The sequence below is a fragment of the Mastacembelus armatus genome, chromosome 14, assembly GCF_900324485.2.
Source record: "Mastacembelus armatus chromosome 14, fMasArm1.2, whole genome shotgun sequence".
In the NCBI taxonomy this organism is placed as follows: domain Eukaryota; kingdom Metazoa; phylum Chordata; class Actinopteri; order Synbranchiformes; family Mastacembelidae; genus Mastacembelus; species Mastacembelus armatus.
The window spans coordinates 17,133,654-17,205,742 of NC_046646.1; the positions used below are offsets into that span (position 1 = coordinate 17,133,654).

At 42.3% G+C, this 72,089-nt stretch overlaps 1 protein-coding gene and 1 pseudogene across 1 annotated transcript; one reads left to right on the forward strand and one right to left on the reverse strand.

The window, feature by feature from the left end:
• Positions 1-1,190: 1,190 nt before the first annotated feature.
• On the reverse strand, positions 1,191-2,964 carry LOC113143091 (olfactory receptor 1500-like). The gene is made up of 4 exons (XM_026328557.1): positions 2,742-2,964; positions 2,132-2,309; positions 1,698-2,001; positions 1,191-1,484 (listed from the first exon to the last, which is right to left on the reverse strand). The coding sequence occupies exons 1-4, from the start codon at positions 2,962-2,964 to the stop codon at positions 1,191-1,193; spliced, it is 999 nt and encodes a 332-aa protein (XP_026184342.1).
• An 11,083-nt stretch (positions 2,965-14,047) lies between these two features.
• LOC113143092 (olfactory receptor 1-like) lies at positions 14,048-15,017 on the forward strand (annotated as a pseudogene).
• The last annotated feature ends 57,072 nt before the right edge of the window (positions 15,018-72,089 follow it).

Below are 72,089 nucleotides of genomic sequence, written 5' to 3' on the forward strand. Positions count from 1 at the left end.
CAGTCATGCTGTGTCCACCACACAGTGAGTATAATGTGGGCCAGATACTCAACATGAATACAACTATTCTTCTGTTATTTACACACACATACATAGAACCAGTCAGGGTGCAGACAGTGAGGATTGTGGTTACAGTGGTACCACTTATTCTGTTTGTGTGACATTAAACCATTCAATATTGCTGCTGCCTGGCCTCTGAACAAAACACTGGCCTCTACATACCAACAAATAATAGTTTCAAAGGTAGTGTTAGTCTGCATGAGTAAACATTTGGTAATATGATTGAAATATATGTGACATTTACAATAGTGACATTTAAGTATGTGGCTAGAATACAACTACAAACCTTATTAAAACTGATTTGATTTAATGTGTCTGAGGCAGAAAATGAGTAGGCCGGTAAGGTGAGCATGTGCGGGGAAACCCATTCATTAAGCTACACATACATTATCCATGTTTGGATGGATTATGTAGGCGAATGTATAATGATGGGGATGAGAGCTACCAAACATAAGCTAAGTGACATGGTAAGAGATAGTTTGCTTTGCTCAGTGTGACCCATTGCACACCACTCTTAGATTTGGGGATGCTGCCATCTTCTGGCAAAATACAGGCTTAGCCCCCAGTGCTATGAATGCATAGAGTGAAGCCCTCCACCAAGTGGCCTGTGTTATATTAGGTGGAAGATTTGGTTGAGGCTTTTTAGGAAATACCTAATGATCTTAATTTATAATTACTTGTTTTGACTGCATTTGTCCTTTAAGGCTTTGTTTGCCCAATAACACTGTTTGTCTCCTATTTCTACAGTTCATTGCATTATTTATCTGTGATGTTTATTTTAACATTTTCTGTATATCAATGTATTTTATATGCTCTTGTTTAGTCTCTCTATAATGATTTCTCATGTAGATATAGATAGACAGACAGACAGATTGATCGATTGATAGATATCGGCTTTTGTTCCCTGTTCATACAATAATTATACATTTCTCATTTCACATTTGTTTACATTTTAAGCATTACCAATACAACACAATGGTATCAAAAAATATTTTTAGGAGGGTCCCCAAATTTATGTCTTTGTTCCCTACTAAAATATTTTTTGATCTATTGTCTATGTATTAGTAATAAGAGACACAACAATTATGTCACTGTATTCTCAGCAAAACAAGTACATCAGGGATCTCTTGTCAATGTGACATGATGACAGAAACAATTTGGCCAGGTTTTGTAGGCCTGATACCGTGTTGTTTCTGGATCCAACGTCTGAATATATTCTTAATCTCATTGGTTCTTAGGCAGTAGATGAATGGATTGATAAGTGGAGGAAAAAGACTGTAGAAGAGGGTGGTGGCTATACGCTTGTCAGGGGTCATCATCAGGTTGGGAAAATAAGGTGTGGAGTAAACAAAAAAACGTGGTATGTAGTAAATAGAAATGATACATCCCTGCGTGGCACAGGTGGAGAAAGTCTTCATTCTGCCCTGGAGGGAACACCAGTGTAAGGTTAAAAGAAGTTCCTACTAATAACAATACTAATAAAATATGTAAAATATGTGTCGAATTAAAAAATGAAGTAGCTGTTAAAGAACTAAATAAGATGCCATATTGTGAATGTAAGAATGGAGTTTGATGCATCAACTTTGTGGTTTAATATTATTACTTTACATTTAAGATGTTAAACATATGTATCTTACCTGTCCGCTGGCCATGCGCAATATTGAGATGATGATACAAATGTAAGAGAAGATGATGAAGGCTAAAGGAACATAAAGAATAAACATTGCTGCAGCATAGGCGGAGCTGAATTGTTGGCTGGGATCACCACACACTAAGGGTGTGAGTGACATGGTGTCACAGAAAGCATGTACAATTTTGTTGGGCCCACAGAACGGCATCATGGTGAAGTTGATGGTGCTAATGCCAGGGAAGATGTGTGCCAGCACCCAGCAGAAGAGAATCATGCCAGTCATGTTTTGGTTTGTCATCACCACAGAGTATCTGAGGAGAGAAAGGGAGGCTGAATAAGAAAGAATGACAGATAGAAGGAGAGTGAGGATGATATAAAACAGAACGTTATTAGTTTTTGCAAGAGCTTAAAGGTGAGGCTAATCAAACTGCTTTTTTTCACCTGAAAGGAAAACAGATGGCTACGTAACGGTCCAGTGCCATGGTCAATAAAATGAGGGAGTTCAAGGAGCCAAAATAATGGATCATGTGCTCTTGGAAGAGGCAAGTGTGAAAGCCAAGACTCCCATCATTCCACCAGTAGCGAGCGATTAGTTTAGGTAAGGCCACAGTGATAAAGCCTATAAGAACATTGAAAAGAAACAAAGAAAGACAAGGCAAAGCAGATCATGTGTGACAGTTTGTCTGTTTTCCTGTGATTTCTTTGGTTTCATAGTTAAAAACAACACACAAACCAATGGTCTATTTTAAATTTAAATGCATTAATTTAAATTAAAGGATTTCTACTGTTCAGTACAGGACTGCAGTTTGACTATTAATATCATAAATGCTTTTTGTCATGGTTTTTGGGCAGCTGCTGTTGAGTGACAGAATCCAGGTTGCCACCTGGAGACTGCTCTCTATGTTACGCTCATAGTCAACAACATTAATCAATCAATGTTTGTTTCACATCACCCACATATGGGTTGTATTTTTATGAAAGCAATGTCTCATACACCAGATCCTGACAAAAGAAGACACTTTGCAAGTGACACAAGTGATGCCATATGTACCAATGTCTGAGAGGGCCAGGCTGACCATGATGATGTACATGGGCTTCTGGAGACTGTGCTCCAAAGCGAACACAATTATCAGCAAGAGGTTTCCCACTATTGTGGTCACATAGAGGAAGAAGAAGAACCACGCCACAAGGTGAAAATACTCTGATGGTAAACCTGGGAAACCCACAATATAAAACTCCCACACGCGTGTGTAGTTCTTATCCGCCTGAAACATACTGAATAAAAAGAAAAGAATAAGGCAGATGATACATCCAGTACAGTACAGCACATGCCCGAGTGTGAGTGTGTTTGCAGCGTGTCATGAACTGAGCAGACACTGAGATGCATATCAGTGCTTACCTCTCTAGCTGGTCTCGATGATATGACGAACACAAACAGTGGCCTCTTGGATTTATAAAGATTTTATTGACAGTGAAGTGCAAGTTGGTACAACTTTGTCCCAGAGGAAGGAAAAATATGACACTTAGGACTTAGGTTGTCCAAGCAGCCTGGTTAGAAAATTAGTAAAACTAAAAATAGTCCACTACAAATACCAGAACTTCATTCAAAGTCATACTTTAATTTCTTTTTTTGGCTGCTCCAGTTAGGGGTGACCACACTGGATCAACTGATCCACATGGTTTTACACTAGATGCCCTTCATGATGCAACCCTCTTCATTTATTTGGGCTTGGGACCAACACTAAGACCACACTGGCCTGTGCAACCTCAGTAGCTGAGTCTAACAGCCCCTGGTCTTCCAAGGCAGTCTCCAGGTACTAACCAGGCCCTGTTTAGCAGGCCTAATTAAAAGTACTCATTCTGTGAATGTCCAGTGAGTGATACATTATTATATATTACATCATTGGATTTTTAATATTGATACCAAAATGTGTAAGAATCAAGTTATTGTTGTAGCTGGTCAGGGTGGAGTTAGTTTGAACTACTTTTAAAAACTAGTGTACCAGAGCCCAGTGGTTCTCAGTCTCAGTCTAGGAATTAGGTACGGTGGCCGAGAAGGGCAAACGCGCTGCAAAAGAGAAACGCTGCAAAACAGAAACGCTGCAAAAGAGAAACGCTGCAAAACAGAAACGCTGCAAAAGAGAAACGCTGCAAAACAAAAACGCTGCAAAACAGAAACGCTGCAAAACAGAAACGCTGCAAAAGAGAAACGCCGCAAAACAGAAACGCTGCAAAAGAGAAACGCCGCAAAACAGAAACGCTGCAAAAGAGAGAACACAACGGAAGTGCGCCAGGCCGATAGGGGGACCCCGAACTGAGGGGTGCAATGAACAAAGAACTTTTACAGAGGCGAGAGAGACACATGTAGTGACATAAGTCACGTCTCATTTTGGAGGCTGCGTAATGATGCAGGTTATAGTGTTGAATTGCAAAAGAATTGAATGAGCGACCTCTGATGATTGTTCCCATGTGCTAATATGTGCTAACAATGTTCTGTTACATTTGTTTACTTGATCAAAAGTGTCATACAACGTCGGGAGACGTGGTGGGGGGGCGGGGTGTGTTGCAGGGTTGGAGATCTGAAGGTACTGTAATGACTATAGGTTGTTGTCTTGTTCAGGGTGTTCTTTGGGGAGTCGGTGGGGTGAGCTAGAGGGAGATGGGTCAGGGAGGAGGAAGAAGTGTGTGTGGAGGGAAGAGAGGGAGGGTGAGAGAGAGCTGTTCGGTGAGGGGAGTTAGCGTTACTGATGGGCGATACCACAGAATTTGGTATCGATCAGATACCAAGTAACTACAGGGTCAGTATTGACGATACCTTCTGCACCTTAAAGGAAAATCATTATTGCACAGTGTTGATTAATATCTTTATTGCAATGGCAACATGAATAATGCTCATGAACATAAATACTTGTTTAAATGCTAATAATAAAATGATAATAAATAAATAGCATTTCCCCTCGTAGTGGGTGAAAAATAGCACCACTCAATGCTTCTTTTTCTATCTCTCTTCATGCTGCCGTGCCTCTCAGCACTGAGACGGAGGAGGTCCCTCCACGCTGCAGAGTGGATAGAGTAATACTTCCTTCTGCAGTGCATGACTGGCTCTGGAAAGCTCTGACATCTGATTGGCTGCCATAATCATGTGATACGGAAGACCATTTAAAATACGCTTGGGCTGGTTTTCACACATCCAAAACTCTCAGAAGTGAAAACTAATTGCACGTTTTTTATTAGGAGTGGTATCGAGCGATACTTAAGAAAGTATCGACTCCAAAGTATGGAAGTATCGATTCCAGAGAGTCGATATTCCCATCCCTACTTAGCGTGGCTACGACTGAAACAGTAGCCTGTTACCTGTTCTGACTAAAAACTTAATAAAGCAAAGTGACAAAAGAACGTCTGCTGGCTGTGAATTTAGCGGGCATTAGAGTACGTTTTACATTTATTATTTTTTAAACACTTGGCCGTCATGTTTTACAGTATTATAAAAGTACAATGTTGTAAAAGATGACGGCCAAGTGTTAAGTAACAAATGGAAAACGCACCTTCAGATCTCCCAACCCCCCCACGTTGTATGACATTTTGATCAAGTAAACAAATGTAACAGAACATTGTTAGCACATATTAGCACATGAGAACAATCATCAGAGGTCGCTCATTGAATTCTTTTGCAATTCAACACTATAACCTGCGTCATTACGCAGCCTCCAAAATGAGACGTGACTTATGTCACTACATGTGTCTCTCTCGCCTCTGTAAAAGTTCTTTGTTCATTGCACCCCTCAGTTCGGGGTCCCCCTATCGGCCTGGCGCACATCCGTTGTGTTCTCTCTTTTGCAGCGTTTCTGTTTTGCAGCGTTTCTCTTTTGCAGCGTTTTTGTTTTGCAGCGTTTCTGTTTTGCAGCGTTTCTCTTTTGCAGTGTTTCTGTTTTGCAGCGTTTCTCTTTTGCAGCGTTTTTGTTTTGCAGCGTTTCTGTTTTGCAGCGTTTTTGTTTTGCAGCGTTTCTGTTTTGCAGCGTTTCTCTTTTGCAGCGTTTCTGTTTTGCAGCGTTTCTCTTTTGCAGCGTTTTTGTTTTGCAGCGTTTCTGTTTTGCAGCGTTTCTCTTTTGCAGCGTTTCTCTTTTGCAGCGTTTCTCTTTTGCAGCGTTTCTGTTTTGCAGCGTTTCTCTTTTGCAGCGTTTCTGTTTTGCAGCGTTTCTGTTTTGCAGCGCGTTTGCCCTTGTCGGCCATCGTACTTAGGCACCTTCACAGGCCCACAAGACAAATCTGTAATGAATAATGTGGCAAGAAAAGGGAATACATAATTTTTTACATTTTTTACACTTTAGGCTTTGAACTATTTTAAATTACATCTTTGGGAATATAAGCTTATTAAAGGTTAGATTAATTATGAAAGAGTAAATGTACTGAGAATAACCAAAGTTATATCTGGATCCATTTACAAAACTATTAAAAGTGAGGACTGAACAGGGGACAGTGATGCATTATGGGTTGTAAGCCCAAATTTGTTTGGTTAGTGAAGTTGGACTCAAATGTTTGTTCGTCTTACAGGAAAAACAACTAAAAGAAATACCCACAGGTGGCAGATAATAAGTAAGTAACGTTATGGGGAATTCATAAAATGTCCTGAGGTGTTTTTTAGAAATAACAAAATGTTGAAATGAAAATTGATGACATTTTCGACCGTTCAGGAGGAAAACACACCAGGATTGGTGAAGATTTTCTAATCAACATCTGAGAATATACTCGGGACATGACAAAGGTTTATTTCATTCAAACTCTTTCAAAACGAGCTAAAACGTACTTCTAAAAAAATAAAATGTTTTATGAGCAGGGTTACGGGCATGAAGTTCGCTTCTGATTTGACGAATAGCCCCAGTTTGTGAACGAGGTTAGCGGCGTAATTTGACACACAGGTGGGCTAACTATCGGTTTTTATATAAACCGATTAACCCATGATCAGTGAAAAACCCAGAAGGTTTTTTTTAAAAACACTTCAGTCTCCAGAAACTACTCTGAACCTTTAAAAGGTTTTCAATCAGTTTCTCTAAGTCGTCCGTACAGCGTCGAATGAGAAGCTAACTTCAACATCTTGTCACATTTAGTTTAAGCTAACTAGGTTAAGACTAACTTTCTAACCTTAGGTAAATAGTTCATCAGCTAGCTGCTATGCTAAGTTAACTAAAAGTGAGCACTAACGACGTTAAGACTCTCAGCTGTTTTGCTGAGGAATTTATTAATCACCCAAGGGTCGCTCCTCAGGTTTCTAATGGTTGAACTTGTTGACCTTAAGTTACCCCTGTAGTTAATCAGTCAGTCAAAACAAAGTCTCTTGGCCTCAGCCTGCATTTCCTGGCAGAGAAATTAGCTAGAGGTTAGCTAGACTAGTTAATGAACCTAAAATAATCTGCCAGTCAGTCACTAATGAATGGTTTTCCTACAGTTATATTCTTATTTGTATATTTGTATTTTCAATAATTTCTCTCTTACATTACTGTAATGCAAGTTTAAGAAAAACACTGAAGGCTGATGGAGAAATAAGAGCCATGTTTTCATGTTTTCACCAAATGACCAAAAAGACAGAGAGAGTAATTTGTGGTTTTTCTACAGTTTGGAGTTGCTCATAATAAATGAAAAGTTTTGAGACATGATCAGATGGACAGCCACCAAATTGTTCTGAGCCCTGCCACAGCTAAGCTCTGCTACAGGTTTCCACTGTGTTGACATTTTTTGCTGCTAGAGCCTTTTTGTAGCATTGCACCTTTATGGGGCAAAACAAGCAAACTGATGACTTCACACTGGGCTTTTTTATTTAATTGGGGATTCACATTTTGACCAGTAGAGGGCAGAAATGTATCAGAACAAAATACTGAAACGTTGAGAGTCAAAGATAAGTTGTTTTTTTTATGTAATTATTATTCATTTAGAGGTATTTAAGTTATAAGACTTATTATGAACAAGATATACTGTGCTTAGATATGTAGGTACAGATGGCAAAAGCCTGCCAATATTTGAAAAATGATTTTGTTTTTACAGCTACATTTTCTTTTTGAAGTTAACTGGTGTCCTTTGAGCTGTAACACTAAGGGCCCTGTGTCAAAAGACAACTTTCATTTAATGTCAATAACTGTGACTGTCACCCAAATGACACTACTTAAAGCAATAACCAATAAGCAAATGATAGCAAATAAGGTGGCATATAGTGGCAAATTCTAAAAGTCTTTCTGTATTTCAAGTTCATCTCAGCAGAAAAGTTAGTATGTTAATAAATAATATACAGCTTAATTAAAGAAATGTCAGAGTCCCAGTGTAATAGTGTAAAAGAAACCCCTGTGGTTTAAACTCTTGTACATCTTGCATACAACTTACAAAAACAAAAGTACTTGAACAATAATAAACTATCTATCTATAAATCTATGTGATAAATATTTTTGTGTGTGTCTGCTCATAGGATGCGGGTGGGTGGGGGGGTAACCTCTTAGGATCAATTAGTCAGTTCGATCATAACAGCTTTAAGGAAGACTGTTGCCTTCTGGGAAACAGACTGGCATGAGGAGAAAAACAAATCAGGTCTCTCCTGAGAGCAATTGAAAAAGTACAGTGGCATTGTAGTGGGATTCCCCTGGGCCAGCCTGCAGGAGAGTTGGCAAACCTGTTTGTAAGTTAAGCCAAAGTAAATTTAAGTGAACTCTATAACCCATGATGCAATCCATGATAACCTTTGGGCTCTCTTTAGTTGTGAAAGTATACATGCAACTTATGTCATGAAATGGGTTCAACCACACTCACTACTCACTACTACAACCTTTTTGTAGTACATAAGTTACTTATTATTGCCAAAATGTAACAAAGCATAACACAATAAAAATGTATCCAAAAAAAAAAAGAAAAATAACATATAAAGTTTATTTTACCTATGAATATTTTCTTACAGTTTTCTCCAAAATCTGGGATGTTTTTCAGGCCTTCTCATTGTTTTTATCATATTCAGTGAATTACTGTAACAGAAACTAACATTGCTGGTGTGTTTTGACTAGTGCAGTTATTGCTGCAGCTACAACAAGCAATAATGCCTCTACAACGTCAGTTACTATGAGCTCTGACATCTTCCTACTATGTGCATTAGGAAAATGCCAGGCATCTACAGCTTGAGTAGAGTGGATTTGCAGAAAGTGGAGTGGATTTAGGCAGACTTGGTCCAACTGGCAACAAGGGAGTAAAGAATAGTTCAGTTAACTTCTTCCTCATGAGAAGTGCAAGAAGCAAACAATTCCAGAGAAGTAGTCAAAAGAAATAAAAACTATGAAACACCTGGTACCACAAAGTTTTTGGACATGCAGTGTTGTGTAAAAAAAAACAAACAAAAAACATGATTAAATGTATTAACAATTTTTTAATTTTTTTTTTAACTGCCATTGCAGTAATGGCTTATTTCTGAGTATAGTAAATTAAAGTTAAAACTTTTTAATTTGAGCTTTAAGTATATTTGCACTTCTGGGTAGTTTTCAGCTTTTTAGGTTTAGGTCAATAGTAAGTTCTTAGTGGGATATTATCCTTTTGGTTTAGTGCCCAAAGGTCATGACAACAAATAAGTTAAACACATTTTATAAAAGCAATTCTTTAACAATTGCTTCCTTTATTAAACAAATCAACTTAAAAATGAAAGGATAAAAACAAAAAGTTTAGCTGCAGCCCTGCTGTGTATGTTAGAGATACCATGATATTGTGATACTATTTGAATTAACAGGTGGTTGATTCCCTCAACAGGGTAATTGTATTTTTTTATTTTTACACAATGTAGTATGGTATAATGAACTCATCCCTGCAGGCCTGAGGCAGTGGCTGTATGCCATCGTTTTGCTCTCTTTATTTTCTGAAGACATGTCTCTGTGGGAGAATCTGAACACCTATAATATCCTCAGGGAATCAATTTCATTAATTTGGCCACAATACCTTAATAGTAAATCCCAACAGATAATACTTCATATAATAGTTTGGGTTTGTGGCCCTGGAGCTTAAATAGTCTCCTGAGTAGGTTCTGATATAGTTTTATGCACTGCACACACTATGCCAATTGAAATTAATTAGAAATGTTAGTGTCTCTGTCAAGAACTGCTAGAACATGACTTAAGTGTTTGAAATTAAACAACTTTGAGAGATTTTTTATATTCTTGCCACTGCATTGGTTGATCTTAATTGAATTATCTGTCCAAATATATATAAAGCTTCAGATTATTGTTTTTGCACAGCATTAAAGTAGAGCTAGAATCTAAAAATAAAGTGCCAACCAAATATGTTTACCAACTCACTTGAAGTGATCCATTTAATTAGTTTTGTAAACAGACCTCAGGTGAATTTGGAAAACTAGGTCCAAGTAATGCTGCAGTCCTGACATTGTATGACATTTAAGTAAATTGAAATATGAGAAATAAGCTTACGATGAGTAATAAAACTCTCATCATGTCTCTGCACCAAATGTGAAGCTAAAGCCACTAGCTGGCTGCCTTAGTTTAGCATAAATATGGGAAACAAGGGTAATCAGCTATCCTAGCTCTGTCTAAAGAAAAAAAAAATCAACAAAAAACAAGCGGGAAAAAAATAGAAAATGTCTACCAGCATCTGTGAAGCTCATGCTTATCATGCTTAGTGATTGAGTACAAAATCAGCAATTTCTGGAACTGCATGGAACTTACATGCTGGAACTGTTTCTTCTTTAGGTAGTTAAATCAATGTACTTCTATAAATCTGATCCTTTCAGGTGCCAAACCAGTCACCTATCCCTACAGCCTTGCTTGTTTGAAACTCATGACCAGCTGGAAAAATCACATTAGGGAATGTGGGTATGTAACATTTCTCTTCTTACATTTAGTCACTTTCAGAAAGTACTCCTAAACAAGTAATCAAACCATCGACCAACAATGAATGCTGTAGGAGTACCCCGGCCTGTAAATGTTATGGTTTACAAGCTTTTTTAGAGCTTTTACAAGCTTTTTTTTTAGATTTTGAATCTATTCCATGGAGTCTTGATTTAATTCAGAGTTGTTGGTGGCAGCGTTTTCATTGCACTGTGTTATGAATTCACTTGTTTCCTTAATTCACTGAAATGCAATATGAAATATAAACATGAATAAGGTAAGTAGTTGTTTTTTTTTGTTTTAAACCATGGTGCAGTGTGTTTAGTTAGCCAGTCTTGTTTGTGATGACATGTGAAGTATTGAAAAGTAATTGAACAGTACTTGAATGATATTGAAGTATGACATTTATGAATTCATCTTTCATCTCAAAATCTTTTCAAGGGGCAATTTTCACCAGTTATAAACACGATACCAATTTATATTGCTCATATTGCCCGATTTAGCGTTTGGGCTCTACAGGATGTCGTTCTAATCTTATGTAGTATGTTGAATTATGTTTTTTTTGTTTGTTTTGTTTTGTTTTAAAAACTGAAACACACTCCGATTTGGTATGAGAAGCCAGCTTGGATGTTTACAGATGCTCTGCTAGTGATTCTGCATGAATTGTAATCACAGTGCTCAAAAAGTTTATTCCCTCATTAAACAAAGACAAATAGATATTTATTTAATGCTAATTGTTCCTATTACAGTTATCCAGGTCATGAAGAACTTTGTAACTACATGAGGTAATGTAATACAATGTCTAACAACTTAACTCCACCATCTACCCACCCCCACCCTTCAAAATCCCCTCTAGAATGTAACCTGCAGTCTGGGACGAAGTGTTTACCACTCTATTCAGTATGTGTCATCGTCCTGCAAGGGCGCGATCGACAAACCATTCATTAACAGCCTCATTAGGCAGACTTATTCCAACTGCCAACAAAGGAGTAAAGAATAGTTCATTTGTTAACTTCTTCCTCATGAGAAGTGCAAGAAGCAAACAATCCCAGAGAAGAAGTCAAAAGAAATAAAAACTATGAAACACCTGGTCCCACAAAGTTTTTGGACATGCAGTATTACATGATTAAATGTACTAACATTTTTTTTTTTACTGCCATTGAAGTAATGGCTTATTTCTGCATATTGGTACATTTAAACTAAAACATTTTTAATTTGAGCTTTATGTATATTTGCACTTCTGAGTAGTTTTCAGCTGTCTGTTATTTTTAGGTTTAGGTCAATAGTAAGTTCTTAGTAGGATATTATCCTTTTGTTTAGTGCCCACAGGTCATGACAACAAATAAAGGTATGTGAAATGATGGTCAATCAAGTGTCATCTTTAGGTTTAGCTCCCATTTTACTATGATGGTCAAGTGCAACACCTTTATCGCTTGACTGTCATTCTCACATTTTGTATTAATCAGTTAATCATTAATATTAAAGAACAAGGAATTGATATGCTTTGGCACTTTGAGCAGGGACATGACCACTTTTTGTACTGTCTGACAAAGCCAGCAGGAGCTCAGGAAAGTTGGTATTGTGGTCACAGTGCTAACTTGAGGCTACTGTTCTCGACCTCTTCTGTTTCTTGGCTGTACCATAAGATCCAGTCCATGAAAGTCATGAACAAAATCAGTAACAAAAGACAGTCTTGGTGGAGTCAGACACATCCTGCATTCATTCAAAACTTGCTTGACCGCTGCTTTAGAGTCCAACATGCTGTAACTCTTGCTGAGTACATAGTTCAAAAGGTGGAAAGCAACAGATATGGCACCTGCATTTGCAATACGTGCCGACCATTGTAGACCATCTATTTGTAATGCCTTCAGGTCTTTTGTAAAGTAAGCTGGGTTTATGCTGGATGGAAAAAGTTAATGGGAGACCCATTGAAGATTACTAGAGCCTAGCTTTTTTTCTTTAGAGTGAGTTTTGGATTTTTGTTATGTACAGCAACACAAATGGGGCATGTTGTTGATGATCATCTGGAATCCTGCTTTAATGAATCCATCAATGAGCTCATTTTGCCATTTGGTGGCATGTTCTTTAATTATGAACATGGTCACTGTAGGTTATTTTGACCAAATCCCACGTACATTGCTCAAAATGTGTGACAAATTAATCCATGACAGAAAGTAATCTTTAGCAAATGTATGGTTGAGCATGTTTTTGACTGACTTTTGACATCCTTATTAGGAACAAATGCTCTTTGGAGGTGAATGCTCAAGACAGGATAAGGAAATGGCAAAGTAATGTGAAAGACCATTGCCTTGTTGGTTTTGGACTTTTTACTATTTGCTCACAATCAAAAAACTATAGAACATGTAATTGCTATGTACTGTCTAAAATATCCAAGGTCCAGGAAAAGAGTGAAGACCTTTAAAACCTGAACAGCTCATCTTTTATTAGTGGCAGTCTGTCTAGTAATTGTCATACTTTCTATGGGTACAGCTACGCATCCACAGGCGATGTCTCTTTCCTGTCTTTGACCTCTGTTCTTGCTCCCATGTTAAATTCAAGCTTGAGCAAAGACCAACAGCTGTGGTAAAATTAGATACATTTGTGACAGTCCACAAATGTTTTATCATGAATGTTTTGAACAAACAAGGATTGTAATAATTTATTATGAAATCAAATAAGATGGTGCAATATTCAGTCTATACTATAACAGATATGACAACTCTAGCATTCTGCTAATTGTTTTAAATTTGTCCTAAAAAGCCTGAGTGGTAACTGCAAGTTTATACAGCAAACCCATTACTTTTACCAGTTTGTGTTTGATTAATTTGTCTTGATGGAGTCTGCTGAATATCAGAATATTTACTTCTCTCAGAGAAAAATCCAAGTGTACCAAAATGTCCTCTCTGCTTATTGGTCAGATGTGTCTGCTGCAGGGACACAAAAGTAAATACAGGAAAAGGATCCTGTTTTGTGTACTACTGCATGGTTCTGTGAGATTCGAGAGAGTTTCCCATCGAGGGTAACCTGGATTAGTTGTCACCCTGTTGATTGTTTATTACATTGTTAGCATTTACTACTTCAGGCAAATCATACAGTTTGAAACTGAATCATGGCACTGTTCTGCTACTGTATGTGCAACATTCAATGCAATACCAGGACTGTCTATTGATGTCAGTTCCAAAATTGTGTTATATACTATGAATTCTGCATTGGCTTCCATTTGAGTAGTCTGAGAATATGTCATAAGTCATTTGGATGTGTGAGTATATATAAAAAAGGGTTTGAGAAGTGGCTTATATATTATAGACCCGGATATCTGGCATTGGCCCTGTTTGTCATGTCAGTGAAAAGCTGCTCTCATTAGCCACTCCTGTCAGAACAGTTAAAGGTTGACTCCTTCGTCATTAAGAGAATAAAAGGATACACCACTGACACGTTGAAGAGGACATCCATCTACACTGATCATTGCACCGTAGACAGGAAAAGTTGCATAACTTTTAAAATGATTTTTTTCAACTCAGCTCTTGGGAACAACATCACCTTTGTGCATCCTGCATATTTCATAATAAGTGGTTTTATTGGCATACCTAATATTAAGTATTACTATGTCTTTCTCTTTTTTATGTATGTTGTTTCAGTGCTTGGAAACACAGCTGTGATTACTGTAATAATTCTGGACTATAATCTTAGAAGTCCTAAATATGTAGCAGTTTTTAACTTAGCATTTGCAGACCTGTTGAGTAGCTCTGCTTTGGTGCCGAAGGTTCATGACATCTTTCTGTTTGACCATCCCTACATCCCATATAATGACTGCTTGACATTTATGTTTTTCTGCTTTACCTGCCTTTTAATGCAGGCTCTTAACCTGGTTGCGCTTGCCTATGACAGACTGATAGCTATTATCTTCCCACTGCATTATCAAGTGAAGATCACCCACAGGTTCATGTTTTCTTTGATTTCCTCTTTCTGGCTCTTTATTATAATCTCTCTACTTATTGCAGCAGGTCTTCTCACAAGACTTTCCTTCTGCAACTCTGTGATTATTAAATTATTTCTGTGACCATGGCCAGATTTACCGGCTGGCCTGCAATGACAGTACACCCAGCTATGTCATTAGTGTTTTGTTACCAGTTCTTATTCTTGGGCTTCCACTTATATTTATCTTGTTTACTTACCTCTGTATTGGCTATGCTTTGACTAAAGTGTCCACAGTTCAAGAAAGAGTGAAGGCTTTGAAAACCTGCACAGCTCTTCTTTCATTAGTGGCAATATATTTCCTCCCAAGAATAATCACTTTTGTCTACTTGGGAAATATACATCCGAATGCCAGGATTATAAACCTCTCTCTGACTTCTGTCTTTCCTCCTACATTGAACCCAATCATTTATGTTCTTCAGACAGAGGAAATCAAAAAATCTGTGAAAAGGTTGTTTAAAATCAGAGTGGGTTCCAAAATTGCAATAAAAAAATAATGTGAGTGATATTTTGAGTCTTTTTATTTGGCATAATTTGCATTGATATAAATCAATATTGTTTTTTTAAATATAATGACAACATATATGCATAAATATGAAACTTGTATTCCTCAATGAAATAACACTTGTTATAGAACCACTACTGAAACATTTGTTATATTATAAATGATTGCTACCCACATATTAATTGCTACTTGTGTAACAAAGATGAACACAAAAAGCTACTGATAAGGCTTTAGTGATGATGTACAGTGGGTACGGAAAGTATTCAGACCCCTTTAAATTTTTCACTCTTTGTGTCATTGCAGCCATTTGCCAAAATCAAAAAAGTTCATTTTATTTCTCATTAACGTACACTCAGCACCCCATCTTGACAGAAAAAACCAGAAATGTAGAAATTTTTGCAAATTTATTAAAAAAGAAAAACTGAAATATCACCATACTACCTGCCCCGTGAGTTTTCACATGCCATTGTTGTGACTGTTTACATTCCTCCATCAGCTGCAGCACAGAGTGCATGTGACATCATCCACACAGTTGTCGCTGGTCTCCAAACAAAACACCCCAGTGCCCTTATAGTAATTAATGGGGATTTTAACCATGTCAGTAATTCGGGAACTCTGACCAACTTCAAACAGTATGTGGACTGTGCAACACGAGAAAATAAGATTCTTGATCTCCTTTATGCCAATGTGAAGGAGACATACAGCTCTTCAGCCCTACCCCCACTTGGTGGATCAGACCACAACTTAATATATTTAGTACCGACATACAAGCCTGTAGTAAGACAGCAGTCTGCTACAAGAGGTATGTGAAAGTTTGGTCAAAGGATGCTGAGGAGGCCCTGCAGGAGTGCTTCAGGGTTACAAACTGGGACCTTTTCATGGACGCTCATGGTGAGGACATTGAAGGCATCTCTCACTGCATCACAGATTACATCCACTTCTGTGAGGACAATATTGTTCCATCCAAAAAAGTTTGTTGTTTCCCCAATAATAAGCCATGGATAAATAAGGACATTAAAGGCCTCCTCAACAATAAGAAGAGGGCGTTCATGGCAAGAGACAGGGAGGAACTCCGAGCCGCACAGAAGGAACTCAAGAGGAAGCTGAGGGAGGCAAAGCATGCTCTGTAGAGACAGAGTAGAGCACAAGTTGAGACAGAACAATATCAAAGAAGTGTGGAATGGGATGAAAATAATGACTGGCTATAAGAAGTCACACACTGCTGTGGAAGGAGACTCAAAGTTTGCTAATGAACTTAACCTGTTCTTTAATAGATTTGACACCACCTCTGTTTCTTACTCTGACCCAGTGTCCTCACACACCATCCCTCCTCCCTCCACCACCTTAGCTGATGCCTTGGGGTCTCTTCACATCACCCCACCCAACATCTCTGCCAATGCTGCCTCCCCATTGCCCACTGATACTATCTCCTCTATCAGCAGCCATACAACATTGAAGTATACCTCACCTCCAATAACTCCTCCCCTGCCCCACATCATCTGACTCCTCATCAACACAATACACAGGCCCAGCCTTTGCCACAGAACAGGTGAGGAAGGAACTAGCTAAACTAAAGGCCAACAAAGCAAAAGGACCAGATGAGATCAGTCCCAGAGTACTTAAGGTGTGTGCTGGACAGCTTGCAGAGGTTTTTCAGAAACCTCTTTCAGAGCCTCTCTGAGGCTCAAAAAGGTGCCTAAGTTATGGAAAACCTCCTGTATTGTCCCATTACCAAAAAGAACCCGTCCCAGTACCCTTAGTGACTTCAGACCAGTAGTGCTAACATCACATGTCATGAAAGTGTTTGAGAGATTGGTCCTGCAACACCTGAGGTCCCAAGTGTCTGAATTTCTGGACCCCCTGCAGTTTGCATATCAAGAACACATCGGAGTGGAAGATGCCATCATCTTCTTAATGCACAGAGCATACTCCCATCAGGAGAGGCAGGGCAACACTGTGAGAGTCATGTTTTTTGACTTTTCAAGTGCTTTCAACACTATTCAGCCCCACCTGCTAAATGCAAAGATGCAGGACATGGAAGTTCCCGCAGATATGATGGAGTGGATCAAAGACTACCTCACTGGGCGGCCACAGTTTGTTCGCTTAGATGGCTGCATATCTGATGGTGTGATGAGCAGCACTGGTGCACCTCAAGGAACTGTACTGGCACCATTCCTGTTTACACTCTGCACCTCAGACTTCCGCTACTACTCAGGAACCGGTCACCTCCAAAAGTTCTCTGATGACTCTTCAATCATTGGATGCATCAACAGTAATAACGATGAGGAATACAGACACTTGATAAAAAGCTTTGTTGATTGGTGTAACAACAACTGTCTAAAGCTCAATATCAAGAAAACTAGAGAACTGGTGGTGGACTTTAGGAGGAACAGGAAGACCCCAGTCCCTGTCTCCATCCTTGGAGACGATGTAGAGATTGTGGACTCCTACAAATACCTTGGAGTCCACATTAACAACAAACTAGACTGGTCAAACAATACGGATGCACTCTTCAAGAAAGGACAGAGCAGACTGTTCTTCCTCAGGAGACTCTGTTCTTTTGGTGTGCGCAACAAGCTACTGAAGATGCTCTATCAGTCTGTAGTAGCGAGTGCACTGTTCTTTGCAGTTGTGTGCTGGGGAGGTGGCATTAAGGCTGGTAAGGCCAGCAGACTAAATAAGTTGATCAGGAAGGCAAAATCTGTTGTTGGACTGGAACTGGACAGTCTGGAGGCTGTGGCAGAAAGGAGGATGGTGGACAAAATCAACTCCATATTGGACAATCCTGCCCACCCACTTCATGAGGAACTGTGGCGAATGGGACGTTCATTCAGCCACAGACTAATTCCCCCTAAAGCCAAAACTGAAAGACTCAGGAAGTCTTTTGTGTCTACGACCATAAGACTCTATAATTCCTCAATATAAACAATAACACACACACACACACACACACACACCACACGCATGTACGCACACACACATACACCCCCCCCCCCAAATAAATAGTTAATTATTTTATTACTTTATGAATTACTTTATGAATTACTATTAATCAATATAATTTAAATAGTCTCAAATTTAATAACTGCAGTAACAACTGAATTTCCCCTTGGGGATTAATAAAGTACTTCTTCTTCTTCTTCTACTACATACATTAAACAGGTTAAAATCAACTGATATTGCAACACATGGGTCAATAAACTATCCTATTTCTGCATCATTTAAGCAGCATGTTGAAAACCTTGTAACTATGCTTAGTGATGTTTTTTTTTTTTTTCCCCCAACACAGCTTCATTTTCTTCAGAAGTCAGGAAAAGGCTGGTTGCTGCCTTCTTACAGAACGAAAAATGATAGCATGTATTTTGTTCTTATTAACTGTCACAGTGTCTTCAATGTCAGTCTTTTGTATCCGAAAATAAAGCAAAAACAAGAAGACATGAAAATGTGTAATAGAGGGGAGATTTTCTTCTAAATCTCAAATCCTACTAAGTATTCATGTCTCTCAGAAGAGGACAATTGTTTAAATTGAATAGTTTTTACACTGTGCCATAAAGAATTATTCTGTATTCCACTGACAATCGTAACAGCTGAGTCAGAGCTGATTGTATTGAACCACATATTGATGAAAGATACTATGAGGAAGTTTCATATAGAATATATTAGTATATGATTCCTAATCATGTGATGCAGCTTCCTGCCTTTCTGCTGTCTCTCAATGACAGAAGAAAAGTATAAATGATGAGGCTCTTATAGTACAGCTCATTTTAGGGAACTGCACACTTGATAGTATCTGAGGTGAGTTTGGTTAGAACAGTTTCCATCAGTCAGCTGTGTTATGTCTTATTATAAATTGTATTTGCTCTTTTTACATCTACTCAAAGTGATAATGGTCCCAAAAGTGAAAGCTGCTACCATATCTAATGTCACATTTGTTCGTCCTGCAAAATTTTATTTCAGTGGATTTTCCAACATCCCTCATGTTACATATTTTTTAATCTTCCTGTGTTTTGCCTATATCATGATTGTTGTTGGGAATGTCTTCCTAATGTCAGTGATTTACCTGGTCAAGTCTCTTCATAGTCCTAAATACATGATTGTGTTCAACCTGGCTTTAGCAGATTTGTGTGGGAGCACTGCTCTCATCCCAAAACTATTTGAAACATTTTTGTTTGACAGAAGCGATATTGTCTATCAGGATTGTTTAAGTTATATGTTTTTTGTCTATTTCTTTACAGACGTGCAGTCATGGATACTTGTCATTATGGCATATGACAGATTTATAGCAATTTGCTTCCCTTTAAGGTACCATAGTATTGTGACTAAACCAGCTATTGCTGCGATGCTGCTGTTAGTGTGGATTGTTTTAATGAGTATATCAGCATATATGGTTGGGCTAGTTGATCGTCTTTCTTTCTGTGGCCCTTTGGTGATACAAAGCTTTTTCTGTAATCATGGATTAATAGTGGACCTGGCCTGTGATGACACATCTTTAAATTCTGATATTTCTTTTGTTAGCTTTGTTTTAAATCCCTGTTTACCTCCTATATTGATAATATTGACATATGTTTGCATTGCCATAGCCCTGAGCAGGGTTGCATCACGAAAGGAAAGACTAAAAGCTGCAAAAACATGCACTTCTCATCTGATTCTAGTGGCTATTTGCTTTTCTCCTTATTTGTATATCTGCATAACTAATTTGATTTCCAAAGTTGATCGTGATGGCAGGATCATAAGCATGACTTTAGCACACATTGTACCACCTTTACTCAATCCTATTTTATACTCTTTAAAGACAGAAGAAGTGCTGAACTGTATCAAAAGACTTTGTCACAATATGCTGAGTAACATAACTATGTCCAAAAAGGTATTCACTGCTATGCTGACAAAGTGGAAAGTGTTAAAATAGCATACAAAGGTTTAGAATGTTTTACTATTGATTTCTTACTAGCCAGTTGCAGTCATGATGTGGTGTTTTGTCAGTTATTGTATTTTGCTGCTGCAGTGGCCATGTATTTATCTGTTGTGCTAAATGAAATCAAACATGAATCTGTTAAGTCTGCACTGCTTAAGATATCACATATTTCAGAAAAAATCATTTTTACCTTCTCATCATTCACTGTTGTTTAACAATACTTCAACACCAGAGATGTACAGTGGGTACGGAAAGTATTCAGACCCCTTTAAATTTTTCACTCTTTGTGTCATTGCAGCCACTTGCCAAAATCAAAAAAGTTCATTTTATTTCTCATTAATGTACACTCAGCACCCCATCTTGACAGAAAAAAACAGAAATGTAGAAATTTTTGCAAATTTATTAAAAAAGAAAAACTGAAATATCACATGGTCATAAGTATTCAGACCCTTTGCAGTGACACTCATATTTAACTCACATGCTGTCCATTTCTTCTGATCCTCCTTGAGATGGTTCTGCTCCTTCATTGGAGTCCAGCTGTGTTTAATTAAACTGATTGGACTTGATTAGGAAAGGCACACACCTGTCTATATAAGACCTTACAGCTCACAGTGCATGTCAGAGCAAATGAGAATCATGAGGTCGAAGGAACTGCCCAAGAAGCTCAGAGACAGAATTGTGGCAAGACACAGATCTGGCCAAGGTTACAAAAGAATTTCTGCAGCACTCAAGGTTCCTAAGAGCACAGTGGCCTCCATAATCCTCAAATGGAAAAAGTTTGGGGCGACCAGAACTCTTCCTAGACCTGGCCGTCCAGCCAAACTGAGCAATCGTGGGAGAAGAGCCTTGGTGAGAGAGGTAAAGAAGAACCCAAAGATCACTGTGGCTGAGCTCCAGAGATGCAGTAGGGAGATGGGAGAAAGTTCCACAGAGTCAACTATCACTGCATCCCTCCACCAGTCGGGGCTTTATGGCAGAGTGGCCCGACGGAAGCCTCTCCTCAGTGCAAAACACATGAAAGCCTGCATAGAGTTTGCCAAAAAACACATGAAGGACTCCCAGACTATGAGAAATAAGATTCTCAGGTCTGATGAGACCAAGGTTGAACTTTTTGGCGTTAATTCTAAGCGGTATGTGTGGAGAAAACCAGGCACTGCTCATCACCTGCCCAATACAATCCCTACAGTGAAACATGGTGGTGGGAGCATCATGTTGTGGGGGTGTTTTTCAGCTGCAGGGACAGGACGACTGGTTGCAATTGAAGGAAAGATGAATGTGGCCAAGTACAGAGATATCCTGGAAGAAAACCTCTTCCAGAGTGCTCAGGACCTCAGACTGGGCCAAAGGTTCACCTTTCAACAGGACAATGACCCTAAGCACACAGCTAAAATAACAAAGGAGTGGCTTCGGAACAACTCTGTGACCGTTCTTGACTGGCCCAGCCAGAGCCCTGACCTAAACCCAATTGAGCATCTCTGGAGAGACCTGAAAATGGCTGTCCACCAACGTTCACCATCCAACCTGACAGAACTGGAGAGGATCTGCAAGGAAGAATGGCAGAGGATCCCCAAATCCAGGTGTGAAAAACTTGTTGCATCATTCCCAAGAAGACTCATGGCTGTACTAGCTCAAAAGGGTGCTTCTACTCAATACTGATCACAGGGTCTGAATACTTATGACCATGTGATATTTCAGTTTTTCTTTTTTAATAAATTTGCAAAAATTTCTACATTTCTGTTTTTTTCTGTCAAGATGGGGTGCTGAGTGAACATTAATGAGAAATAAAATGAACTTTTTTGATTTTGGCAAATGGCTGCAATGACACAAAGAGTGAAAAAATTAAAGGGGTCTGAATACTTTCCGTACCCACTGTACATATATAAAATATATGAAATATATTTAAACATATGTGGTCAACATTTAGAAATTGGTTTTGAGGCATTTTGCCTTTATCTCAGTTGGATATTGACAGGCTGCTATAAAATGCCTCCATGTGCAACTTCCATGTGCATTAACACCTAAATGACACTCCATGACAACAGTCAGCACAGGAAATAAGGTCATAGTTGAAGAATAGCACCACCATTTTACTGTGAAGAAAAGCAGTAAAATCTACTGCAGCTTTTAGAAAGTGAGACTCAAAATTGTTTAGAGCAGCAGGATTTCTTTTATCTGATTTCACCAACACTTCATGTAGCTGAGACAAGGAGAGTGACTTAAATTTAAAGCTGCAAGTGGGAACAAAATATTCAATGAAAAACCACAGTATATTAGGGCTCTGTAGCTGTAGCTGAATTTACCAAGTGCAGGAAGGTAAATCAATAAAAGTTTTTCTCAGCCTATAAAGATTTAATTGATTTCTAGTCCTTTTTGGTTTCAGAAATGATTGACAGCGGAAGTATCGAATTAAATTTCAGATTCAGCATTTTTGATATTAGAACTACATTGATTCCTCATTTCCTGAAGTGGATCCAGTTTAATTCAGAGTCCGTCTTTCTTGCCTTAACCCCAGGCCTTTATTTCTCCCCCTTTCTGAATCCACACAGTTGTGCAAATGTAAACACCAACTTGTAAAGTGATTGCCTGTACACCCTGTCAAATCAATTTGTTTGTCAACAAAGCTTTTCCAAGCTGGAACCTCAGAACCTTGGTTTTCTTTATTGATTGGTGTCGTTGTAATTTTGTGGAACCCAGATGTTTTAGAAGTCATTGTGAGCTATTCTCTTTCTGGAAAACCTTAATGTTAAGTAGACTCATTAATGTTTTTCTCTTCATATGCTAAATATACTCAACATATTTGGTTAAATCTTTTTTATGTACTTATTGCTTTCAGACTGTAGTCATGTTTCCTTTAAAATTCAAATTGAAACTGCGAATGGGGAAAAAAACATTTTTTCAGAGGTGGTATTTGAGGTGTATTGAAGAGGGCATATTTTGCAAAACTGCAATGAAAACACAGTTTTCGCATTAAAAGAGTCACATCATCACCAAAAACAGCAAAGAGGAAGAAGGAGGCAGAAAAGGAAGAAGTAGTAGAAGAAGAAAAATGGAGGAAATGCAACGTTTTAGTTGCATAACATGACTTAATGGAAACACTGTCATGTAAATATTGTTTTATCAACATTTGGAAAATAGCAATAAAGTTTTGCGTAAATCTGTGATCGAAGTGCAGTTAATGAGTCACTGACCACAACCAAACAAAATCTACATCAGTGGTTTTGTTTGGCAAAATTTAAATCACTTCAAATTTTCTATTTTTCAAAAGAATGTACAGTGAAAGACACATTTGAAAAATTGTATAATTGTGTATAAAAGGGTTAAATGAAATTGTTTAGTTAGAATAGGGTTGAGTTAGGTAAACAGTTGGGTTTTATTATAGTTTAGAATTACATAAGTTACCATAAGTAAATAAATAAATAAAATTCATTTGTCTGTCATGTTGTTGTTTAAGCATATGTCAGTCTAAACAATTATTAGTGACTGGGGACTATGATGCATAAAACCTGATCAACAGATGTGCTTGACATCCACAGGCTGAAAGTAAAAAAGTGTATAGTTCTACATGTTCTGCACAAGTTATTACTTTGATATAATACTTTACTAAAGGACAAGTTTATCATTTTAAGGTATTTCTTAACATAATACTCAAGTGTAAATTCCTCATCTCCAGTGTTTGTAAACCAAACAAAATGCAGTGTGATCAGTTTTTAAATATTTTCTGCAAAGTCTATAATTTAAATGTACCTAAGTGGAAAACATTTACTTTGGAAACTAGAATTTAAAGTGGCTTCATTTTATATCCTTTTTACAAACACTAATCATACTCTGCAATTTGTACCATTCGTTCTAATTTATGTGCAGTTTCGATACTAACAGAAATGTAATTCAGTATTTTGGTGACGAAAGTTAACAAAATCAAATCTATCAGCACATTGTTGACAGAAACTATGAGGCAGTTACACTATGAAGTATATTAATATCATATTTATCATGTGATACATCTAACTCAATTTCAATTGTTTCATAATGACAGAGGACAAAATATAAATGGCAGGTGTCTCACATCACATCACTTTAGGGAACTGCACAATGGTTACTGTCTGAGGTGAGTGTGGTTTCAACAGTTTGCAACAGTAATCTATGTTAGTAGTATGCAGTACATTGTGTTAGTTTCTCCTTTTTCATCAAGATAAAATATTCATAATGGTCCCAGCTGCTATCATATCTAATGTCACATTTGTTCGTCCTGTAAGTTTCTATATCAATGGATTTACCAACATATCAAATGTTACATATTTTTATATCTTCCTGTGTTTTGTCTATATCATGACTGTAGTTGGGAAAATTCTCCTTCTCTCAGTGATTTTCCTGGTCAAGACTCTTCATACTCAGTGTGCAGTCATGGACACTTGTCATTATGGCATATGACAGATTTATAGCAATTTGCTTCCCTTTAAGGTACCATAGTATTGTGACTAAACCAGCTGTTGCTGCAATGCTGTTATTTGCATGGGTTGTTTTATTGAGTCTAATATCATGCATGGTTGGGCTACTTGATCGTCTCTCCTTCTGTGGATCTTTCTTTTTCTGTGATCATGGACCAATATATCATCTGGCCTGTAATGACAAGTCATTAAATTATATATTTATATTTATTTTTGTCATAAGTCTCCTTTTTTCCTCTCATATTTATATGCTTGACATATGTTTGCATTGCCATAGCACTGAGCAGGATTGCATCAGGAGAGGAAAGAGTCAAAGCATTGAATACTTGTGGACCTTTTTTTCCTACCTTTTCTGGGCACCAACATAGCTGCACTGACCTCTAACCTCCATCCTAATGCCAGAATGATGAACTCTGCTTTAACACACACCATACCTGCTTTACTAAATCCTATTATAAGTAGTGTATATTGGTTTATGTTTTGGGGTTATTAAGGGGGGTCACTTTTTATGACAGTCATAAATCAAGATATAAAGCAATAAAATCGACGTCACGCTCTCCTCCCACTGGGCGGCGCTATTTTCCTATTGGTCATGACGTTGTTTGTGGGATGCAGCGTGCTGACGTGAATAACGTTACGTCTGTGAGTACCACGTGTCACGGGCATTTAAATACCTGCAGGAGGCGCGTGGGTGCCTTTTCTACCGCTTGTTTATTAGTAAAAACTGTGGGAACAACCATGATGATCTTTCCATCAGGTACGTGTGTCCTTTGTTCCTCGATTTAATAGATGGTATATGAGATCGTCTGCATTGAATACGTTGTATTAAAAAATAGTGTAACTCCATCAGGTGCCGCAACCATTTCGTTGCTGGATAAGGATTCTTCACACCCATCAGCTGATAGAGGTATGTATTCTTCTTTTATAATTTTTTTATAATATATTTTATTTCGGTCTGTGCCTGTTACTGATGTGGTTCTAACGGAAATATGGTCCGCTCAACAGGCTACAGCACTGAGCTGGATACACGTAACAGAGTTATTCTAATATGTATTCGTGCTTAAAGTAGGATCATTGCTTAAAAGAAACTCCTGATTTTTACAATTTGTTGGTGTGCTTTACAGAAAATCCTGGAGGGCCGCAAAGAGGCCGTCTGTCTTTAAAGAGACGCAGAGAGCGCCCTATTTTAACCGAAATAAACAGTCAGGGTGAGTATGCATGTGATGGTGGGTTTATATTAAAAAAATAGATGAATTATTGTTTTATCGGCGGGGGTGCAGCTGATTATCTTTTATACAACCTGGTAATGCTGCATTACCAGATTGTGCAGCGGTGCTTGCTGGCCGTTCAGCGCCTCCCAGAGTCACGGTGCATCCAGCGACCCCGGATGGACTGCTGGCGAAGGATGAGCTCCCCGGACCAGCGAATGACCGACGTGAGCGTGTGAAAACTCCGCGCAAACAACTCTGTGATTACGATAGTGAGGGTACAAGATTGATAAAAATAGCATTTCAACACATTTAAATAAACTGGTTGTTTATAACCGTGTTTTAAATACTTTTTAACCGGTTTGTCTGTGTTTATATCTAGATGATTTTCATCCGGCCAAGAGACTGAGAGCCGACCCTGCAAGAGCTGCAAGGAAGAAGAAGGAGGAGGAGCAGAATAAGGAGGATCCCGCTATTGGCAGTGCAGCGACACTGCTGGTCGATAAGGAGTTCGAGCTGTGGGCGTCAGAGTGGGCAGCGGAGACTGCAGCCGCCACACACTTTTTGGAACAGCAGGGGGAGCTACAGTTTCCGTGTGATCAGGTGGAGGACACCCCAGTATGGACACTGTATGCTGAGGAGGAGGATTCCGCTGCAGCTGATTCAACTCAAGGCGAGCAGGAGGATGCGACTGTTTCATCTCAAGGTGATGTGGCTGTATGTTTTCCTACCATAAACTTTGGCGATTTGTTACACAGTCAGGGCACCACACCGCTGGCTGAGGTGGTGTGCGAGAGGTCGCTGTTGCATATGCCCAATGTCACTCCTCCTCCTGTTGATCTGGTCCGGAAGGGGAGGCAAACAGTTGTCTATGCTTAAGCTACTAGCTAGTGCTGCATACACGAGTGACTCTGAGTCTTCTTCCTCATCAGGGGGAGATAGTGAGTCAGACGCTGATGACTGTTATTCTGTAGCTTCAGAGATTAGTGGTGTGTCACCTCTAGATATTGATTCTGTTGATGTGGCACCTGCTGGTGCATCAGATGCTCACACACACACACAGACCAGTGTTGATAACACATGCCTTGTAAATCAGAATGTAGCAGAACTATTGTCATACCCCTGTGCTTCAGTGAAGCACCTTGACACAAAACACACACCTTTAGAAGCGTATGTATCGCATGCAGTAGCAGAGTTAAGTGACTACGTAACAGATGCACAAAATCTGTTTTCCACCTCTTTAGCCAAAAATGGCAGGGTGTGATAGCCGGAATATCGGTGCTGCTGATAATGGTTCATCCAGAAATACAATGTCACATGATGAATTCTCACGCTGGGCTGTTGAGATGCGTGCAAAAAATACTCATTTCATGAACATGTTAAACGCTCATCCACCACCAAAAACAGAATATCTCAATGCACCATTAAAATACTGCAGATTTCGACAGATGGGCTGAAAACACATGCCGAAAGTTTGTACAGCTCAAGAGAAGAATTAGCCTTCTTCCACAGGGTGGCGTGGCTAAAGGCCGCGCTCTGTCACCTTATGTCCCCGGTGTTGCTGTTGTTGTTGAGCATGCAAATGATCAGAGGACTGTATGTGATGTTGGAGATGATGATGATGAAGTTGTTGTTGATGCTGATGCTGATTTATAAACTCTCTGTCTGATGCATGTCACTAGTCCTCCATACGAGCAGGGTCAGCAGCCCCTGATACCTTCTGAGAATCACTGTATGCTATGTAATGTTGAAGTTGTTGCTGGTGCTGATGCTGATTCAGAGCCTACCTGTCTGATGCATGTCACTATGATGCATGAGACTTAGAACTAATCTAAGTGATACCTCTGAGTAATCAGCAGTATACACAGCTGAAAAAGCACAAATCTGTAATCAGACTTGTAGCTGACAGGAACCTATCCAGCATTAGGAAAAGGAAGCTTATCAATCAGAGGTATATTCCCCTTTAACACATTGAGGGCAGTCTCACACAGAGCGGTAATAAAGTCATTGCCACAGTTGGTTACGATGGCCCCTCTTTACCTCGGTGCTGATTTATGCAGGAGCTCCAGCAATGGCAGATTCCTGCGCCTACGGTGAGACATTGTCATTCCCCCACCTGGGGATGCACACAACTTGGCGGCTAGAGAGCAGATTAGTTCTAAGTCTCAGATGGTCAGGTGTATTGGCTTTATAATCAATTAGTAAGTACCCGTATGGTGCACTTGTGTCATCATTGAATGCCTCTAAGAAGTATTTGGTATTACCAGGGTACATCTGACGTGCAATCAGTGCCACCTGGTATCTGTCGCGGGGGTTTTTGAACAAAACTACATAGTGTTTAAGCTAATAGTACGACTGGCCTTACCCTGTATGAACAAATTCTGTACTAGATAGATGCAACTCAGATTTCTGTGATGCACATATTTCGTGAATACATTCTGCACCTCCAAATTACCACTGGCATCATTCATCAAATCATCTATAATCAGGAGGTTGTTTTTGTCTGGAGGCAAAAGGGTGTCGTCACACAGTGACTCTGGCAGACCGTTGACAAAATTTATGTCAATAATCTTTAGGAGCTGGTCGTACAGTGCCTGCTGGCACGAGTAGATGTAGACAATGTTATCAATTCTGTGTGAAATAAGACTGCGCATTTTCAATAAGTATTTTGACAAACACAGTCTTCCCGCTATTAGAGGGCCCACTTACAATCATGCTAAAAGGTGCATTAGACGCCCGTCAAATTCCAACTTAGTAGCCATAAGGCAATGTTCTGTAGTCAAGCAGGACCCTGCGTTTGTTGTAGACAACATGAACCTTCTTCACAACACTGGCATTCTGTAAATGAAACTTTATCACGTCTGATGGTGTCAGTCGCTGTGATGATGTGCTTGTCTGATTGCTGATCAGCCACAAATGATTTAACAAGCCCTGCTAGAGACTCCTGAGTCACAACCGATGCATTAATTGAATTCAGAGTTACCCCTTTACATTTAACATGTCTCTTCCCTCTCTGTGTGTGGTAGGCGTAGCATTTGGGGCCACCTGAGACAAACTCTGTGATAAAATCATCCTCCCCAACCTCATCATCACACAGCTCGTATGTCGAGTCACCTAGAAAGGGGCCTAGACTCGGCATCCACTCACCAGGTCTAGATGTGAAAATGACAGAATCAGTACAATACTCGCTCCTGCGGCTTGTCTAATAGCTCGTACAACATGAGCTGTTGTCACTGCACCAATAAACATATTCACATCACTGGCCCTACCGTCTCGGTCATCACTATGACGCCACTGAACCATAGCTATCTCATCAGATATTAAGCAAAACTTTCTGACGTCAAAATGGTCACTAAACATGAGCTCTGTGAATCGCTCAGCCTCAGTGATCAACTCGCATGTGCCCATATTGGTCCTCATGCTAAGGCACCTCCACAATGAGTGTAACAGAAGCTTGTTGCAGCTCCTGACGGCTTTATTGACAGCAATCTTGTCAGGGTTTAGCCTTAAACCTTCATGGGCTTCATAGTCCTGGACATACTTCTGCTTTTCCTCCTCTGTCTTGACATTTTTGGGGTACCCCGAGGCCTCCTGCTTACATTTCAAAAATGTTTTAACATATTCCCAAAATAATGTGTTAGTCTTTTCTGGAAAATGCCACACTTCACTTCACCACACATCATTGCTCACAAGCCGGTAGCCCTTCTCAATAGCCTTTTCAAGCTCAAAGGAGACCCACGTCCCCGTCACTGCAGGCACTCACCTGATTCAGCTCCTCACAACATGTGCGACAGAGGGGGAACATGAGCTTATGGTGACACCTGTATGGCAAAACAGGATGGTACAGGCCTCTAGGGAGCAAAACAGTGCATTTGACAAGGCCAAAATAATTTTCAATGCTGTCAAAATTGCCTACAATTATTTCAGGGTGGCCAATTGGATAATCTTTCTTAGCCTGCACAGTAGGCTAAGAAAGATTGATGCCCTCTGCACACTCTGTCACATGCAAGAGCTTCATTGCATTTGTCCTACCGCCGAACAGTGCATCCCTAGGATTCAGACGCTCAGGCTTCTTGTAGTCTGCAAGAAATGCCTTGACAGCTGGGTCTGTCTGTTTTATCAGATTCCACTCACACTCCCACATCACAACCACACTGACACCATGACGGAGCCGTAGAGCTTCAACTTTGTTGTTAAACTGTGCGTACAGCCCTACATTATTCTTGGTAGTGGATTCTGGGAAGCATTTTATATAATAGCAGCCTGCAGCGTCAAATCCATCAACACAGTAGGACCGAATCTTGTGTTCACCGCCTCTCAGGGCATGTCTGATCACCCTCTTTTCAGAATTGGCCAGATATTCGAGCCACTGGACAGACACATCTGAGAATGCTTTATTACATTCCAGATACATCCCATCATAGGTGAGTGGCAATGTGTCCTGAGGCAGGAAGAGCTTCTTAAAAATACCACAACTTGATGCCAGAGTCGTGAACGCAAAAGGGTCAGTCTCTGTACACTGCATGAACGCCGAGCGGTAAATCCTGTAGGCCTGGTGCAATACTTCCACATCATTTCAACAATAATGAGCTAGCTCAGCCTGCATTTTAAAAGGCTTGTCTTTAACGTCATTATACCACAGCATGAATTTCACCTGCTCACTCTGCGGCATCTTGTCATAGCCATAATAGTCTGGGGAGGGGTAAGGTCCTTCATAAAATTCATTCAACAGTGTTGAATTTATGAAGAAAGTACCCTTTCGACATACATCATCGAAGCCTAAGGCGGCTGGTGTTTTAGCCACACTCATAGGCAGAAAGCTGTACGAATCGATCCACCACTGGCTGTTATCGTTATCATACATCATGATTACACGACTACCTTTCATGATGACGAGAGGGGTGATACACCGTCTCACAATATACTCGAGGACGACATAACTGTCAAACCCTGCTGCGTTATGAGCTATGAACGTGTAGCCCCTGTACTTCTTGCATCTAAAGAAGTACGTCTGATAAATGCGGCCACACAATCAACACCAGTGTAACAAAAGCTCAGCCTTTTCACTCATCTCCATAGCACAAACATAATTCGCTTCATGTCTGCCATCACGGTATCTGGTTTCAAAGTCGTACAGAATGTAATTATCATGGGGTTCCTCCTCTACCTCTTTAGGCGGTGGCGGCTGGATGTAGCACTGATGCACCATACCCCCTCTAAGTGCACCACAGTGTCTGCACCGCAGGGCTGAACATCTGTGTTTAGGGCTCTGTTTACAAGTCCTGTAAATTTTTCCACACCCTCACAATATTTAACAGTAGCACAGGGAATCATATTGTGTTTAGGGTCAGGTAGTTTGTTGTTCTGGAAACACTGATTGATTTACAAATGCGCTTGCATACATCACATTTGACAGTAGGGCCAGGATGCTCAGAATGTTGACATGGTGAAGCAGACATTACAGTGGTGTATGCAATTATGCAGCAAGGGTGTCTCGTAGGTGTTGTAACAAAAATCACAGACATATGTGATGAACCATTATCAGCAGCACCGATATTCCGGCTATCACACCCTGCCATTTTTGGCTAAAGAGGTGGAAAACAGATTTTGTGCATCTGTTACGTACTCACTTAACTCTGCTACTGCATGCGATACATACGCTTCTAAAGGTGTGTGTTTTGTGTCAAGGTGCTTCACTGCAGCACAGAGGTATGACAATAGTTCTGCTACGTTCTGATTTACAAGGCATGTGTTATCAACACTGGTCTGTGTGTGTGTGAGCATCTGGTGCACCAGCAGGTGCCACATCAAAAGAATCAATACCTAGAGCTGACACACAACTAATCTCTGAAGCTACAGAATAACAGTCATCAGCGTCTGACTCACTATCTCCCCCTGATGAGGAAGAAGACTCAGAGTCACTCGTGTATGCAGCACTAGCTAGTAGCTTAACCCTCTGGGGTCGACGCACGCGCCGGCGCGTTTTGACGCATCATTTCCTGATAAGGCCGAAACAAACTTAAATTGCTCCGTCACTTCTGATCGTACAGATAAAAGAAGTATATCATTCAAATCTGTAAAGGGTCTAGTTTTAGTGGCATACCATCATAATAACAACAAAACTTTGTGCTTTTTTTAAATAAAGAAAGCCGACAGGGTGCGCTCTCAGACTTTTCTGTCTCTGCCATTTCTCTTCACAGACGCGTAAATAAAACAACCAGAATCTCAGCGAATACTTGCCTCATAAAAATAAGAATTATATGGCTAGAAAGCTTGAAATGTTTTCTTTTGAGTGAAACAATTCAAGTCAAAAACAAATCATCACTTTTTATTTAATCCGTATGAACGTAAGGAGAAGTCCGTTTTTTCCTGTCTCACCTCATTACAGGTAATGCGGTCCCGCCTTGTACACTGTCCACTGTTCACATGTAAATAATCTCAGGTGAACCAGGTAAATATGTGCACGCCCCCGAGAAATGACAGAAAATATCAAACTTTATCATAGAATTTACTCACTTTTTCGACGCGTTTGGATGATGGCGCGTTACGCACGTGAAGCGGCGCTCCTTACATTCCACACAGAGACAAATAGTTCAGCTTGTCCTCAGAGTAAAAACACTGATTTTAACTCAAATGAGGATCGTTTGCTCCTCATTGTGTTGTATTGTACAGCACTAATCCGTCCCATCTACATTGACTGAAAGGCTCATTATGCGCGCCTTTGTCTGGACGTTCAGTGCGTCTTTTGTGTTCTCAGGTAAATCACATGACTATTCATCCTCAGACACACCCTCTTGCATATGGCCTTTCTGGACAAAAAGTGTCTTAGAAAATTTAAATCAGTGTATTGTTTACTGTGAATGTGTGAACAAGATGACATTCACAGCACTCTGAAGTAAACACTTTAGCCTACAACATGCTGGTCTCCAAGGTCTTATGAACCAATGTTCTGTTTGTGTTTTATGGTCTTATTTCAGTGAGTAAAAAATTGTAGTTTTTCACTAGCCATGCATAAACACTTTTTTCTCAAAAACACAATAATGTATAAACTTGAAGCTCACATATTATTGTAGCCAATTTTGTGCTGATTACAGTGTTATCAGACTTTAGACATTAATATGTTTAAAAAACACTGAAAAAAGCACAAATGTCAGGACATGTCAAAATTTGTCCAGGCCCCAAAAACCCCCTCAGACCCCAGAGGGTTAAGCATAGACAACTGTTTGCCTCCCCTTCCGGACCAGATCAACAGGAGGAGGAGTGACATTGGGCGTATGCAACAGCGACCTCTCGTACACCACCTCAGCCCTGACTGTATAACAAATCACCAAAGTTTATGGTAGGAAAACATACAGCAACATCACCTTGAGATGAAACAGTCGCATCCTCCTGCTCGCCTTGAGTTGAATCAGCTGCAGCGGAATCCTCCTCAGCATACAGTGTCCATACTGTAGCTACCCCTGCTGTTCCAAAAAGTGTGTGGCGGCTGCAGTCTCAGCTGCCCACTCTGACGCCCAAAGCTCGAACACCTTATCGACCAGCAGTGTCGCTGCACTGCCAATAGCGGGATCCTCCTTATTCTGCTCCTCCTCCTTCTTCTTCCTTGCAGCTCTTGCAGAGGCGGCTCTCAGTCTCTTGGCCGGATGAAAATCATCTAGATATAAACACAGACAAACCGGTTAAAAAGTATTTAACACACGGTTATAAACAACCAGTTTATTTAAATGTGCTGAAATGCTATTTTTATCAATCTCGTACCCTCACTATCATAATCACAGAGTTGTTTGCACGGAGTTTTCACACGCTCACGTCGGTTATTCGCTGGTCCGGGGAGCTCAACCTTCCCCAGCAGTCCGTCCGGGGTCGCTGGACGCACCGTGACTCTGGAAGGCATTGAGCGGCCAGCAAGCACCGACCCGCTGGGGCTACCGCCCGCTCGTCCACTCACTGGGCTCTCTACATGCGCTGCATTACCAGATTGTATAAAAGATAATCAGCTGCACCCCCGCAGATAAAACAATAATTCATCTATTTTTTTAATATAAACCTACCATCACATGCATACTCACCCTGACTGTTTATTTCGCTCTCTGCATCTCTTTAAAGACAGACGGCCTCTTTGCGGCCCTCCAGGATTTTCTGTAAAGCACACCAACAAATTGTAAAAATCAGGAGTTTCTGTTAAGCAATGATCCTACTTTAAGCACGAATACATATCAGAATAACTCTTACCTTTATCACGCAGGTATGCAGCGGTATAGAGCTCAGTGCTGTAGCCTGTTGAGTGAACCATATTTCCGTTAGAACCACATCAGTAACAGGCACAGACCGAAATAAAATATATTATAAAAAAAATTATAAAAGAAGAATACATACCTCCAAAAGCTGATGGGTGTGAAGAATCCCTATCCAGCAACGAAATGGTTGCGGCACCTGATGGAGTTACGCTATTTTTTAATACAACGTATTCAATGCAGATGATCTCATATACCATCTATTAAATCAAGGAACAAAGGACACACGTACCTGATGGAAAGATCATGGTTGTTCCCACAGTTTTTACTAATACACAAGCGGTAGAAAAGGCACCCATGCGCGTGCTGCAGGTATTTAAATGCCCGTGACACGGGGTACTCACAGACGTAACGTTATTCACGTCAGCACGCTGCATCCCACAAACAACGTCATGACCAATAGGAAATAGCGCCGCCTGGTGGGAGGAGAGCGTGACGTCGATTTTATTGCTTTATATCTTGATTTATGACTGTCATAAAAAGTGACCCCCCTTAATAGCCCCAAAACATAAACCAATATACACTACTATTATATACTCTTTAATGTCAGAAGAAGTGTTGAACTCCATCAAGAAATGTTGGAAAAACAACAGGCTGAGAAACATAATCTTGTCTGAGAAGGTGATGTCTTTATGACTGCTCTGATGACATTTCCAAAGTGGTAAAATTGTATAAATATCTTATTTTACAATAAAAATATTGGCATAGTTGTCTGCATGTGTTTTCAAATCTTAGATATATTTAGCAAAGCTGATCATTAACTGTTGTTCTATAATACTCTACCATGGAGATACAAATATTAAACACATATTAAATTATAAAATAACAAGTACATCAATAATGATAACGATAAGAAATACAGGCACTTGATAAAAGGCTTGGTTGATTGGTGTCACATCAACTGTCTAAAGCTCAATATCAAGAAAACCAGAGAACTGGTGGTGGACTTTAGGAGGAGCAGGAAGACCCCGGTCCCTGTCTCCTTCTCTCTACTTCTACGAAGTAGAGATTGTGGACTCCTACAAATACCTTGCAGTCCACATTAACAACAAACTGGACTGGTCAGACAATACAGATACACTCCTCAAGAAAGGACAGAGCAGTTCTTCCTCAGGAGACTCTGTTCCTTTGGCGTGTGCAACAATCTACTAAAGATGTTCTATCAGTTTGTAGCGAGTGCACTGTTCTTTGCAGTTGTGTGCTGGGGAGGTGACATCAAGGCTGGTGAAGCCAACAGACTAAACAAGTTGATCAGGAAGGCAAAATCTGTTGTTGGACTGGAACTGGACAGTCTGGAGGCTGTGGCAGAAAGGAGGATGGTGGACAAAATCAACTCCAGGCTGGACAATTCGGCCCACCAATGTTGGTTCTAATCAAACATTTAAACAGAGACTTTCTTTTCTTTGTTCTAGGTTGAGCTTGTGACTGTTAGGAGATACAAACTTGTTGCTTATCTCCGGCTGCAGCCCAGAGCCCGCTCAGAACACTTTAATTTATATCTGGAGGTGGTTACATGAGTTCCAGGCACCGTCTCACTTTACACAACAGGGGAAAGTTGAAACATAAGTTGACTTCAAAGTTCATACAGAGTTCACATCCATATCTTTACATGTCTTGGTGATTTGCACAGAAAAACAGAGAACATCCTTGACTGTGATATGCCTGGTTGCACCCTTTACATAAATCTATCTGCAAAATGACAATTCTCATAACACAGTTAGCAATTTACAATGCCCTTATTCTAACAACCAACTTCATGAGGAACTGTGGCAAATGGGAAGTTCATTCAGCCACGGACTATTGACTATATTATTATTATTGACTATAGACCATTGTTGCTGCAATACTGTTGTTTTCATGTTTTTTATATTAGGCATAATAGCATGCTTGGTTGGGTTACTTTTAATTACCTCTCCTTCTGTGGGGCTTAATCCCGGAATCACAGTATTAATGTAAACATCTTCTAGTCTGTAATGATTCATCTTTAAACAGGAAGATGGCATATGTTGCCTTAATTATAATTGTATTTTCTCCTTCTGTTTTGATAGCAGCAACATATGTTTGCATTTTCATTGCACTTTAGCAAACTTACATCAGGAAAGAAATAATTCAAAGCATTGAAAACTTGGACTTCATACCTGATTCTTGTGGCTATTGCATTTTCACCACTCTTAGTCACCAACATAAGTATATTGACCTCCAATATCCATCCTAATGCCCGGACCATGAACTCAGCTGTGTCAATCACAATACTATATTTGCTCAGTCCTATTATATACTCAATAAAAACAGAAGAAATTCCGAGCTCAATCAAGAGACTTTGTAAAAACCATCGGCTGATCAACATAACTTTCTCCACCAAGGTGACTAATTAATAAGAATAAGAAAATCTTTTTGTCCCGCAATGGGGAAATAGCATTGTTGCAACAGTAAGTACAGCACACAGCAGAGAGCCAGAAATAGCAAGATGTGATAGGAAATTAAAAATATTTAAAAAGTACCAAGTGGAATAGAACTATGAAGCTACAAAGACTATAAGTATATACAATATGCGCCTATGGGTATGTACAGTATATGGACATCACTGGATATGTAAATAAATACCAGGTAAAGTGACTACAGTATATTGCACTGATTTACATTATACTACACTATTGTACATGATTACAGCAGATGGATGACAAATGTACAGTTAGCAGTGATCATTGTAGAGTCTGACAGCAGCAGGAAGGAAGGACCTGCGGAATCTCTCCTTCACACAGCGAGGGTGAATCAGTCTATCACTGAAGCTGCTCTCCAGGGCTGCCCCCTTCACCCCAAAAGACCGCAGTCTCCTCAGGAGGTAGAGTCGGCTCTGGCCCTTCTTGTACAGTGCATCTGTGTTATGAGTCCAGTCCAGTTTGTTGTTCAGATGAATACCCAGGTACTTATAAGAGTTCACTCTCTCAATGTCCATTCCCTGGATGTTCACTGACAAGGGGAGACTAGACCGACGTCTGCAGAAATCTACCACCATCTCTTTGGTCTTACCCGCATTGATGAGGAGATGGTTCTGCTGACATCAGTCCACAAAGTTCTGCGTCAGTCTTCGGTACTCTGCGTCCTCGTCGTCCGTGGTGAGCCCGACAATCGCAGAGTCATCAGTGAACTTCTGCAGAACACAGCCGTCCGTGTTGTGTCTGAAGTCTGCAGTGTAGAGGGTAAAGAAGAAGGGGGCCAGGACGGTCCCCTGGGAGGCCCCCACACTGCAGGTCAGGATGTTGGACACACTGTCCTGGGCTCTCACAAACTGAGGTCGGTTTGTGAGGTAGTCCAGGATCCACTCCACCAGGTCAAAGTCCACGCCAGGCTTCTCCAGTTTGTCCCTTAAAAGCACTGGCTGTAGGGTGTTGAATGCACTGGAGAAGTCAAAGAACAGAATTCTCACAGCACTGCCGGGCTTCTCCAGGTGTGCCAGAGCACGGTGAAGCAGGAAGATGATGGCATCCTCCACTCCGATGCTGGGTCGGTAGGCGGACTGCAGCAGATCCATCACTGAGCTCACCACGGAGCGGAGGTGGCCCAGGACCAGTCTCTCCAGTGTCTTCATCAGATGGGACGTGAGAGCCACCGGCCTGAAGCTGTTGAGGTCTTTAGCGTGTGGTGTCTTGGGCACTGGTACCACACAGGAAGTCTTCCAGAGCTGTGGTACCGCCCTCATCTTGAGGTTCAGGTTGAAGACATGCTCCATAACTCCACACAGCTCATCTGCGCAGGACTTAAGGAGCCTGGAGCTGATGCCATCTGGTCCAGCTGCCTTCCTAACCTTGATCCTCCTCAGTTCACTTCTCACCTGGGCTGGTGTGAAGGACAAGGGTGGGCAGGGGGGCAGTGTGCTGGTGGGGTGGGTGAGTCCATCGAGCTGTGAAGTGGTGGGGTGATGGGGTGGGCCAGAGGTGTGAAAGGCTGAGGGAGTGGGACATTGTCCAGGTGCCGGGAGAAGGCCTGCAGCTGTGTGGGGGGAGGAGAGGGTGATTGATCAAACCTAAGGAAATGCAGATTTAGATTGTTAACCCATTGCAGATCCCCCTCAGCCTGGGCATGGGGTGCTTTGAAACCCGCCACACACCACTGATAGCTGGCCTTCCCCTCTCTGATCTTCCTTCTCAGCTCCTTCTGTACAGTCCTCAGCTCCTCCTTGTTCCCTGATCTGAAAGCTCTCTTCGTCTCCTTCAGTAGAGCTTTTATTGTCAGGGGTAATCCATGGCTTGCTGTTGGGAAAACATCGTACAGTCCGGGAGGGTACAGTGTTTTCGAAGCAAAAGTTTATGCAGTCTGTGATGGCGTTGACATCCTCCCCATGTGGGTCATAGAGCTCTGTCCATACAGTGGTGTTAAAGCAGTCCCTCAGAGCCTCCTCGCTCTCAGTAGTCCACCTCTTCACCACACGTGGCACCACAGGTTGCCTGTGCACAACACGTTTATACACAGGCTCCAGATAGACAATGTGGTCAGCTCTCCCCAGGGGAGGGAGGGAGGGAGGATGAAGAATATGCCTCCTTGGTGTTGGCATAGAACAAGTCCAGTATTTTATTGTCTCTGGTGGGGCACGGGACATACTTGGTGTATGTGGGCAGAGCAGATGTGGGAGACGCGTGGTTGAAGTCTCTAGAGATGAGGAAGAGGGCCTGTGGGTGCTGTGTCTGGAGCCTGCTGGTGATGGAGAGCAGCGTGTCACAGGCTGTGTCTGCGTTAGCAGAGGGAGGCACGTACACTGCTGTCACAATGACGTGTGTAAACTCCCGTGGCAGGTAGTATGGCCGCATGCTAACTGCTAACAGTTCAATGTCTCTGCTGCACAGTTGCTCCCTCACTGTACAGTGTCCGGATTTGCACCATCTGACATTGTTCTCATGTGCTAATATGCGCTAACAATGTTCTGTTACATTTGTTTACTTGATCAAAAGTGTCATACAACGTTGGGAGACATGGTGATGTCTGAAGGTGCGTTTTCCATTTATTACTTAACACTTGGCCGTCATCTTTTTCAACACTGTACTTTTATAATACTGTAAAACATGACGGCCAAGTGTTTAAAAAATAATAAATGTAAAACATACTGTAATGCTCCGCTAAATTCACAGCCAGCAGACGTTCTTTTGTCACTTTGCTTTATTAAGTTTTTAGTCAGAACAGGTAACAGGTAACAGGCTACTGTTTCAGCCGTAGCCACGCTAAGTAGGGATGGGAATATCGACTCTCTGGAATCGATACTTCCATACTTTGGAGTCGATACTTTCTTAAGTATCGCTCGATACCACTCCTAATAAAAAACGTGCAATTAGTTTTCACTTCTGAGAGTTTTGGATGTGTGAAAACCAGCCCAAGCGTATTTTAAATGGTCTTCCGTATCACATGATTATGGCAGCCAATCAGATGTCAGAGCTGTCCAGAGCCAGTCATGCACTGCAGAAGGAAGTATTACTCTCTCCACTCTGCAGCGTAGAGGGACCTCCTCCGTCTCAGTGCTGAGAGGCACGGCAGCATAGAGAGAGATAGAAAAAGAAGCATTGTGTGGTGCTATTTTTCACTACGAAAGGAAATGCTATTTATTTATTATAATTTTATTATTAGCATTTAAACAAGTATTTATGTTCATGAGCATTATTCATGTTGCCATTGCAATAAATATATTAACCCTCTGGGGTCGACGCACGCGCCGGCGCGTTTTGACGCATCATTTCCTGATAAGGCCGAAACAAACTTAAATTGCTCCGTCACTTCTGATCGTACAGATAAAAGAAGTATATCATTCAAATCTGTAAAGGGTCTAGTTTTAGTGGTATACCATCATAATAACAACAAAACATTGTGCTTTTTTTAAATAAAGAAAGCCGACAGGGTGCGCTCTCGGACTTTTCTGTCTCTGCCATTTCTCTTCACAGACGCGTAAATAAAACAACCAGAATCTCAGCGAATACTTGCCTCATAAAAATAAGAATTATATGGCTAGAAAGCTTGAAATGTTTTCTTTTGAGTGAAACAATTCAAGTCAAAAACAAATCATCACTTTTTATTTAATCCGTATGAACGTAAGGAGAAGTCCGTTTTTTCCTGTCTCACCTCATTACAGGTAATGCGGTCCCGCCTTGTACACTGTCCACTGTTCACATGTAAATAATCTCAGGTGAACCAGGTAAATATGTGCACGCCCCCGAGAAATGACACAAAATATCAAACTTTATCATAGAATTTACTCACTTTTTCGACGCGTTTGGATGATGGCGCGTTACGCACGTGAAGCGGCGCTCCTTACATTCCACACAGAGACAAATAGTTTAGCTTGTCCTCAGAGTAAAAACACTGATTTTAACTCATATGAGGATCGTTTGCTCCTCATTGTGTTGTATTGTACAACACTAATCCGTCCCATCTACATTGACTGAAAGGCTCATTATGCGCGCCTTTGTCTGGACGTTCAGTGCGTCTTTTGTGTTCTCAGGTAAATCACATGACTATTCATCCTCAGACACACCCTCTTGCATATGGCCTTTCTGGACAAAAAGTGTCTTAGAAAATTTAAATCAGTGTATTGTTTACTGTGAATGTGTGAACAAGATGACATTCACAGCACTCTGAAGTAAACACTTTAGCCTACAACATGCTGGTCTCCAAGGTCTTATGAACCAATGTTCTGTTTGTGTTTTATGGTCTTATTTCAGTGAGTAAAAAATTGTAGTTTTTCACTAGCCATGCATAAACACTTTTTTCTCAAAAACACAATAATGTATAAACTTGAAGCTCACATATTATTGTAGCCAATTTTGTGCTGATTACAGTGTTATTAGACTTTAGACATTAATATGTTTAAAAAACACTGAAAAAAGCACAAATGTCAGGACATGACAAAATTTGTCCAGGCCCCAAAAACCCCCTCAGACCCCAGAGGATTAAGGTGGAGCATGTTGCCCCAGTGTCGACCAAAAACGACAACTTCATGTAATTGACCATCACGGGCAGCAGCAGATCTGCCGTAGTTTTACTGCTGTCTGGCCTCTCGATGGGGTGTATCATTCTTGGTAGGGATCATCCCAGGTCACCGGAGATCCCCAGTCCATCACTGGCACATTATAGGATGGAGGGCCACCTCGTCCACGATACAAACCGGCACCCTGTCCCCCTCGGGCTCTTCCTCGAGCGAAGTAACCTCTGTGAGGACAGTCTTTTACCCAATGGTCTGTGTCCCCACATAGGAAGCATACATTTGATGTGCCTTAGGGTGGGCCCCCCGCGTCCTCTCCATCCATTTCCCCCCCTCGGAGCTCCCCTGTAGCCCCCTCTGTTCACCGATAGACGGCGATTCGGCTCCCAGGGCGGTATGGGAAACAGGTCCGGGGATTCCGGAGCATCCATTCCCCATTGCCACATCAACTTCTTTGGTTCCTCGTTTTTCTCCTTTTTGTCTGAGTTAACCCTTTGCTGGGCCTCTGACAGCTGCAGCTTTAAAAGCTGAGTTTGGAGGCCCTGATTCTGCTCGTCTTCCTTTTGCAATTGTTGCTGAACCCGAGTCAGATGGTGCACCAGATGTCTCTCCCAGACTACAGAGTCGGCCCCCTGTAAATCAGGATTGTCACACATAGCAGTTTTACCTTCTCCGGTACTCCCTCCAACACCAACTATCTATACCACTCCCTCTGGGGTCCTGGTTTGCCAGGACGACACCCAGTATGACGCACCCACAGTTCCTTAGTCTGATCCAAGAAGGTCCTTGGATTTTCTTTCGAGTTCCATGCCAGTTTGGGCACGGCGGATGAAGTGGGTGATGGATATTTTTCTCTAATCACCCTGCTCAGATCACCAGCCCATTGTGCAAACAGCTCCTCATCCTGCCGGCGCAAAGTCCCTGCTGCCCTTTCAAGGTCTCGTGCATCTAAACTGGTCAGGCACCTCTGAATAACCGCCCTAAAGTCTCCCAATGCTAATCTCTGCCCTGCGGTCAACTTATCCATTTTGCCAAGCCACAAACCTCCTCCCTCTGCCACTGGGGGAAGTTGATCCACCAACGCTTGCACATCCCCGAGCCCGTACGGCCGATACTTCACTCTTCCTCCCAAAGCCAACAAGGGTGCTTGGAAAGAATGTTGCTAGTTTACCTCCCCGTCCTCCAGTTGGTCCTTTTGTCCTCGCTGCTCTCAATGGATTGGGTGGACTGATTGGGGGGAGATGGGGGACCCTTGGGGGTCCCCATGACCCCCATGGCTGGTTGTTGCCTTCTTAGAGAACGAAAAGTGACAGCATGTATTTTGTTCTTGTTAACTGTCACAGTGTCTTCAATGTCAGTCTTTTGTGTCAGAAAATAAAGCAAAACAAAAAGACATGAAAATGTGTAATAGAGGGGAGATTTTCTTCAATCTAAATCTCAAATCCTACTAAGTATTCATGTCTCTCAGAAGAGGACAATGGTTTCAATTGAATAGTTTTTACACTGTGCCATAAAGAATTATTCTGTATTCCACTGACAATCGTAACAGCTGAGTCAGAGCTGATTGTATTGAACCACATGTTGATGAAAGATACTATGAGGAAGTTTCATATAGAGTATATTAGTATATGATTCCTAATCATGTGATGCAGCTTCCTGCCTTTCTGCTGTCTCTCAATGACAGAAGAAAAGCATAAATGATGAGCCTCTTATACTACAGCTCATTTTAGGGAACTGCACACTTGATAGTATCTGAGGTGAGTTTGGGTAGAACAGTTTCCATCAGTCAGCTGTTATGTCTTATTATAAATTGTATTTTCTTTTTTTACATCTACTCAAAGTGATAATGGTCCCAACAGTGAAAGCTGCTACCATATCTAATGTCACATTTGTTCGTCCTGCAAAATTTTATTTCAGTGGATTTTCCAACATCCCTCATGTTACATATTTTTTAATCTTCCTGTGTTTTGCCTATATCATGACTGTTGTTGGGAATGTCTTCCTAATGTCAGTGATTTACCTAGTCAAGACTCTTCATACTCCTAAATACATGATTGTGTTCAACCTGGCTTTAGCAGATTTGTGTGGGAGCACTGCTGTCATCCCAAATATGTTAGACACACTTTTGTTTGACAGGAGCGACATTGTCTATGAGGCTTGTTTAAGTTATATGTTTTTTTTCTATTTCTTTACAGACATGCAGGCATGGACACTTGTCATTATGTCATATGACAGATTTATAGCAATTTGCTTCCCTTTAAGGTACCATAGTATTGTGACTAAACCAGCTATTGCTGCAATGCTGCTGTTTGTGTGGGTTGTTTTAATGAGTATGTCAGCATGTACGGTTGGGCTACTTGATCGTCTTTCTTTCTGTGGCTCTTTGGTGATACAAAGCTTTTTCTGTGGTATGGGATTAATATTGGACCTGGCCTGTGGTGACACATCTTTCATTTCAAATATTGCTTTTGTTAGCTTTGTTTTAAATCCCTGTTTACCTCCTATATTGATAATATTGACATATATTTGCATTGCCATAGCACTGAGCAGGGTTGCATCACGAAAGGAAAGACTAAAAGCTGCGAAAACCTGCACTTCTCATCTGATTCTAGTGGCTATTTACTTTATTCCCTTTTTGTACATCAATTTGATTTCCGACATTGATCGTGATGGCACGATCATAACCGAAGTTTTACCAGACATCTTACCACCTTTAATCAATCCTATTTTATACTCTTTAAAGACAGAAGAAGTGCTGAACTCTATCAAAAAACTCTGTAACAATATGCTGAGTCACATAACTATGTCCAAAAAGGTATTCACTGCTATGCTGACAAAGTGGAAAGTGTTAAAATAGCATACAAAGTTATAGAATGCTTTACTATTGATTTCTTACTAGCCAGTTGATGCCATGATGTGGTGTTTTGTCATTTATTGTATTTTGCTGCTGCAGTGGCCATGTATTTATCTGTTGTGCAAAATGAAATCAAACATGAATCTGTTAAGTCTGCACTGCTTAAGATATCACATATTTCAGAAAAATTCGTTTTTACCTTATCGTCATTCACTGTTGTTTAACAATACTTCAACACCAGAGATGTACATATATAAAATATATGAAATATATTTAATCATATCTGGTCAACATTTAGAAATTGGTTTTGAGGCATTTTGCCTTCATCTCAGTTGGATATTGACAGGCTGCTATGAAATGCCTCCATGTGCAACTTCCATGTGCATTAACACCTAAATGACACTCCATGACAACAGTCAGCACAGGAAATAAGGCCATAGTTGAAGAATAGCACCACCATTTTACTGTGAAGAAAAGCAGTAAAATCTACTGCAACTTTTAGAAAATGAGACTCAAAATTGTTTAGAGCAGCAGGATTTCTTTTATCTGATTTCACCAACACTTCATGTAACTGAGACAAGGAGAGTGACTTAAATTTAAAGCTGCAAGTGAGAACAAAATATTCAATGAAAAACCACAGTATATTAGGGCTTTGTAGCTGTAGCTGAATTTACCAAGTGCAGGAAGGTAAATCAATAAAAGTTTTTCTCAGCCTATATAGATTTAATTGATTTCTAGTCCTTTCTGGTTTCAGAAATGATTGACAGTGGAAGTACTGAATTAAATTTCAGATTCAGCATTTTTGATATTAGAACTACATTGATTCCTCATTTCCTGAAGTGGATCCAGTTTAATTCAGAGCCCGTCTTTCTTGCCTTAACCCCAGGCCTTTGTTTCTCCCCCTTTCTGAATCCACACAGTTGTGCAAATGTAAACACCAACTTGTAAAGTGATTGCCTGTACACCCTGTCAAATCCATTTGTTTGTCAACAAAGCTTTTCCAAGCTGGAACCTCAGGACCTTTTGGGTAAATCTTTTTCATGTACTTACTGCTTTCAGACTGTAGTCGTGTTTCCTTTAACCTTCAAATTGAAACTGCAAATGGGAAAAAAGACATTTTCTCAGAAAAAAGTTTTTGTGCTTATATGAGGTGGTATTTGAGGTGTAATGAAGAGGGCTTGTTTTGAAAAACTGCAATGGAAACGCTGTTTTCGCATTAAAAGAGTCACGTGATCACCAAAAACAGCAAAGAGGAAGAATGAGGCAAAAAAAAGTAGTAGTAAAAGAAGAAAAATAGAGGAAATACAACGTTTTAGTTGCATAATATGACTTAATGGAAACACTGTCATGTCAATATTGTGTTTTATCAACATTTGGAAAATAGCAATAAAGTTTTGTGCAAATCTGTGATGGAAATGCAGTTAGTGAGTCAGTGACCACAACCAAACAAAATCTACATCAGTGGTTTTGTTTGGCAAAATTTAAATCACTTCAAATTTTCTATTTTTCAAAAGAATGTACAGTGAAAGACACATTTGAAAAATTGAATAATTGTGTATAAAAAGGTAAAATGAAATTGTGTAGTCAGAATAGGGTTGATATAATACTTTACTAAAAGGACAAGTTTAACTTTCTTTATGCAGTATTATGTTTTTATTAATATTATTGCAACAACCCAAAAAGAAACAATGACAAATACTGTCCAGAATATTTTGCAGAGTATCAATGTGCATATAATAAATGCTACAGCTCTTGAAGAAACTCATGAATTGTATCTTATTCATTCATCATTCATCCATCCATTATCCATACTCACTTATTCCTAACCAGGGTCACAGGGATCTGCTGGAGCCTATCCCAGTTCTTTTCAGGTGAAAGGCAGAGGTACAGCCTGGACAGGTCACCAGTCCATCACAGCCTGGTGAGATTCAATTTTATGTATGTTTTTATTGAACCTACATTACAACAAGTGGTTGGCATTGTTACCTCACAGCAAGAAGTTTCCAGGTTTGAATCCTGGTTGACCCAGGGCCTTTTTATGTGGAGTTTACATGTTCTCACTGTCTCTCTGTGGGTTTTTTGGTACTTTGGCTTTTTCCCCCAGTCCAAAAACATGCAGCTTAGGTTAACTGATAAATCTATATTGTCTGTAGCTGTGAATATGAACATGACTGGTTGTCTCCCTTTATGTGTCATTGTTACTTATTTTGTATAACACAGTAGTAAAGGCTGACCACAGTAGCTTCTCAAATTAAAGAGAAAATGCCAAATGTCGATCAGATTTCCCAGTATTATTTTCTCCAGTCATGCCATGGTTTCTGAAGCAAAAACATACATATAATTTGACAGCCCTAGGTGATTTGTAACAGTCAGTTTTTTTTACAGATTGCTGATATGTCCAGGGTGTACCTGCCTCTTGTGCACTATCATCTGGGATTGGCTCAAACTTCCCCACAACCCTGGATAGCAAAAATAAGCATTAGTTAATGGAAGGATTTTAAAAGAAAAAAACCTTCAGAATTAATTTGACCCCCTTTTAAAAATCATGATTTGTTATGAGATGGTGGTGATGGTGATGAAGGGAGAAGAGGAGAGGAGAGGACCCAATTGCAGAACACAAACTCGGTATTATTAACCTGGATTGACCAGGATTGGGCAAAGTACATAAAATATCTCCGAGAACAGGAAAGAAACCAAAATAAAAGTTGAGCACAAGAACTGAAAAATCCACCTCATGACATTATTTTGCTTTATAATTTGTGGCATTTCTTCTAATTCATTTTCTGTTTCCACATGTATCAATACCATGGTGACAACAGTTAACTGAATTAGTTGTTTCAGCACATTGCCAACATAAACTATGAGGCAGTTATATTTTGAAATACATCACTAATTTGTGATTTGTGATCATGTGACACAGCTACCTTCATTTCTTCTGGCTCACAATGACCGAGGACAAAATATAAATGGCAGGTCTCTCACAGTACAACTCAACTGCACACTTGTTACTGTCTGAGGTGAGTCTGGATACAACAGTTCACATCAGTCAGCTGTGTCATTAGTATAAGTGAATATTTATAATGGTCCCAGCTGCTACCATATCTAATGTCACATTTGTTTGTCCAGCACAATTTTATCTCAGCGGGTTTTACAATTTCCTTTATGAAGAGTATTTTTATATCTTGCTGTGTTGGGAATCATCATGACTGTTGTTGGGAATGTTCTCCTTCTCTCAGTGATTTTCCTGGTCAGGACTCTTCATACTCCTAAATACATGACTGTGTTCAACCTGGCTTTGACAGATTTGTGTGGGAGCACTGCTCTCATCCCAAAAGTCTTAGACACATTTTTGTTTGACAACAGATACATTGTCTATGAGGCTTGTTTAAGTTACATGTTCTTTGTTTGGTTCTTTGCAAGTGTGCAGTCATGGACACTTGTCACTATGGCATATGACAGATTTATAGCAATTTGCTTCCCTTTAAGGTACCATAGTTTCTTCTAGATTGGCGCCTATCAGATGGCAGCCAGTTACAGCAGCTCCTCTGTTTTTTTTTTTTTTTGTTTTTTGCAAGTTTTTTTTTTACTGAATTTTCATGTTAATCCAAGTCAAGTCAAGATCTGTGCTTTCTCTCTGATAACAGATGAAAGTGGATGAGCTGGGATCTTCTAATTCTTGTGGACATATGGAGATTATTGAAACTGCATCAGAAAATATATGTTTCTGTGGCAACGACATCTTTACAAAGGAGCAACTGTTGGCTCTCAAGGGAACAAGTCTGCTTCTTTGTATAAAACCTGAAATCCCCCAAGACCTGAGGAGGCGTAGGAAGGGCTGCAGAGCTGGAGTGAAGCATCGAGAAAAACGTAGGAGATCTAAACCATTTCTCCCAAAATGTATTATGGGGAATGTGAGGTCACTCTGCAACAAAGTGGATGAACTTTCTGCTTTAGCTAGCAGCCAGTGAGAGTACAGAGAGTGTAGCTTGCTTTGCTCCACCGAGACCTGGCTTCATGAAAATATACCGGACAGCTCGCTTGAACTGCCTGGGTTGTCACTAGTGCGAGTGGACAGAGGGAAACAGAACAACAAGAAAAGAGGAAGTGGTCTCTCTGTTTTTGTTAACTCCAAATGGTGAAACCCTGGACATGTAACAGTGAAGGACTGCACCTGCACTCCAGACATTGAGCTGTTGGTGGTTGGACTGAGGCCATACTACCTGCCCCGTGAGTTTTCTCATGCCATTGTTGTGACTGTTTATATTCCTCAATCAGCTGCAGCACCGAGTGCATGTGACATCATCCACACAGTTGTCACTGGTCTCCAGACAAAACAACCCAGTGCCCTTATAGTAATTAATGGGGGTTTTAACCATGTCCGTATTTCAGGAACTCTGATCAACTTCAAACAGTATGTGGACTGTGCACCACGAGAAAGTAAGATTCTTGATCTCCTTTATGTCAATGTGAAGGAGGCATACAGCTCCCCACTTGGTGGATCAGACCACAACTTTATATATCTACTACTAACATACAAGCCTGTAGTAAGACAACAGTCTGCTACCAAGAGGTATGTGAAGGTTTGGTCAAAGGATGTTGAGAAGACCCTGCAGGAGTGCTTCAGGATTACAAACTGGGACCTTTTCATGGACGCTCATGGTGAGGACATTGAAGGCATCTCTCAGGGTATCAAAGATTACATCCACTTTTGTGAGGACAATGTTGTTCTATCAAAAAAGTTTGTTGTTTCCCCAGTAATAAGCCATGGATAAATAAGGACATTAAAGGCCTCCTCGACAAGAAGAAGAGGGCGTTCATGGCAAAAGACAGGGAGGAACTCCAGGCAGTGCAGAAACAACTCAAGAGGAAGCTGAGGGAGGCAAAGCAGCTCTATAGAGACAGAGTAGAGCACAAGTTGAGACAGAATAATACCAAAGAGGTTCTTTAATAGGTTTGACACTACCTCTGCTTCTTACTCTGACCCAGTGTCCTTACACACCATCCCTCCTTCCTTAGCTGATGCCTTGGGGTCTCTTCACATCCCTCCACCAATGCCAATGCTGCCTCCCCATTGCCCACTGATGCCGTCTCCCCTATCAGCAGCCATACAACATTGAAGTATACCTCACCTCCCATACCTCCTCCCCTGCCCTCACCATCTGACCCCTCATCAACACAATACACAGGCTCAGCCTTTGCCACAGAACAGGTGAGGAAGGAACTAGTTAAACTAAAGACCAACAAAGCAAAAGGACCAGATGAGCTCAATCCCAGAGTACTTAAGGTGTGTGCTGGGCAGCTTGCAGAGGTTTTTCAGAAACTCTTCAACCTCTCTCTGAGGCTCAGAAAGGTGCCTAAGTTATGGAGAACTTCCCGTATTGTCCCAGTACCCTTAGTGACTTCAGATCAGTAGTGCTAGCATCACATGTCATGAAAGTGTTTGAGAGACTGGTCCTGCAACACTTGAGGTCTCGGGTGTCTGAATTTCTGGAAACCCTGCAGTTTGCATATCAGGAACACATCGGAGTGGAAGATGCCACCATCTTAATGCACAGAGAATACTCCCATCTGGAGAGGCAGAGGCAATGTGAGAGTCATGTTCTTTGACTTTTCAAGTGCTTTCAATACTATTCAGACCCACCTGCTAAGTGCAAAGATGCAGGATATGGAAGTTCCCGCAGACATGGTGGAGTGGATTAAAGACTACCTCACTGGGTGGCCACAGTTTGTTCATTTAGATGGCTGCATATCTGATGTGGTGATGAGCAGCACCAGTGCACCCCAAGGAACTGTACTGGCACCATACCTCAGACTTCCGCTACAACTCAGGAACCTGTCACCTCCAAAAGTTCTCTGATGACTCTTCAATCATTGGATACAGAGCAGACTGTTCTTCCTCAGGAGACTCATTTGTTCATTTGGTGTGTACATCAAGCTACTAAAGATGTTCTATCAGTCTATAGTAGCGAGTGCACTGTTCTTTGCAGTTGTGTGCTGGGGAGGTGGCATCAAGGCCGGTGAGGCTAACAGACTAAACGAGTTGATCAGGAAGGCAAAATCTGTTGTTGGGCTGGAACTGGACAGTCTGGAGGCTGTGGCAGAAAGGAGGATGGTGGACAAAATCAACTCCATACTGGACAATTCTGCCCACCCACTGCATGAGGAACTGTGGCGAATGGGAAGTTCAATCAGCCACGGACTATTGACTATATTATTATTATTGACTATAGACTATTGTTGCTGCAATACTGTTGTTTTCATGTTTTTCATATTAGGCATAATAGCATGCTTGGTTGGGTTACTTTTAATTACCTCTCCTTCTGTGGGGCTTCAGTAATAGAAAGCTTTAAATGTGAACGTCTTCTGGTCTGTAATGATTCATCTTTAAACAGGAAGACGGCATATGTTGTCTTAATTATAATTGTATTTTCTCCTTCTGTTTTGATAGCAGCAACATATGTTTGCATTTTCATTGCACTTAGCGAACTTACATCAGGAAAGAAATTATTCAAAGCATTGAAAACTTGGACTTCATACCTGATTCTTGTGGCTATTGCATTTTTACCACTCTTAGTCACCAACATAAGTATATTGACCTCCAACATGAATCCCAACGCCCGGACCATAAACTCAGCTGTGTCAATGACAATACTGTCTTTGCTCAGTCCTATTATATACTCAATAAAAACAGAAGAAATTCTGAGCTCAATCAAGAGACTTAGTAAAAACCATCGGCTGATCAACATAACTTTCTCCACCAAGGTGACTAATTAATAAGAATAAGAAAATCTTTATTTGTCCCGCAATGGGGAAATAGCATTGTTGCAACAGTAAGTAAAGTACACAGCAGAGAGCCAGAAGTAGCAAGATGTGAGATAAATAGGAAATTAAAAATATTTAAAAAGTACTGTTGAAAAATCAGACCTTATTACTTTCACCCGAGTTCATTAATGGAGGGATAAAAGAGGACGGAATGGAAGTTAGGAATCGACACACCAGAGATCTGCCTGAATAAGGAGGTTACAACTCATATATAGACAGGGTTATGTCCCGGTTACCCAACAGTTGTACAACACATCTGTGTTCCAGCACAAGGCGCTGCCTTTCTCAGTATATCTCGGTTACAGCCTTATATGGTCATTTTTACCAACTAAGCATTAAGACAGAATGTTCTAGTTCGGGTGCAGTTCCCTCTCACAATTCCCCCTTTTGGGCTCTAATCAGAGCCCACCCAATTTGGAGTCTAGACATGGCCCCGGGGTGGCCCTACGAAGCAAAATTTTGTGCCCCCCCCCCTTTTGTCTCCCCTAGAGAGTCACATGGCTGTGAACCTCACCCCCTCATCGTGCGCGTCTTCCGCCTCAGCTGCCAGGAGCGGCATGAGGACTTTGGGATTGTGCTTCTCGATGGTAGAGGAGATGAGGCGCACTGCCAGCGATCTTATACATGGGACGAGGCAACACCCACAAGTCACAAGAATACTTACAAAAACAGCAATTGAAACCAGCAAAGACATAATAAGGTTTTTCCACTGACCAAACATACCGGTCATCCAGTCCTCTAAGGAGTTATTGATGCCTGAATGCTCATGCATGGCCTGGGAAAGCGTCCGCAGTCCCTCCAAAGCCTTAGTAACTGATCCATCTGGGGCAGTGTTATTGGGTATGAAGGTGCAGCACATGTCCCCAAACATGGCACATACACCTCCCTTCTCGGCCAATAGCATGTCCAGGGCCATTCTGTTCTGGACCGACATAAGTGACGTTGGACCCAGCTGATCTGCGAGACCTTCTACAGCATCTCGGGTGAGATTAGCCAATATGGGAACATTGTAGTGGATGTAGTTGTAGTCCACATTTTTGTTGGGCGTAACTGGGAAGAGGGCAGAGACAACAGGTATATTTTCGAATCCTGTAGCTATTTGATCAGCGAGTTTGTATTCATTGGGCACCCCTCGGGGCACCCCAATGGCGTCAATATAAGTGGGGGAACCGACTAAAAGATCGAAATTTGGGGTGGATCGTGTTGTAGATCGGCGGGCTAACACATGTCGCCTCCTTCGGGCAGTGAGGTTTGCCGTACCTGGTTTGAGATCAGTAGATACAAACCTGTTCCCCACCAATACCAGGGGTGCTCGGAGGCGAACCATAGCACAGAGCCCAACACCCCTGTTGGGTATTCTTACCAGAAGGCGACGGCCCCCGCAGTAATAATAGAGGCCTGCTCTGGCCCACGGTCCCAGGACCGAGCCATCAAGGGTGCGGTTGCACCATGTGGGAGGGATGGTGCCTAGGTTAACAGTGGCTGACCTCTGAGTGATATTAAAACAAGTGTAAGCACCGTTCCCTGGATCAGGTGTAAAAGGACCTGGACGAGTGGAGTTATGAATAGGTGGGAAAATACTAGCTAGAGTGGTGCAATTGGTCGGGGTAGCTTCTGTAGTGAGGTCAATCATACAGCCATATCCCCATGAGTCCTCTGGATACAGAGGCGCGGGCTCAGTACGCAGGTGAGGTCGTGCTGCTGCACAGGCTACACAGTTACTGACCTGCTGTTCTTGGGCAGTTTGAGCCAACCAGGATAGCCAGAGGTTATCCTCTGAATACCCGGTAGCCAACTCCATAATGTCCAATGGCTGCAGCGTGGAGTAGTCCACTGCCACTACCTTATCTCTGTTGGGGAGTGTCATCGTGGCAGGTTGAGGAGGTGCAGTCGGGTTTGACATCGTGCTCTTGTGGGAGGCCCTAAAAAGTTAACTCTTACAAGGCCAGTTGTGTCCGTGCCCGTAAGTTCCATACCCAGTATGAGGTGCAGAGGGTGGTGGTCTGTTGGATTACTTGACCATTTTAAAGACAGAGTTTCCGGGTTCTGACTTACAGAATGATCCCGTTGGAAATTCAACAGATTCCACAGGACCTTGTTCCACTGTAGATTGGTCCCATCTCTAGTAGGGGTCCAATGGACCCCAGAGTACCAGACCAGGACGGACACCACTGTCCCGGCATGTTGCGATTTCTGTTACATGCCTGAGATTCCCCGAAGTCCCAACATATGTATAAATCGTAGCCCCGCCAATTTGATTCTCGTCCTGTACATGTTATAACCCCGCACAGGTCAAAAGTGAAGGAGGTGGTGGTCCCCAATGTATAATTTAACATCAGTTTGGGGTTACATCCGTATCCCCCTATGTAATTTCGACGCTCCCTGGGCACCGGCGTGTGATCAGTGGAAGTGTCAAACAACATGAAACATAATGCAACAATTATCACAGCGAGGGTCGTAAGGACTCCCAAAACCTTCCATGAGCCAAAAAGCATGATTATATCCTTAGCAACTATGTGAACTGCTAGAAACCAAAACCAACTTGTTTGCAATGGTGTCTACTAAATGCTCTTCTCCGTGATGCAGCAGGTAATGTTCTGTCGTAGGTTGGGGGCTTGACACGCCCCTTGTCGGAGAGGGGTTCTATTTCACCCGCTCCCGTCCTGCTGCTCCGCTGCTACTCTTCTTTCTTCAGCATTGAGGGTAGACTACCCCAATGCCTGACTCAACCTCGGGGATTATTCTGCCCCGTTATGAGGAGAATCCTGCTCTTCCTCAGCCGAGGGAGAGGTGTTTTGTTGCAGGTCCTCCTGGACCTGGGTTAGGGATCTGGATGGTGGTTCCCCTGTGTCACACTGGGACCAGTGGAACCAGGTGTCGCTTTTGCCCTGCAGCCTGACGGCGTGTGATGTTCTCTCGGTGACTTTGTAGGGTCCCGTCCACCTTGGCTCCAACCACTTTCGCTTGATGACCTTCAGCAGGACCCAGTCCGCATCTGGCGAGGTCCGCTGCTCCTCAGTCCCTTTCTCCGTCACCCGGTAGGAGTAGCCTGAAACGAGAGCTTGCAGAAAGTTAAAATATGCTTTGGCTGATAGACCCTCATTCTCTACAGTAGTTACTGGGCTAGTGGTGTGGGGCCCTGGGAAGGGTCTCCCTGTTTGGAGTTCAAAAGGAGTAAACCCCGTGAATTGGTTAACAGAACAGCGAATAGACATAAGTGCCAGTGGCAATGCATCAACCCAGTTCAATTTGGTCTGTGCACAGATTTTTGCCAATTTGGTTTTTACAATTTGATTCATCCTTTCCACCTTTCCTTGAGACTGTGGATGATACACCGTTCCAAACCCATGTTTCAACCCCATCATGGCCTCCACTTTCTGCAAATCCTGATTCTTAAAATGTGTCCCATTATCTGACCTAATTTTCTCTGGGAAGCCATGATTGGGGATGTAATAATTTATCAAACATTTAATAACCGTTTTACTATCTTCCCTCTTGGCGGGCCACACTTCTGGCCACCCTGAATACGCATCCACACACATCAGTACGTACCTGTACCCTCGAACGGTGGTGCCCATATCTGTGAAATCAATGACAATCTCTCGTCCAGGCCTGGTGACGAGTGGATACCTACCGATCTCGGGTTTCACTGTCGGTCTGGTGTTGTACTTGGTGCAGATGTCACATTCCCTGACCAGCTCTTTTGCCATATCTTTGAGATATGGATGCCACCATTGCTCTAGGTTCTTCAACATTTGGGCTGTCCCAACATGCCCCACCCCGTGAGCTTCCAAGAGGGCTGTCCTCCTCATTCCGGGAGGAAGTATGGGGCGACCATCCGGCCCCCTCCACAATCCTTCTACCTCAGTAGCCCCTCTCTCTTTCCAGAGACTTCTCTCCTGGGGGGATGCCCCCTTTTGCAGTCTCTTGAGTTCCTCCAAGTTAGGTCTTTCTCTTGGGTCACATCCAGCAGCATTAATTTAACTTGGTATCCCGCTGCTTCCTTGGCTGCTTGGTCTGCAGCCTGATTTCCTTTTGCCGTAGGGCTGTTGGACTGATCGTGTCCCTTACACTTGATCACTGCTACAGCTAGCGGTTCCAACAGGGCATCTGCTATTTCTCTCATCTCTTTCTCATGTTTGATGGGTTGATTAGACGCTGTTAGGAACCCTGCTCTAAGCCATTGTCCTAATTCAACATGTACGGCTCCTGACGCATATGCTGAGTCTGTGTAGATGTTCACCTTTTGGCCCTTGCCTAGTTTCAGAGCTGCCACCACGGCAGCCATCACTTCTGCTCTCTGTGCTGACTGTTGTCCTTCCAGCCTTTCTGCCAGCCTTACCTGCAACTCCCCTCCTGTGTCTTCCACCACCGCATAAGGAGCCTTCAACCCCTCTTTCTCATCTCTGAAGCAGCAGCCATCCGTGTAGAGGTCACGTGCATCCTGCAGTGGCGTGGCCTGCAGATCTGGGCGCACTTTTTCCTCTTTCAGGACTTTTTCCTCACACCTGTGGGCCTGTCCCGTCCCAATCCTGTCTGCCATGTTAATACCTTCATGTGTATATGAGATATGTGGTTCCTCCAAAATCCTGCTGAGCCTTTGTTGTCTGAGGGAGGAGAGTGTGAATGTCTGAGAATTTATATAAGCCACCACACTGTGAGTGGTGAACACCCTGAGTGGGTGTCCCATGACAATGTGGGCTGTCTTCTGAAAGGTCCTCGCCACTGCTGCAACATGCTGTGTGCAGGCGTGGTGTCGTCTTTCCATAGTGTCCAATGCAGTGCTTGTATACATCAGCACTCTCCAGACTCCCACTTTTTTTTCTGGAACAGGATGCCGTTGGCAACTGCGTCCTTTACAGAAACATCCAAGAAGAAGGGCTGAGTATAGTCAGGAATGGCCAGATCTGCGGCCGTTGTCAGAGCTTGCTTGAGGGAGATGAAGTTCCGTTCTGCCTCAGTTGTCCAAATGAGCGTGCTGAAAGGTTCCGCATGCCCTGTTCCTTGACTAGCTGTCGAAGTGGAGCAGTGAGGTTGATATAGTCGGGGATGTATGAGCGGCTGTAGCCCGTGAGCCCCAGAAAGGAAAGCATATCCTTGACCAGTACCGGCCGGGGGTGGTGCAGGATGGTAGACCTGTGTGCAGGTGATAATCCCGCCCCTGCTTGCAAGATCTGTCGGCCCAAAAAGGCAACTTGTAGTTTAGCTTTGATGACCTTAAAGCCCCTCTCGGCTAGATGACGCAACACGGATTCCGTGGCCTGGAGACAGGTCGCGACGGAGGGTGCGGCGAGTAGAAGGTCGTCAACATACTGGATTAAGGTGGTGCCTTCTGACAATACGCAGGAGTGAAGCACCTGTTTCAAAACCTGATTTAAAATACCGGGCGAGAGAGTGAAGCCCTGAGGGAGTCTGGTGTACCTGGGCTGGCGTCCCCGATAAGTGAAAAAAAAAATGTCACGATACTCCTCTGCCAACGGGAGGCAGAAGAAAGCATTGGCCAGATCAATACAAGAAAACCAAGTCTGGCTAGGGTCCAGGTTAGCCAGGGCCACATATGGGTTAGGAACCGGAACGGTGGAAGTCACTAATATGTCATTGATGGCCCTAAGATCATGTGCCATACGGAACTTACCTGTACCCTTTTTCTCAACCGGTAGAATGGGTGTGTTCCACTGTGACGAGGAGGGTTCTAACACCCCCGCCCGTATTAGGCCTTCAATTGTATCCCTAATCCCCTCCTCTGCCTGAGGTTCATGTGGGTATTGGCGGATCCAAAGGGGAAGCCCCCCTTGGACCTGGAAGGTGACCGGGGCACAGTCCGTTAAGCCCACGTCCGTGGGAGACTGAGCCCATAAAAAGTCCGGCAGCTGAGATAACATGTCTGCCGCTAGGTGATGGTCAGTGCGTGCCATGTCATGGTACCTAGACACCTCTCTGTGTTCTAATATAGCAGGGTCTGTGGCTGTCAGCTGAACGCAAAAAGTTTTAATCTGGGGAACGTACCAGACCTGCGGTATGGGGGTGGTCTGCCAGTCTTTGTGGGCCAATGCCCTCTTGAGGATACCCCCCAGTTCTTTAGCCTCATGGTTAGGATGTAGGGTGAGAGACACATGTGGTGCATTATCCTCAGCCATGCGAAACCAGTCTTGTTGGGCCGGGAGAAGCTGCACTCCCGCCACCACCCCCTCGGGGGCGACATAGATATTCTCGGCGTCGATGCTCCAGGATTCCCCCTCCACCTGTTCAAACGCCTCCTTGTACCAATCGGTTCTGAGCTTATCATAGAAGAGGGTAACATGGAGAGGGTCTGGGGGAGGTATGTAGGGCTCGAGGAGCGAGATCCAGGGGCGCCAAGACTGATACGCGGACCTTATGCCCTTGTGTCCCGGACTCTCCGGGCACAACCTAGCCCAGTAGATGTCGGCTACCTCGTCCGCCAGCGGCTTCACCAAGCATTGTTTTCGTTGCCCGTCTAAATGTGTCCGACATGGTAGTTGCAGGCCATCTGGCAGAGTAACAGTAAGTCCCTCAGGGGCACACAAAATAGTGGCTCCAAGCTTAATCAATAAGCCGAGGAGGTTGACAGGAGTACAGGATACAGCCCCTGTATGGACAGTCCTTGATCCAATGATCGTTTCCGTTGCAGAGGAAACATAGGGCTGAGTCCCTACTAGGTGGGCCCCCACAACCACCGCGTCCTCTCCACCCACGGCCTCCCCTCGGAGCTCCCCTGTATCCTCCCCTATTTCCTGGAGAGTAATGTTGCGGTTCCCAAGGAGGTACTGGGAACAGATCGGGAGTATCCGGAGCATCCACGCCCCACTGCCACATAACATTCTTGGCCTCCTCTTTTTTATTTTTGTTCTTTTCGGCATTCACTTTCTGCCTCACTTCCGCCAACTGGAGCATCAGCAGCTGGGTCTGGAGCTCCAGATTTTGCTCTCCTTCCTTCAGCATCTGCTGCTGGACACGGGTGAGGTGATGCACCAAATGTCTCTCCCACACCACTGAATCAGCTCCCTGCATATCTGGATTGTCAACCATAGCCATTTTGACCTTTTATGGGACCCCCTCCAATACCGCCTGTCTGTACCACTCCCTTTGGGGACCTGGTTTACCTGGGTGACACCCTGTCTGTCGGATCCACAACTCTTTACTCTGGTCTAAGAAGACTCTGGGATTGTCTTTAACATTCCAAGTCACCTTTGGGACCGCTGCTGAATTTGGCAGCGGATATTTCTCGCGGATTGCCTTGCTCAGGTCACCAGCCCACCGGGCGAACGGCTCCTCATCTGGTCTGCGGAGGGTGCCCGCAGCCTTCTTTATATCTCTTGCATCCATGCTGGTCAGGCATCTCTGAATCACAGCTCTAAAATCCCCAATAGCTAGTCTCTGTCCTGCCTTCAGCAAGTCCAATTTGTTGAGCCACAGGCCTCCCCCCTCTGCTACTGGGGGAAGTTGGTCCACCAAAGCCTGCACATCCCCCAACCCGTAAGGCTGGTATTTAAACCCACCTCAGTCCCCCACAGCTCGGTCCTCTGTTCTCCACATCCCAGTCTTCCTCTTTTTATTTATTTATTTATTTAATTTTATTTCTCTGTCCCAGTTTGGTCCGTTTGAAAGGAGAGGCCTTATCTCCATCCTTCTTCGCTTCCTCAGCACAACGCCTGAGCTGTTCTGCCTTCGCCCATAGCCATGGGATGAGGGCAGTGTGATCCGTTGAAATCTTACCTTTATCCTTTATGAGTTGCATCAGCATTCCCTTATACTTATCCATCTTTGCCTGGGCATCCTTTTCCCTACATGTCAGTTTTCCTGCCTTTTAAAATAGATTCAACTTGAATCCCCAGGTCGACCCATTTTTCTGGTGGGCCCCATCTGTCATCATTCATCTCACAATCAAATTCTCCATCCATTCTGATCTTTTCCTTATTTATTTGTATTTAGTTGTAATTCGGTGTTTCCTCCACCAGATGGAGCAATTTTCGAACTCCTGTTGCAGTACCTCCTGCCTCCTGCGGGTGTCAGCAGCTTCTCCTGCAGTTCTGCTCGGCGCCACTAGAGGGAGCCAAATAGTGGGAGGAGCAACCTCTGAATCACTACACCTCTACTTTCTGCTTCTCTGCTCAGTCTGAAGCAAGGTCCCCTCAGAGACACTTCCTGTTCATACTTACCTCTCCACTCAGTTGATATTTAATATCATACATATGTCTATATTCCTATGTTATAACAGATATTATACTTATACACCTTATAACAATTTATACATCTTATTCCCCCACAAGTCACATAATATTCATACAGTTCGACACACTTTAGACCCTTTGTCTAATAACAATAACTACATAAAAAAATGCAATATTACTTGCCAGTCACACAATTTCACATTCATACACATATCTTCCAATCGAACATGGCTAAGATATACACTCAGACTTTCCTCCCAATCGAACATGGCTGAGGAATTTTATTAATTTCTTTTTCGGGGTCTCCCCAGCTCCCCGGGTCTTTGAACCCAGTTTTACCCGGCCCCCCGTCGAAGACCGGTGGGATTTACCACAATCCGAGAGTTAAATACTTAAATACTCCGTCGATCGTACACGCCCGGAGTTTATTTTCCCTTTTATTGTATTTTCCTTGTATATTTTACTTTCGATTTATAACTTTCAATCCGTCAGAATTTATAACCAATCCGAAATACACATCGACAGTATCAATTTTAGTGGTATTCATTTCAGCAGAATTTAATATAATAGGTTTCTGCCATACCTTCTGTTTGGCGCCTTAGAAACTGTCAATGTGATCTTTCGGACGGTTCTTCAGTCCAATTCCCCCCTTTCCAAGGCCGTGCGAGCTCCCAAATTGTTGAAAAATCAGACCTTATGACTTTCCCCGAGTTCATTAATGGAGGGATAAAAGAGGACGGAGTGGAAGTTAGGAATCGACACATCGGTTAATTGTAAAAATACATAGACGTCTCTGGAGATCCACTCACACACGCAGGCAGAGAGATCTGAACAATAGATGGAAACTATACACTGTTTACGCTGTTGGGCAGCGCCCCACCACTCCAGTACTTTTCCACCTAAAGGAATTTATTGCATTACCTTATATGGAGTTGTTATTACCAACTGTCTTCTATGTGTTCTGGGCGGTGGTCGCTTGAGCAAACTAAAAACAGCTACTTCCTTTTGTCTTATATGAAGTCCCCATGAGTGCATCTACATTCCACACTAATTAATAAGAATAAGAAATCTTTATTTGTCCTCGCAATGGGGAATTGCGTTGTTGCAACAGTAAGTACAGTACACAGCAGAGAGCCAGAAGTAGCAAGATGTGAGATAAATAGGAAATTAAAAATATTTAATAAGTACCAAGTGGAATAGAACTATGAAGCTACAAAGACTATACGTATATACAATATGCGCCTATGGGTATGTACAGTATATGGACATCACTGGATATATAAATAAATACCAGGTAAAGTGACTACAGTATATTGCACTGATTTACATTATACTACACTATTGTACATGATTACTGTTAGAATAAGGGCATTGTAAATCGCTGACTGTGTTATGAGAATTGTCATTTTGCAGACAGATTTATGTAAAGGGGGCAACCAGACATTCCTCAGTTAAGGATGTTCCCTGTTTTTCTGTGCAAATCACCAAGACATGTGAATATATGGATGTGAACTCTGTATGAACTTTGAAGATAGCCTATGTTTCAACTCTCCCCTATTGTGTAAAGTGAGACGGTGCCTGGAACCCATGTAACCACCTCCAGATATAAATTAAAGTGTTCTGAGCGGGCTCGGGGCTGCAGCCGGAGATAAGCAACAAGTTTGTATCTCCTAACAGTCACTAGCTCAACCTAGAACAAAGAAAAGAAAGTCTCTGTTTAAATGTTTGATTAGAACCAACATTTATTGGTGTTTCCGCCCGGTTTCCAATACAGCATCAACGGTGAAGAGGAGGACGAGGACGCTGGAAAACTGCGCGCAGTCGGTCCCATAGGGGACCGAGGAAAATCCACCCTCGTGAATTCGACGGGAGGTCGGTGTCTACTCGCCTGAAAAGATCCTCTTCACTTCTGCTGCTTGACGGAGGCCGGACAAGAGACGTATCTGCAGAAATAGGTGAGCTGCGTTGACTTCTATGTCTGGGACATAGCAGTGTCAGGGACACTAGAGAGCAGCTGCAGAGTTCGTCAGGGACGAAACCTATGTCAGGGACATAGCAGTGTCAGGGACACTAGAAAGCAGCTGTAAGTTCGTCAGGGACGAAACCTATGTCAGGGACATAGTAGTGTCAGGGACACTTGAAAAGTAAAAGTGCTATTCGTCAGGGACGAAAAGAAAGTATCAGGGATACTGAAACACGTGTGAGTGAATGAGAGCGTGTGAGTGAATGAGAGCGTGTGACTGATGGTAGTTGACGGACTATTGTCGGCTGAATAGAGCAGTGTCACTACCTATTAAAACTGTGTATTTTGTTGGGCACAAGTAAAAATTGAAAAGTTGAGTGTGGTGGACGGCTGTATCCGCAGGTAATTAGTACCTGTAGAAGCTTGATACAGTGGACGATCCCCGCGCTGTTGTGACTGATCGTTTGCTTGTGCCAAAGTTGCAACTATGGGAAAGGGGAACAGTAAACCCCAATTAATGGGGGATCCTAAATTTATGAACACTTATTCTCCTGGATCAGCGAGATATTTAGGAGAATGGAAGAAAAAGTATGAGTTTCCTGGAAAATTGGAAACCTGCGCATGCGATAAATTGGTAACTCAGTTAAAAGCAGAAATGGCCATAGTAGAACCTAAGAAAATTGATAAATTTAAATTGCAGCTCATTGAGGCAGTAAAGTGGCAAGAGCAAGCTGAGAAGAGAAGGCAGAAGACAAGAGATAAAAGTCCCTCATAGCAGCCCTCCAAGAGGACCCAGCTGATTTTGTAGGGCGCCCACAAGCATTAATTCAACAAGAAGAAGCGGCTGCTGCGGCTGCCGCACCTGTGATGGGGGCAGCGAGGACAGCCGTGACCCCGCCTCCTACGGCTGGACCTGCTCTAATCAGTCCTAGCCACACTAGATCAGGAAATCTGTATGGTCCTTTAAGTGATGAGGTCCAAGGACTGGCAGAGGCCATGTTAAAATTAAGTCCGTTTAGGGACCTCCAGGGCGATGGGTCAAGGATGGGGCCCCGTCCTGATCCGCCGCCCTGGCCACCATTGACTGACCCAGCCAGCATTTTTCCAGCCATAGAGGTGCCTAACCCTCATTTTGGAGTAGGGAATGATAACAGGCCCCTTCTCCTGGTAAGGAGACCGTGGTCTTGTAAGGAGCTAGAGGATGCAGTAAAAGGGCTAGGGGACCCCTTCGCTAATGTTCGTCAATGGATTGTAAATCTGCAACAACTTAGACAAACTTACAATTTGGACAGGCAGGAGATTGACTCAGTGTGCAGGAAAGCTTTAGGACACAGATATGGAGGAGTGAGGGGAGGATATACAGGGCGGACTCCAGGGGGGGAGGTTTTGGCCCCCGGAGATCCAGTCTTAGACAACCAAGTTGCATTACTGACAGACAGAGTAAAAAATGCATTTGTTAAACCTCCTGATTACCAAGCTATTGCCCAATGTACACAGAAAGAAGGTGAGGATGTGCAGGACTATAGAGGACGGCTAGAGGAAGTGTTTAAAGCAAACAGTGGTTTGGACCCCTCTGACACTGTCGCTTCCCCCTATCAGCAACAACTGAAACAGGCCTTGCTGAGTGGGTTTCTTCCGTCCATCACCCACCACATCCGAAAGCTAAATATTAATACACCCACAGATGGAGTGACTCAAATAATGAATTACGCGCAGCATGTCCAAGACTTACAGAAACATAAATCAGAACAACAATCAAAAGCTGCAGTGTTTGCACTACTGGATGTCATGAGTGACAGGGGAGGAGGAAGTCCTTCACAGTATAGCAGGAGAGGATTCAGAGGAAGAGGCAGAGGTAGAGGGAGCTCAGGAAGAGGCTTTGGAAATAGGAAATGGAAGGATGATGTATGCTATAATTGCGGTAGACCAGGACACTTTGCCCGTGATTGTGATGAGCAGAACCAGAGCTCAGGGAGAGATGAAGGCAGACGATCAGAATAGAGTATAGGAGACCAGGACCCTTTAACCCCCAAGCATGACTAGGCCCTACTGTAGATGAAATGCTGGACCTTGAAGAAATTGTAGACACTTATTATAATTCAGAAGGGAATAAGGTAATGCCCATTAGAATGCTAAAAATTAATGGAGTGAAAATAAAGTTTTTGTGTGACACAGGAGCAGACAGAACAGTCTTGAGGGATAAAGTTCCTGGCGTGACAAGAGGTGATAAAAATATTTTTGTAAAATCAGCAAATGGACAGGTCACCCCTTGCAGTTTCTCCCAAAGTTTTGTGATTGAGGATGAGGCATCTGGCTTTCAGGAAAAGGTAATGGCAGTTTTGTGTCCTAACTGTCCTGTGAATTTATTGGGCAGAGATCTGTTGAGTAAGTTAAAAATATCCCTAGTGCCTACTACTAACGGGATGGCAGCCATAGGCCCGGGGGAGGAGATCCCCTCTTATGTAGTGCTGAAGCAAGGGGCGCCACATTACTGGTGGTCCCTAGATCTGCCCATGCCTGACCCTGGACGCACAGGAGAGCAGCTCCTGCGCCTGCTGCCTGATCCTCAACCACCACACTCAGAAAGCCTCTCCCCAGAGCAGATGCATGTCACCCTCTATTATAAACACACCCCAGGTCCAGATTTTGACTATGTACGGAAGTTTGAGAAGTTAGGGCCACAGAGAATAACGCTTAAGACCCTTTATACTGATAGGAAAGGAAAGGCAGTCTGCTCTGTTAGTCTTCCTCCAGAAGCTAAGCGCCTCATGAAGGGATGGACACCTAATCCTCATTTGTCAGTGTCTAAGACGAATGACATGCATTGGGAGGAGTTGAAGCAGTTTTTGAATAAAGCTGAGAGTATTTGTGATTGGCATGAAGAAGAAGGAGGCTGGTTTAGTAATAGTGTGGGAAGCTGTTTTTACAAAAATTTAAATTGGGTTGTAAAGGCCACTCCCCGTGCTCACATGGGGGAGGATGACCGAGAATGAGTGTTACTTCTGGAGGAGTTAGATCCGTGTTTGGCTGAGGTGCCTGACAGTTTCTGGTCTCAGAGCAAAACTGATGTAGGCCTAATGACTACAGCTCCAGAAGTTATTATTAAGGCCAAATCTGATTATAGACCTAGGATAAAGCAGTATCCCCTTAAACCAGACGCCCTTCAGGGAATCAGGCCTGTGGTACAAGAGATGCTTGATGCAGGGATCCTGGTGAGGGCACCAGAGGCTCAGTGTAACACCCCAATATTCCCAGTGAAAAAAGCTGATGGGAGGAGTTGGAGGATGATTCAAGACTTAAGGGAAGTAAATAAAGCAGTTGAAAGTAGGGCCCCGTGTGTCCCAGATCCTCACACTCTGCTGAACCATATAAAACCTGAGATGAAGTGGTTCATGGTTGTGGATCTCAGTAATGTTTTTTTCTCTATCCCAGTACATCCAGACTCACAGGGATGGTTTGGGTTCACCTTTGAGGGAAAGAAACTCACCTACACCAGGTTGCCACAGGGTTATGTTGATAGCCCCACTATATTTGTATCAGAATTGGAAAATTGCTTATCTACATTCCATGTGCCCTCACATAGCCAAATTTTGACCTATGTGGATGATATTTTAATTACATCAGACACTCAGCAGCATAACAAAGACACGGCGATAGCACTGTTCAAACATTTAGAAAGAACAGGTAACAAAGCATCTCCAAAAAAGCTACAGTGGGCTACTTCTGAAGTTGTATTCCTGGGTCATAAATTAACACCAGAAGGCAGAGCCCTGACTGAATCCAGGAAAGCAGCTATTCAACAAGCTTGTAAGCCTATCACTAAGCAACAGATGATGCAATTCTTAGGGCTGTGTAACTATTGTCGACAGTGGATTCCAGATTATGCTCAAGTAACACAACCACTGTTAGATCTGATTTATGAAACACCGATGGCCATGAAGCAGGAAATAAAGTGGACTCCAGAAGGTGAGAAGGCTTTCTGTGAGTTAAAAGCACAGTTAGTGACCACACCTATCTTGAGTCTCCCAGATTATAGTAAACCCCGTAGTGATTTGAAAGATGTAGCCTTAGCTGAAGGGGAAGTGTGGTTTGTAGATGGTTCTTGTTTTAAAAATGACAAAGGAGAAAATATGTGTGGGTTCGCAGTAGTGTCACTACAGGATGTCTGTGCAGCAGGGCAACTTCCTTCACATTTCTCAGCACAGGCTGCAGAAATAATAGCCTTAACGCAAGCATGTAGGCTAGCAGAGGGGAAGAGTGTTACAATTTATACAGACAGCCAGTATGCTTTTTCAACTCTTCATTTCTTTGCTGCACAATGGGCTCGCAGAGGAATGAAGACAGCCGGAGGACAGTCAGTTAGACATGCCCCACTCTTAAAAGAGTTATTACAAGCTGTCATGTTACCAAAACAACTTGCTGTCTGTAAATGTGCCGCACATACGAGGAATATAAATCCAGTATCTAAAGGAAACAATAGAGCGGATGCTATAGCAAAAGCAGCGGTGCAGGGACAGTTTGGGAAATGTAACCTTTACCTCATGGAAGAAGTGAAACAGCCTATAGATCATGAAGTACTTTCAGACATGCAGAAAAGAGCTCCACCGGCTGAACAGCAACTTTGGCTCAAAGGAGGAGCCATAATTGAGCAAGATCTTTTTAAGATTAAAGACAAACTTTGCCTACCTAGAAGTCTCTATCATACGGCAGCTGTTTTGACACATGGGCCTTGCCATGTGTCAACAGGAGGGATGGTATATGCAGTGGAAAAGTATTTTCACGCACCAGGTTTCAATAACTACTCAAAAAATTTTTGTAAATCTTGTTTGACTTGCTGTAAGCACAACCCACAGGGAAATCTCAGACCAAAGAGAGGGAGATTCCCCAATCCAGACTATCCATTCCAAGTTATTCACATGGATTTCATAGAGTTGTCACAATGTCAGACATACAAGTATTGTCTTGTTTTGATAGACGCATACTCTAAGTGGGTTGAGATTGTGCCCAGCAAAAGTGCTGATGCACTAACAGTGGCCAAAGCGCTGTGTAAAAGTATAATCCCAGATCATGGAATCCCACAGCGAGTCTACAGTGATAATGGTCCACATTTTGTAAATGAAGTAGTTACGCAGATGTCTAAACATCTGGGGTTTGAATTGAAAAACCACTGTTCATACCATCCCCAAAGTGCAGGCCTGGTAGAAAGAACTAATGGCACTATAAAGATGAGACTGAGGAAAACTATGGAGCAAACGGGAAGAACATGGGTGGAATGTCTCCCCCTGGTGAAAATGTATATGAGGGTCACGCCAACAGACAGAGGCCTGACCCCGTTTGAAATCCTTTATGGAAGACCTTTTACACTTCCCATTTGTGAAAATGTGTGTGAAAAACCTCAAGGAGAAACTACTTTAGCTGAATGGATGAGCAAGATGTTGCAAACCAGAGAAGTCATGAGTGCAAATAATCTGCCAAGAGATGTTTTGTCTCCACAGGTGCAGAGAGTCAAACCTGGTGACCAAGTCCTGATAAAGGTCATCAAGAGGAAGACCTGGTCCACTCCCAAGTGGGAGGGGCCCTATACAGTGATCCTGACCACTCCCACTGCAGTGAAGATTCAGGAGAGACCTACGTGGATTCACCAGAGCCACTGCAAGATACTACAGCCACTAGAGTCATAGAAGGTCCTCATGAGTGCCCCCTTCACCCCAAAAGACCGCAGTCTCCTCAGGAGGTAGAGTCGGCTCTGGCCCTTCTTGTACAGTGCATCTGTGTTATGAGTCCAGTCCAGTTTGTTGTTCAGATGAACACCCAGGTACTTATAAGAGTCCACTCCCTCAATGTCCATTCCCTGGATGTTCACTGACGAGGGGAGAGTAGACCAACGTCTGCGGAAATCCACCACCATCTCCTTGGTCTTCCCCGCATTGATGAGGAGGTGGTTCCGCTGACACCAGTCCACAAAGTCCTGCGTCAGTCTTCTGTACTCCGCGTCCTCGTCGTCCGTGATGAGCCCGATAATCGCAGAGTCATCAGAGAACCCCTGCAGAACACAGCCGTCCGTGTTGTGTATGAAGTCTGCAGTGTAGAGGGTGAAGAAGAAGGGGTCCCCTGGGAGGTCCTCACACTGCAGGTCGGGTTGTTGGACACACTGTCCCGGGCTCTCACAAAGAGGTCGGTTTGTGAGGTAGTCCAGGATCCACTCCGCCAGGTCAAAGTCCACGCCAGTCTTCTCCAGTTTGTACCTTAAAAGCACCGGCTGTATGGTGTTGAATGCACTGGAGAAGTCAAAGAACAGAATTCTCGCAGCACTGCCGGGCTTCTCCAGGTGTGCCAGAGCACGGTGAAGCAGGAAGATGATGGCATCCTCCACTCCGATGCTGGGTCGGTAGGCGGACTGCAGCAGATCCATCACTGAGCTCACCACGGAGCGGAGGTGGCCCAGGACCAGTCTCTCCAGTGTCTTCATCAGATGGGACGTGAGAGCCACCGGCCTGAAGCTGTTGAGGTCTGTTAGCGTGCAGTGTCTTGGGCACTGGTACCACACAGGAAGTCTTCCAGAACTGTGGTACCACCCTCAGCTTGAGGCGCAGGTTGAAGACATGCTCCATAACTCCACACAGTTCATCTGCACAGGACTTAAGGAGCCTGGAGCTGATGCCATCTGGTCCAGCTTCCTTCCTAGCCTTGATCCTCTTCAGTTCACTTCTCACCTGGGCTGCTGTGAGGGACAAGGGTGGGCAGGGGGGCAGTGTGCTGGGGGGGTGGGTGAGCCCATGGAACCGTGAAGTGATGGGGTGATGGGGTGGGCCAGAGGTGTGAAAGGCTGAGGGAGTGGGGCATTGTCCAGGTGCGAAGGTGAGAAGGCCTGCAGCTGTGTGGGGGGAGGACAGGGTGATTGATCAAACCTAAGGAAATGCAGATTTAGCTCGCTAACCCATTGCAGATCCCCCTCAGCCTGGGCAATGGGTGCTTTGAAACCTGAGATGGTCTTCAGGCCCGGCCACACACCACTGATAGCTGGCCTTCCCCTCTCTGATTTTCCTCCTCATCTCCTTCTGTACAGTCCTCAGCTCCTCCTTGTTCCCTGATCTGAAAGCTCTCTTCGTTTCCTTCAGTAGAGCTTTTATTGTCAGGGGTAATCCATGGCTTGCTGTTTGGAAAACATCGTACAGTCCGGGAGGGTACAATTTTTTTCGAAGCAAAAGTTTATGCAGTCTGTGATGGCATTGACATCCTCCCCATGTGGGTCATAGAGCTCTGTCCATACAGTGGTGTTAAAGCAGTCCCTCAGAGCCTCCTCGCTCTCAGTAGTCCACCTCTTCACCACACGTGGCACCACAGGCTGCCTGTGCACAACAGGTTTATACACAGGCTCCAGATAGACAATGTTGTGGTCAGCTCTCCCCAGGGGAGGGAGGGAGGATGAAGAATATGCCTCCTTGGTGTTGGCATAGAACAAGTCCAGTATTTTATTGTCTCTGGTGGGGCAGGTGACATACTGGGTGTATGCGGGCAGAGCAGATTTGGGAGACGTGTGGTTGAAGTCTCCAGAGATGAGGAAGAGGGCCTGTGGGTGCTGTGTCTGGAGCCTGCTGGTGATGGAGAGCAGCGTGTCACAGGCTGTGTCTGCGTTAGCAGAGGGAGGCACGTACACTGCTGTCACAATGACGTGTGTAAACTCCCGTGGCAGGTAGTATGGCCGCATGCTAACTGCTAACAGTTCAATGTCTCTGCTTCACAGTTGCTCCCTCACTGTACAGTGTCCTGGTTTGGAGCATCTGACATTAACAACCACAGCCAGACCTCCTTCTTTCCTCTTCCCACTGTCCCCCGTCCTGTCCGCGCGCAGCAGATAGAAGTTATCCAAAGAAACGGCTGAGTCAGAGATGTGAGGGGTCAACCATGTCTCCGTGAACACAATGATGCTGCTCTCTCTGTATTCCCGCTGATGTCTTATGAGTGCGGCGAGCTCGTCTGTTTTGTTGGGAATGGACCTCACATTCCCCATGAATACGGAGGGGAGGACAGGTCTAAAACGCCTCTTCTTTTCCCGGATCTTCCTCCCAGCACGGCGGCCTCTGCGAGTCTTCTTAAGCACCTCCGCCGGGATCACATACTTGTCTCGGGGGAACACTACAGCGCTCCGCAGCGCGATCAGCAGTTCCCTGGTGTAAACAAAGGGCGCGAGGGGTCCAACACACATCGTGACTGAAATCTTGGATCAAGCAGCGTAATTCTTCAAAAAATACAAGATTTGTGTAGAACTTAGCTATGTAATAAATATATACAAATGAAATATGCAAAAACGACAAGATAACCCAAAAAAAAGTTAGAAAGAGTGAAAAGACGCAGGAGCTGTTGCAACCAGCAGCTGGGTGGCAACAGCGCCAGAAGGAGCTGACCTCCAACATCCATCCTAATGCTCGGACCATAAACTCAGCTGTGTCAATCACAATACTATCTTTGCTCAGTCCTATTATATACTCAATAAAAACAGAAGAAATTCTGAGCTCAATCAAGAGACTTTGTAAAAACCATCGGCTGATCAACATAACTTTCTCCACCAAGGTGACCTCTATTTACTGCAAAGCAGTGTGTTAAAATAGCATAATACTGATTTGTAATTTCTTTTATTAATAAGTAACTTTTTAATAGTAAGTATCAGAGTTTTAGTTTTACAATGGTGGTTATTATGAGGTATTTTGTTTCTGGTTAAAGACTATTCATACCTACTACATACATTAAAGGTTAAATCAACTCAGATTGCAATACATGGATCGATAAACTATCCTATTTCTGCATCACTTAAGCAGCATGTTGAAAACCTTGTAACTATGCTTAGTGATGTTTTTTTTTCCCAACACTGCTTCATTTTCTTCAGAAGTCAGGAAAAGGCTGGTTGCTGCCTTCTTACAGAACGAAAAATGACAGCATGTATTTTGTTCTTGTTAACTGTCACAGTGTCTTCAATGTCAGTCTTTTGTCAGAAAATAAAGCAAAAACAAGAAGACATGAAAATGTGTAATAGAGGGGAGATTTTCTTCAATCTAAATCTCAAATCCTACTAAGTATTCATGTCTCTCAGAAGAGGACAATGGTTTAAATTGAGTAGTTTTTACACTGTGCCATAAAGAATTATTCTGTATTCCACTGACAATCGTAACAGCTGAGTCAGAGCTGATTGTATTGAACCACATATTGATGAAAGATACTATGAGGAAGTTTCATATAGAATATATTAGTATATGATTCCTAATCATGTGATGCAGCTTCCTGCCTTTATATTATATTATAAATTGTATTTTCTCTTTTTACATCTACTCAAAGTGATAATGGTCCCAACAGTGAAAGCTGCTACCATATCTAATGTCACATTTGTTCGTCCTGCAAAATTTTATTTCAGTGGATATTTCAACATCCCTCATATTACATATTTTTTAATCTTCATGAGCTTTGTCTATATCATGACTGTTGTTGGGAATGTCTTCCTAATGTCAGTGATTTACCTGGTCAAGACTCTTCATAGTCCTAAATACATAATTGTGTTCAACCTGGCTTTAGCAGATTTGTTTGGGAGCACTGCTTCCATCCCAAAAGTCTTAGACAAATTTTTGTTTGACAGGAGCGACATTGTCTATGAGGATTGTTTAAGTTATATGTTTTTTTTCTATTTGTTTACAGACGTACAGTCATGGACACTTGTCATTATGGCATATGACAGATTTATAGCAATTTGCTTCCCTTTAAGGTACCATAGTATTGTGACTAAACCAGCTATTGCTGCAATGCTGCTGTTAGTGTGGATTGTTATTATGAGTATAACAGCATGCATCGTTGGGCTACTTGATCATCATTCTTTCTGTGGCTCTTTGGTGATACAAAACTTTATCTGTGGTATGGGATCAATAAGAAACCTGGCCTGTGGTGACACATCTTTAATTTCAAATATTGCTGAACTTAGCTTTGTTTTAAATGTCATTTTACCTCCTGTATTGATAGCATTGACATATATTTGCATTGCCATAGCACTGAGCAGGGTTGCATCACGAAAGGAAAGACTAAAAGCTGCGAAAACCTGCACTTCTCATCTGATTCTAGTGGCTATTTGCTTTATTCCTCTTTTGTACGTCAATTTGATTTCCGACATTGATCATGATGCCGATATTATACTCAGCATTTTACCAGACATGCCACCTTTACTCAATCCTATTTTATACTCTTTAAAGACAGAAGAAGTGCTGAACTGTATCAAAAGACTTTGTCACAATATGCTGAGTAACATAACTCTGTCCAAAAAGGTATTCACTGCTATGCTGACAAAGTGGAAAGTGTTAAAATAGCATTTACAAAGGTTTAGAATGTTTTACTATTGATTTCTTACTAGCCAGTTGCAGTCATGATGTGGTGTTTTGTCATTTATTGTATTTTGCTGCTGCAGTGGCCATGTGTTTATCTGTTGTGCAAAATTAAATCAAACATGAACCTGTTAAGCCTGCACTGCTTAAGATATCACATATTCCAGGAAAATAAATTTTTACCTTCTCATTATTCACTGTTGTTTAACAATACTTCAACACCAGAGATGTACATATATAAAATATATGAAATATATTTAAACATATGTGGTCAACATTTAAAAATTGATTTTGAGGCATTTTGCCTGTAACTCAGTTGGATATTGACAGGCTGCTATGAAATGCCTCCATGTGCAACTTCCATGTGCATTAACACCTAAATGACACTCCATGACAACAGTCAGCACAGGAAATAAGGCCATAGTTGAAGAATAGCACCACCATTTTACTGTGAAGAAAAGCAGTAAAATCTACTGCAGCTTTTAGAAAGTGAGACTCAAAATTGTTTAGAGCAGCAGGATTTCTTTTGTCTGATTTCACCAACACTTCATGTAGCTGAGACAAGGAGGGTGACTTAAATTTAAAGCTGCAAGTGGGAACAAAATATTCAATGAAAAACCACAGTATATTAGGGCTCTGTAGCTGTAGCTGAATTTACCAAGTTCAGGAAGGTAAATCAATAAAAGGTTTTCTCAGCCTATATAGATTTAATTGATTTCTAATCCTTTCTGGTTTCAGAAATGATTGACAGTGGAAATACTGAATTAAATTTCAGATTCAGCATTTTTAATATTAGAACTACATTGATTCCTCATTTCCTGAAGTGGATCCAGTTTAATTCAGAGCCCGTCTTTCTTGCCTTAACCCCAGGTCTTTATTTCTCCCCCTTTCTGAATCCACACAGTTGTGCAAATGTAAACACCAACTTGTAAAGTGATTGCCTGTACACCCTGTCAAATCAATTTGTTTGTCAACAAAGCTTTTCCAAGCTGGAACCTCAGGACCTTGATTTTTTTGATTGATTGGTGTCGCTGTAATTTTGTAGAACCCAGATGTTT

Excerpts from the sequence above, each read along its gene's own strand:
- LOC113143091 (XM_026328557.1), bottom strand. The coding sequence starts at position 2,964 with ATGTTTCAGGCGGATAAGAACTACACACGCGTGTGGGAGTTTTATATT. Across the intron at positions 2,310-2,741 it reads CCTGGCCCTCTCAGACATTG|GCTTTATCACTGTGGCCTTA; the intron begins GTACATATGGCA and ends ATGTTCTTATAG. Across the intron at positions 2,002-2,131 it reads GCCATCTGTTTTCCTTTCAG|ATACTCTGTGGTGATGACAA; the intron begins GTGAAAAAAAGC and ends TTCTCTCCTCAG.